At 42.0% G+C, this 71,316-nt stretch overlaps 2 protein-coding genes and 1 non-coding gene across 8 annotated transcripts; 1 reads left to right on the top strand and 2 right to left on the bottom strand.

Moving 5' to 3' along the window:
• Positions 1-732: 732 nt before the first annotated feature.
• On the top strand, positions 733-33,973 carry DIS3L (DIS3 like exosome 3'-5' exoribonuclease). Of its 6 annotated transcripts, none has more exons than XM_032417463.1 (17): positions 733-939; positions 2,257-2,410; positions 11,429-11,557; positions 13,426-13,561; positions 16,370-16,546; positions 18,134-18,212; positions 19,155-19,334; positions 21,417-21,586; positions 22,910-23,071; positions 24,962-25,209; positions 25,752-25,844; positions 28,121-28,654; positions 30,580-30,734; positions 30,835-31,013; positions 32,286-32,431; positions 33,120-33,294; positions 33,382-33,973. In XM_032417463.1, exons 1-17 carry the CDS (start codon positions 801-803, stop codon positions 33,688-33,690), a joined length of 3,165 nt encoding a protein of 1,054 aa, XP_032273354.1. In that variant the 5' UTR covers positions 733-800; the 3' UTR covers positions 33,691-33,973. The 6 variants fall into 6 exon arrangements, with proteins under 6 accessions (XP_032273354.1, XP_032273358.1, XP_032273356.1 ...); XM_032417465.1 differs by lacking the exon at positions 733-939 and adding an exon at positions 1,144-1,888; XM_032417464.1 differs by lacking the exon at positions 733-939 and adding an exon at positions 1,144-1,642.
• A 760-nt stretch (positions 33,974-34,733) lies between these two features.
• Positions 34,734-50,576, bottom strand: TIPIN (TIMELESS interacting protein). Its single transcript, XM_032417911.1, has 8 exons — positions 50,466-50,576; positions 47,683-47,823; positions 47,480-47,558; positions 46,999-47,074; positions 42,772-42,894; positions 42,476-42,539; positions 37,560-37,766; positions 34,734-35,894 (listed from the first exon to the last, which is right to left on the bottom strand). Exons 2-8 carry the CDS (start codon positions 47,813-47,815, stop codon positions 35,704-35,706), a joined length of 873 nt encoding a protein of 290 aa, XP_032273802.1. The 5' UTR covers positions 47,816-47,823; positions 50,466-50,576; the 3' UTR covers positions 34,734-35,703.
• On the bottom strand, positions 41,434-41,567 carry LOC116640856. The gene has a single exon (XR_004301084.1).
• Positions 50,577-71,316: the final 20,740 nt, after the last annotated feature.

Below are 71,316 nucleotides of genomic sequence, written 5' to 3' on the forward strand. Positions count from 1 at the left end.
GGAAGAACAGAGGCTTGCATCCAGCCAAGAGTGTGTGATCTCAGAAGAAACTGTGCCTGAGTCTCCAAGTTTAAAGGAAAGTTGCTTTCCCAGAGGCTGCAAATGCCACAGAGTTGAGATTGAACAGATAGTGTTTACCTCAAGGAAATGGCTTGGTTTTCATTTTATCTGCATTGTTTGAATTTTCATATGGATTAAAAATACATGAAATTAAAAATAAATACGACTTTTTAAGAGGGGGGAAAAAAATGCTGGGCTGGCAGGATTTCTGGCTTATTCGCTGAATCTTTGAGCTCTTTTAGGAAAGCAAGAGCGAGGAACAGAAAACACTAATAATTACCCACCCAGCAGTCCCCATGCCCGTAAGGACCTGGGGGTAGCAACAAAATCTAATGATCCTCCAGGGTTGGACCAATACTTTCTTGACAAGACTTCAGCTTCCACAGAGTCCACACATCTTTATCTCCCTACGTCGTTTGGGCGGTTGCCACCTCTCCCTGCCCCCAGGCAATGGTGGGCAGGGGAGAGACCGAGGCGGGGCTGGAGCACCCCTCCCGCGGCCGCCTCCGGCTCTCAGCCGCGGCCTCGGCCGTTAGGGCGTTTCCGGTGCCCCTCGGGGCGCTCTGGAGGCTGCCAGGGGTGCCCAGGAGCCCGCGTAGACCAGGCCGCCCGGCCGAGGGGGCGGGCCCGGAGCCGCGGCCTCGCTTCCGCCCGCGCCGCGCCGCGCCCGCCACCTCCCGGCCGCTCGCTCGGGCCGGCCCCGCGGGGCCCGGAGCCGTGACCCGCCGAGCACCGCCAGCATGCTGCAGAAGCGGGAGAAGGTGCTGCTCCTGAGGACCTTCCAGGGCCGGACGCTGCGGATCGTGCGGGAGCACTACCTGCGGCCCAGCGTGCCCTGCAACAGCCCGCTCTGCCCGCAGCCCGCCGCCTGCCGCAACGGTCAGCGCCGGGGCCGGGCCGGAGCGCGGAGATTCCTGGGCGGCGGGAGCGAGGGCGGCGGGGCCGGGCCGGGCGTCCGCAGGGAGGGGCCCTGGGGGCGGAGCGCGGGGTCGCGCGGGCGCCGAGGCCGAGGCCGCCGGGCCTCCGCCCGCCCAGGCAGCAGCTCGGGCCCGGCGGCGGGGCTGCGGGTGGGGAGCGAGAGGCCCGCGGCCCCGGAGCCGCCCCGACGGCCGTGGCGCGCTGCTTCCGGGGGCTCTCCACGCCCGCCCTCCCGACGGCCCCCCTCTCGAATGGAAGGGCCCAGAGCCCGGCGCCCCCACAGCCTAGAGGCCCGGCGAGCGGGGCTTTCCGAGGGGCCCGGGGGCGCAGGAACCTGCCTCTTCTGCACCCCCCAGGATGGCGTGGTGGTGAAATGGGGGGGGTGCTGAGCTGCGGGCCCCATGGCAGAGAGCGCCTGCTGCCGCTCGTTTGACACCTCTTACTTCGCGCAAATGTTCTGACCTGCCAGCCCAGATCCTCAGACTCTTAGCCGGTGCAGAGCCGTCGGCACTACAATTTGCGAATTGTCTGGGCCCTCGCTGCACAGGAAGGTCATGGGGAAGTTGGATTTGGAGCTGCTGTGCGCTAGACCTTCGCCCGCTTGGTTTCTCAGCTGCAAGGGTGGCCGATTTAACGAGGAAGATGACTGGTTCTCTTCTGTCTGGTGGGAGAGGAGCCTGGGGGTCCTTAGTACCGGGAATCCTCAGTTTAGGGTTAAAGTGAACATTTCATTTACAGCTTGGCTAAGCGGCTCCCTGAGATGCGGGCTGGGTGGAAAGCCTAACCACTGCCCTTGCTTGCAACTGAGCATGTTTTCCAGTCGATTCCGGCTTTCTGGCCCCTGGAGACTTCTGAGCGTGTACACAAGCTTGAGACTCAGAACCCGCTTGAAATTGCTAGGCATAAACAGGTGGTTAACATGTATATTTCAGGGGACCCCATTTGAATGTGAGTGTAGGTCGGTGAGTTAACAGAAATAAATATTTAGGTCGTGCTAAAGATTTGTTTGTTTTTAAAAAATGAGTCCTCTTCTGCACCATTGGCCACACCATAAACCACGTTGAGCTTTTACTTAGCACAGCTTCAGACAAATGAAGATGCTGAGTTTACCTGAACTCTGGGCCTCTACCAAAGTAGGTTTGTCGTGTCCTTTAAAAACTTCAGGGTGTAGTTAAGACTGGAAGTTATTTTGCAGAGTGGAGCACCTTGACATTGAAGGAGTGACAAGCCAGGTTCGCAATTGTTGTCTAATCGCTTACATTTTGAATTATGTTCTAGATGGGAAACTCTTGTCTAGTGATGTGACTCATTACATGATCCCAGATTGGAAAGTTGTTCAAGATTACCTGGAGATCCTTGAGTTCCCAGAGCTGAAGGGAATTATTTTCATGCAGACGGCTTGTCAAACTGTGCAGCATCAAAAAGGCCGCAGGTATCTGTTTTGCATTATTTATTTATTTCGATATGGCATATTTTTCTCTTCCCCTTTAGAGAAGGTCCCTTGTTGGAGGGGATGGGGAGGAATTCATTATTTTGTCAGAAAGGACTTTTTGAACTAATTTGGTATTCTCTTCGCTGGTGAGGAATGCAGTGACATTATTTTATATTTCTGCTTCAACAACCTGGCCAAGAGATCTGACTGTAGATCGATCAACTGCAGTGTCCCCAGATATGGGTATTTAAGATTCTTGGCTTTGGGTTTGCATGTATTTTTTAGATACATTGTTTCAGAAGCCTATACTTTTTTTGAGGGGGGGAGTATTTTATTTTATATTTTAAACTGTTTATTGTGGATGCAAATTGTACTTGTAGTGATTTATTTAAGGAAAGCAGAAATAACTTGTTTTATTTTTACATTACTAGTATAACTACCAACCATACCCATTGTATTTGCCAAGTGATTTCTGATTGAAATCAGTCTAAAATGCTTGCCTTATACCTAAATGAAGAACAATTGTTTACCTTTTAAACAAATACCTAAAAACTGGTTTTGCTTCATTTAACATTGGGAAAGGATTTATGATTTGAACGTGAAGACTGCATAGAAACAGCATATTACAATTATACATCCAACCTCTAACACCCCTAGTTATTTAAAAAGGAGAAACTATGTGTTTATTCTTTTTTAAATGTTCTGGTTTCTTTAGAGTTTGGTGGTAAAAGATGAAGTATGTTTGTTTGTATATGAAAATGATGAGTTGTCCTTATTATATGCTCAGTTCAAAAAAATGTGCATTACCTAGATTGCGGATTTTTCAGATAGAATATTTTTCAATGAGTTTGAAGTTGATTTTGCTCAGACACAAAGATATAGATGTTTATACACATCCAGGTTTGAACGCTGCTCCAGGGGTCGTATTTCAATTTCTGCTACTAAAATCAATTTGTTGCTGTCATTCGGATTGCAAGCACTCTGCTGAGCCTTTTCAACTTCTGTTTTCTGAAATATTTTTAATATTAAGGGTTGTTTTAAAAACCAATTCCTGGGACATTCAAAAGCAAAGAATTGGAATTTAAATGGCTTTTCTCCTGAACATTTCAAAAGTAGTTAACTTGATGAAAAACTATTGGTTTTCCACCGCTTTACCGTGTCTCTAAATATACTAAATGTGAAAACAAAGGATGAGCAGTTGTGAAATAGGCTGATACGATATCACCCTGGTTTTCCCATTTGGTAAGCACATTTTGAGCTCAGAGTTCCAGGCCTTATGGAGTACAAAAAGTCTGACCCCTGAACAGTGTGGGGATTAGGGGCTTGGACCCCTGCACAGGCAAAAATCCATGTATAACTTTCAATTCCCCCAAAACTTAATAGTCTACTGTGGACCAGAATCCTTACCGATAACATAGTCGATTAACATATATTTTATATATATTATATGTTGTATACCGTATTCTTGCAATAAAGTAAGCTAGAGAAAAGAAAACATTATTAAGAAGGCCACAGTGAAGGGGCACCTGGGTGGCTCAGTTGGTTAAGCGTCTGCCTTCAGCTCAGGTCATGATCTCAGGGTCCTGGGATTGAGCCCCGCATCGGGCTCCATGCTCAGTGGGGAGCCTGACTCCCCCTCTGCCTGGTACTCCCCCTGCTTGTGCTCTCTCTCTCTCTGACAAATAAATAAAATCTTTAAAAAGAGAGAGAGAGATTGGTCTTAAAGCAGGGGTACTGAACGTAATTGATGAAGAGAAAGAAGAGGCAGGCAAAGGAATCAGCACGTTTGGGACTTGGTGCTTTGTTTACCCGGTAAGCAGCCGGCAGTTGTATTCAGGTTCAAAGAGCTAAATGACCAAAACTACCGAAGCCTTAAAAAGTGTCCTATATCGAAAGCTAACTTTATAATTGATCACAGCCCTTGAATGTAGAAGATTCAGGGAATTCGCTTTATTAGTTTGGACTTCATTAAGTGTTAAATGTAAGTCATTGGCCCTCTGGTGTTTTGCTTCATTTAATGTTGGAAAATGTTTTCTTGTGTTTTTCTGTTCTTCCTTGGAGATTTGAGATGCTAGTAAATAATTCATTCTATTTGATACGCTTTGAGGAACAATTTTTGCTTAAAAAAGCCTTGTCAGTTAAAAATACCTGGTTGGTCTAGTGTCTGGTGTAAGGATGCCTTGCTTTCTTCTTTTGCCCTCCTCCTGAATTATTTATTTATAGCTTTAGAGTCTCAATAGTTCACACCTCTGTTTCTCAGTATATAACATAAGATTGGAATTAGAGAATATTATAGTTGGAGAGGATCTAAGAAGTCAAGTGATCCAACTCCCCATCCAATAGATTGGTATTACTCAGTCTTTGTTTCTAAGACTTTTTATCAACTTTTTTCTTCCTAGACACCCAGTCTTAATTTGCTTAGTTACTTAAACATGTTTTAACATAAATCTAGATGTAAAGTCCTCATGCTTAAGTACTTACTGCAACCCTAAACCCAAATTGACCTTCACATTAAATAAACAAAGCTTACAAAATAAGAAGACTGCAAATGAACGTTAATTTAACGTGACCGATAACATTGTTCTACTGAAATGAAATCACCAGAGTTGAGTTTCCCAGTAAAAAGACATAGTCTCCAATCTGGTTCTGTACTTAAAATGATTTTGTATTTTGATTTCGATACTATCAATGCGGAAAATGCCTGTTCTCCTAAGTATATTAAATATATTACAGAAAACATTATGAAAGAAGTCACGTTTTTGATTGCTCGGGATAATCGCATGCTCTGCCGATCCTCACACACTTGTTCCGTGAGGGATCCTTTGATGACTGTGAGGCTGTCTTGTCCATTGCCTTCATTCCTGTGTGCAGGTGTTTATCTGTTTATTCAACAAACATTTGCTGAGACACTGTGCGTGCCGGGACCATGCTCGCACCGAGGCTGCCGTGCTGAACAGACGCAGACACGGTGTTCGGGGGAGACGGTGGTACTCAGCTAATCACACAAACAGGTGGAGAGCTGCCACGGAGCCACGGGCCCTGAGGAGAGCCTGCGTTTGCCAGGGAGGCGAGGAAAAGCTTTCCCGAGGGAGATGCCTGTGCTGGGCTCTCCAGGGTGGGTAGGAGTAAACCAGGCAGAGAAAGGGGAGAAGCTTTCCAGGGGAGGGGGCTGCTGTGCAGGGTCCTGGAGAGGGAGATTTGTTCCGTTCAAGAAACTAGAAGAAGGCCGTGGCGTGGATGAGGGGTCCCAGGGATGTTGCAGGGTCGTAAGCTGGGTGGGATAATACATATAATCAGATTCCTATTTTGAAAAGATGATAGGCCGTGGAGAAGAGGCTGTCACTTCAGTTCGTGTGAGAGGTGCTGGTAACTTAGAGATGGAAAGAAAGAGAGATTTCCAACGGCATCTTAATAGGTAAAAGTCTGTAGAACTTTCTCAGTCTTTAACGCCGAGAATGGAAAACATGTCCGTGCAGAATTTGTGCAGGAATGTTCATTGCAACTGTATTCCTAATAGCCCCCAAAATGGCAGTGGACCCAAATGTCCATCACCTGATAATGGTTACACAAAATGTACTTTATCCATACAATGGAATACTATCCAGCCATAAAAGGAATGAAACACTGACATATGCTATAACATGAAAATATTATGCTGAGTGAAAGAAGCCAGCCACACAAAGAAGTCATTTTTGTATGATTCCATTTATATGAAATGCCTGGAATAGGTAAATCCTAGAGATAGAAAATAGACTAGTGGTTGCCAGGGTCAGGGGAATGGGGAATAATTGCTTAATGGATCTAGGTTTCTTTTTGGGGTGATAAAATGTCTGGACTTAGTGGTGATGGTTGCATAACTCTGTGACTATACAAAATGCTATTGAATTGTATATTTTAAAAGGATAATTTGAGGGGCGCCTGGGTGGCTCGGTCGGTTAAGTGACTGCCTTTGGCTCAGGTCATGATTCCAGGGTCTTGGGATCGAGTCCCGCGTCAGACGCCCTGCTCCGTGGGGAAGCCTGCTTCTCCCTCTCGCTCTGTCTTCCATTCCCCCCTCCCCGCCGCTTGTGCTTTCTCTCTCTCTGTCAAATAAATAAAATCTTTAAAAAGGGGGGGGATAATTTTATGGTATATGAATTATATCTCAGTTAAGCTGTTATTTAAAAAAAAAAAACCTATAAAACTTAGTAATGGAGTTAGATATGTAAGGGGAGGGAGAAGGTGGCATCAAGGCTAACACCAGGGTGTCTGGTTTACATAACTGGATAGAGAGAGAGAGCGCTGGAGGAGGTCCAGAGGGGCGGAGCTCGAGGTCATGAGTTTGAGGTTGTGTTTTTGAGGCTTCCAAATGGCAGTGCAGTTAGAGGGCATTCAGATGGTCCAAAATATACTCCATTGAAAATGTTTTAAAAGTACCATCTAGGGGCACCTGGGTGGCTCAGTCATTGGGCGTCTGCCTTCGGCTCAGGTCATGATCCCAGGGTCCTGGGATCGAGCCCCGCATCGGGCTCCCTGCTCAGCGGGAAGCCTGCTTCTCCCTCTCCCACTCCCCCTGCTTGTGTTCCCTCTCTCGCTATCTCTCTCACTGTCAAATAAATAAATAAAATCTTAAAAAAAAAAAAAAAAGTACCATCTATGGGCATCTGACTGGCTCCGTCAGTAGAGCATGTGACTCTTGATCTCCAGGTCATGAGTTCAGGCCCCACACTGGGTGTACAGCTTACTTAAAAAAAAAAAAAAAAAAAAAGATACACCTAATATAAAGGAAAACACAAACTTTTAAAGTTCTTGTGGAAAACTCAAGGACCTCTGAAAGTAAGTCTACCTAAAACACCCTAGCAAGGTTCTGCAAAAACTGGTTGAAGAAACACAGTATTGTACGTCTGCTGACTGGTTGTGGGATGCCCGCTTCTGATCCCCCGAGAATACAGTCAGCAGGCAGAGGGGATGTGGCATCTGTAGGTAAACTCACCATTGAGGGATAATAGTACAAAAATCAATCTAAGGAAAGTAAACATAGCCGTACCTGTAAGAAATTGAACTATTTAAATAATAGAGATTTGGGGGAATTCTTAAGCCAGGCCAGGAAAACTAGGGTTCTTCTGTAAGACTGGAATTTTTAAAACTTCAGATCATTTTATTGTACTTGACTCTGTGAAACTGCTGTTCTCCTGTCATCCAGGCCAAACTTGTTGAAGGCACCGTGATGCTCTTTGCTGGCTCCGGGCAGGATACTCATATATCTAAGCCCATCGTACGCACCACCAGCCCTGACTGGCAAAAATATGACTATATTGTATATATGCCCTATTAAATTACAACCATAAGCCCACATGCCTACAGGACAACCCTACTGTCACACTCCGAGTGATTCACTCTTTCCTGCTTTCCCCATTAATATTCTTGTGCCATTTGTTCATCCGTCTTATCCGGCTGATAGGTAGCTGACAAATGGAAGCATGCACAGCAAGTCTAATAAGGAAAATATATGGGAGCGAAACTTTAAATTGAGAACATTCTTTTTGTTAAGTTGCATATTTTGCTGTGTTGTCCCTCTAATTTGGTGGTAAACGCCCTGGGTCTGACTTGTGGAACATCAGTACCTGGGGGAGTTCAGGGCTGGAGAATCCCAGGGTCCAGAGTGCAGGTGTCATAACAAATCCAGGAATGTGTACAGAGCCAGGCAGAACAGTCACAGGGTTCTGCTAATGTCAGGGTGGGTCCTGACACACTGCTGGCTTGTATTTGGATCACTGTTGTCACAAGGAGTTGTGAGTTCACTTACGCGTTTGGGAAACATTTATCAGGCACGTGAACTGCTCTCCTGAATTTTCTGTCCCCCTCTGCTCCCTTGGGTGCTTTGTCTCGCTGACTCTCGTTCATCCCTCTCTCAGGTGTCACCTCTTCCCAGAGGCCTTCCCCGGCCCTCCCATGTTCTTGTCACACCCTGCACTTTTCCCCTTCATGGCACTTCTCCCACTGAAATGGGTAGTGGTTCTGGGGTTTTTTGTTTTATTATTTTTTAAAGATTTTATTTATTTATTTATTTATTTATTTGAGAGAGAGAATGAGAGACAGAGAGCACGAGAGGGAAGAGGGTCAGAGGGAGGAGCAGACCCCCCGCTGAGCAGGGAGCCCGATGCAGGACTCGATCCCGGGACTCCAGGATCATGACCTGAGCCGAAGGCAGTCGCTTAACCAACTGAGCCACCCAGGCGCCCTTTTGTTTGTTTTATTTTGTTTTGCCACTTAGTCTAGCCATTTTTTAAAATTGTGGTGAATGTATATAGCATAAGATTTACCATTTTAACCATTTTTAAGTGTAAAGTTCAGTGACATTGAGTACATACATTCACATTTCGTGCAACCATCACCACCATCCTCTCCAGAACTTTCCTCCATCCCCCTAAATTGAAGCTCTACACCCATTGAACACTATACCCATTTCCCCCTCCCCCAAGCCCCTGGCAACAACCATCCTACTCTCTGTCTCTATGAATTTAACTAAATACCTCATGTAGGTGGAATCATACAGTGTTTGTCCTTTTGTGTCTGGCTTATTTCACTTAGCATAATGTCTTCAAGGTTTATCCATGGTTTTTTAAGATTTTATTAATTTATTTCAGAGAGAGAGAGAGAGAGGGAGCACGGAAACACAAGCAGGGGGAGGGGCAGAGGGAGAGGGAGAAGCAGGCTTCCCACGGAGCCGGGAGCCCGATGCGGGGCTCGATCCCAGGACCCTAAGATCATGACCTGAGCCGAAGGCAGACGCTTAACCACCTGAGCCACCCACGTGCCCCAAGGTTTATCCATGTTGTAGCATGTGTCAGAACTTCCTTTTTTAAGACTGAATAATATTCTCTTGTAGGTATACACCACATTTTGTTCATCCATCTGTTGTTGGACACTTAGATTGCTTCTTGGTTACCTTTGGCTATTGTGAAGAATCGTGCCATGAACATTGGTATAAGAATATCTTTGAGACCCTGTCTTCAGTTCTTTGGGGTATATGCCCAGAAGTGCAGTTGCTGGGTCACGTGGTAGTTCTTGTTTTGTTTTTTTTTTTTAAGATTTTTGGTAGTTCTTGTTTTAATTTTTTTGAGGACTGGCTGATTCTGTCATGTTCACCGTGAGCAGGGTGCTGTGGATGAAGAGATGTCTAGATGGTGTCATCTGAGGGCATTCAGTGGAGCAAAAGACCCAGCACATAGAAGGAATGCAGCAAATGTTTGCTAAATGAAGGATGCTTAATACAGAAGAAAACTAGCAAACAAATGAGTGCACTAAGTTAGGTGCTTTTTTAGGGGTCTAGCAAATGTGATGGTCGATAAAGGGAGCAAAAACTATGGAAGATAAGATCAGGAAAAATAGGCAATATTTTTTCAGTGTTTTCTCTGAAATAATTACAGTTGTTTATGAAGTCTCTTCTAAAATCCTTTATTGCTTAAGAAATAAGTGCTCATTTTAAAAAATTCATGCATTACAGAAACGTGTAAAGCAGAAAGTGAAAGTCTTCACCTTACCACTGCGCAGGGATGGTGGCTGTAAGCGGGGTGGTGTAGACTCTTCTATGCATATTGTAAGACGTTTTATTTTTTTTTTTTAAAGATTTTATTTATTTATTTGAGAGAGCAAGAGAGACCATGAGCGGGGGGAGAGGGGAGAAGTAGGCTGCCTGCTGATCAGGGCGGCTGATGCGGGGTTCGATCCCAGGACCCTGGGATCATGACCTGAACCAACCGAACCACCCAGGCGCCCCTCTAAGAGTTTTTAAAACTGACTTTAAATCTCTCTTTGTGAAGGTGGGAAAATTACGAATTATATGTTCTAAGCATTTCTGAGTTGGGGGGGCGGGGCAGCCTTTGTTTGTACAAGTGGGATGCTGTTAAGGAAAGCTGCCATTCACAGACATGAAACTAAATCCTTTTGTTTATTATGAAATTGTAGAAGTGCTATTACTTGATGATTCTTTTTAAAATAGCTCAAAATTAGAATTACTAAGAAAATAAAATCAGTGTTTCTTGTTTTCTGATTAAGTGTTAAGACGACACAGATATTGGTGATTAGCATTTATTTAAAGAAGAGAAGTTGGAAAGTTCTGCCTTTGCTTTAATAAAAAGACTCTTTTTTTTTTTCTTTTTAATCCACGGCAGCGGGCTGGAGGTGGGATGGAAGGGCACAAGTTTTATATTAAAACACATGTTAAATGCCAGTCATCTGCCTTGGATAATTTATATGTTAATTTAACATCTGGTTTAATATCAGTCCATTTTTAAATAAACAATTGGCTTCCTTTAAGATAACTGAACATTTTCTGTATTTCATATTACCTAGACTATTGAAAGGCACCTTCTTAAAAAAAAAAAAAGAAAAGAAGAGCATTGTCTTGGAAACTGACCCATATGCGGCTGCGTATTTGATGTGAGACTTTGGCTAGCATTACTGGAAGGATCTCCTGATGGGAGAAACCTTAAAACTTTGTTAGTTGTCTGACAGATGAAGCTAGCCCTCATTCGCGTAAGTGAGGCGGCTGCATAAATAGAATTCACAGATAAATCCCCAAACTTACTTCCTTTACATGTCCTTTTCCAGGCTTCCAGCAAAAAGTAAAATGTACTCATGCCTAATGCCATTTATAGAACAAAGTGAGGCACGAAAATAAAGTGCTAACCTCTGCTTGCCTCTGGTCCTGCCTGAGCCTTTGAAGAGGGGGCTGTGTGGGGCAGGGCCATATAATTCCGTAATAAATGGCCAGAAGTCTAGAAGGGGAAAGGGCAGGGGTGATCGATCCACACGCTAATGAATGAGGTGCTGCCTGAGCACATTCTAGCGGGCGAAATTGAGAAACGACAGCCCAATAGTACTACGCGCACCAAGGCCGATATAAATAAGTGTTTCTTGGGTTTTAAATAATCAGTCTTTTGTCCTAAAATGCCTCATCTTCTTTGATCCTTAGCAAGAGCTAGCAGTAGATGAAAGCCTGCTATGTCAGATTTATTTTTCTCCTCTGTGTCCCAGACAGTATAACAAATTGCGAAATCTCCTGAAGGATGCACGTCATGATTGCATTCTCTTTGCTAATGAATTCCAGCAGCACTGCTATCTCCCTCGAGAAAGAGGAGAATCCATGGAAAAGTGGCAGACCAGGTATGGCTGGGCGTTGGCCTGACTCTCTTTACTTTCTTTACCACTGGTTATCCGGGAGTTGATCGAAGTAGGATGCTAGAATAAACCGGCAGTTATTCTGGAACTATGATTAATACTGAAATGCTTAATGCGTCACTATCTTAGATACATCGTTTAAATACATGTATGTTTTAGAAATTGTCATAAGGGAGCCACAGATACTCAGAGTGAGTCAGCTGGCGTTTAATGCTCGTGGGGGGCGGGGAAGGTCCACTTTTAAGCTAAGATCATCTCAGTTTTTCTGGTATAGGTTGCTCTGATATCCCAACCAGTCTTGTTAAACTGAAACTGGTAGGTTAATTCTGGTAAAGCTGTTTTAGGAAGTATGGCGTCACCGTTTAGATCCGCCTAAAAGCAGAGCCTGAAGCAAGGAGTTGGGTGTGGGTTGTTGATGTGGGGGGCAATTCCCTGAAACAGGAGTGAGGAAGACAGGAGGAGGGAAAGCAGTTAAGGATGTGTTACTGCTGTGGGAAACTGAGGCTCAGTCCTATTGGGAACCTCTGAGAAGCTGCACAGTATGTGCCTCAGAAGTTGTCTGGAAGGGTGGAGGCGAGGGTGGTAAAAGACTTCGGCCTTTAGCTGAGGGTCATTCTGCAGGGGTGATGACTACTCAGCGGGCCCGAGGTGGGATGGGAGTGCCGCCCAGCTGCAGCCGAAGTCAGAGGTGGGCCTGGGGCGCAGGTGCTGGGCCCCCATAGCCTCTGCTCTGCTCTTCTGCAGAGAGCCAAGGAGATCTTAAGCTCTCAAATGTCTTATCCATACAAAACATTTAAATCGTCTTTTTCCTTGTATTTCTTTATCTATATAGCCATTAAATATTTAAATTCTCTAAAGTAAAATAAGCACTGATGCATACTGAGTCCTTAATTATAGTCCAGAGTTCCCACAGGGCCCAATACCAGAAAGGGAAAGCAAATCTTTCTCTAGATTAGGTCACACGTGAGTACTTAGAATGATCATACTGCCTAACTACACAGGCTCGTACACTTTATGCTGGCTGAATTCTTTTTTAAGGACTTTATTTATTTGTCAGAGAGGGAACACAAGCAGGGGGAGCGGCAGGCAGAGAGAGAAGCAGGCTCCCTGCTGAGCAGGGAGCCCGATGCGGGGCTCGATCCCAGGACCCCGGGATCATGACCTGAGCCGAAGGCAGACGCTTAACTGACTGAGCCACTCAGGTGTCCCTGGCTGAAATTTTTTTTGACCTAAAACTGAAGGAACCTTACCTAGCATCTTACTTTGCAGAAAGGGGAACAGATGCCTACAGATACCGGCTGTCCGAGTTTATACACATCACTGGACACATAATCCAGCCTCGAACACACGTCTTCAGATCTAGGCTGTGTTTTCCAATTCCGGCTCTTTTCAGGAAGATTTCCAGACATTTCATGTGATTCCATAGCAGACCTTATTAGATTATGATCTTCAGCTATTTGCAGCCTAGTTTTGCTCTTAGCCAGACTTGGTTCGTCGTCCTTTCAACCTCACATAGCTTAGCTAGTCACCCGGGCCATGCTGTGTATCACAGCATGCCAACTAAAAGGTAGGAAAAGAGCCTCATGGTTTCCAGGCCATATCAAGAAATGAAAGAGGTTGCTGTGGCAGTTGGATGTCTTCAGGGAGAAGAGATGTCAGGTGCTTTCTGATTCATCTTTGTGTCCCCCCAGAGTGCCGAACCCAGGGCGTATTTTAATAGGTGCTCGGGAATTAGTTGTTGAATGAACGAATGGTTGTCTGCATCGACTGAAGGGGAACAGGTTAAGAGCCAAGGGTGAAGCTTGAAACAGCAGCTTGTCTTGGGAGGGCTCACGTGCCCTTTGCTTTTCCAGGAGCATATACAATGCAGCCGTGTGGTACTTTCACCACTGCCAGGATAGGATGCCAATCGTTATGGTGACAGAAGACAAAGAGGCGATTCAGCAGTATGGAAGTGAGACAGAAGGAGTGTTTGTGATTTCTTTCAAGGTACTTCCATCTGTTGTGTCCATGAGTGTGTGTGTGTGTGTGTGTGTGTGTTCACTTACTCAGTGGTGCCCATAATGCTCTCGGGCCCAGTGGCAATACAGAAAAGGGAAAATAAAGAGTGAAGGAAGACTTCAACCAACGAGTTCCATGTCTTTGTTTCTCTCCAACTAAGCAATCTTGACTTCAGCAAATTTGGGCAAACTCCCTGTGACCGTAAGACCCACAGCATCTGAGACGTCAGCCCAGTAAGCCCCCTGTTGACCAAGAACTCGTCCATAGTTCTAACAGTAACAATATTAGGAGTGATGATGGTGAGATGAGGTTGGATCTTATAAAATTGCCAACATTCTCTTGTTTTTGACCTACAAAATGGCAGTTTTACATGGTTTCACCTAATAGTAATAGCCAACACTCATCTATGCCAGGCACCGTTCTAAGTGGATTATTTCATTTAATTCTTACAACAGGCCCACGAGGTAGATGTTATTGTCCATATTTTATTGACGAGGAAACTAAAGCACAGAAAGGCTAAGCAACTCGCACAAAGTCACACAGGTAGCAAGTGGTGGGACTAGGATTAGAACCCCGGAACTCTGACTCCAAAGCTCTTACCCACCCTGCTCTGCTGCCTCTCAAATTATTTTTCTGAGCACCCACGCAACATAGTTTTGAAGGCCAGCCTTGTTTTTCTGCTGTTGCTCGCTCTTCCCCACCTACGAATGTGCACCGGGGTTAGTAGGGATAGAGGAAGGGGTGAGGAGTGCTGTAGGAGAGCTGTCACATCAGCTTGGTGTCCAGATCACAGACAGGAGCAGCGTTATTGGGGACCATTCCTTGGGCTGTGTTGGCAACACAGTTCTCCTGGTTTGGGGGGACCCTTTGGGAAAGTGGGATGGCTGTTAACCTCCCAATAGATTACTGACCTCGTGTGTCTGCCCCGTTGGCCAATCAAGTTCCCATGGTTGGTATCCGTTTTTTGATTCAGAACCTTGAATGAGACCCTCCATTACCCCTGTCTGTTCACAGAAAGTCAAGTTGGATTTTGAATTGTAGACGCTTTAAGAGTTCCCAGGTGCTTGTATTGCTAAAGATTTGCCAATAGAATTTTCTTGGCCCTGCTATAACAAAGTGTTCTAGCGTGCCAGAGAATTCCGGGGGCGCTGGATATTAATGACGGTGTCACTTGCTTTTTCTGTTGCTATACATCATGTCTTGTTCCTGCAGAGGACAGCTGACTAAAATTACATTTTTCTACTTTTTGTTAAAATTACTTTTCTTTGTCGTCCAGTCCTAGAGTGCCATTTTATTGTGTATAGTGTCTCCTAAGCAAACTGTGTAACCGAGGGCTTCATAGAGGTGAATGATAGCAGGAAAAAGGAGACACTTGTGGAGTTCAGATGAGAAGGAAGGCCAGAATTTCCTGTGGGGACTTGACATGAGCTGGGAAGAGGGGAGACAAATCCTTGCGAAGAGGCGGTTCATAGTGGCAAAAGCCTGGTGGTGGCAAGCGACCATGGAGTCGGGGTACTGAGTCAGCACAGACAGAACTTCTCGAAGGACTCAGGAAAGAAAGGAAGTGATCTGAACAGGTCCCTGAAGTCAGTGGGAGAAATGCTGGTGTTGGCAAGAAGGAAAATGTGTTTTCTTTTTAAAATGAGGAAAGAGAGGGGCACCTGGGTGGCTCAGTCGTTAAGCATCTGCCTTCGGCTCAGGTCATGATCCCAGGGTCCTGGGATCGAGCCCCGCGTCGGGCTCCCTGCTTGGTGGGGAGCCTGCTTCTCCCTCTCCCACTCCCCCTGCTTGTGTTCCCTCTCTCACTCTCTCTCTCTCTGTGTCAAGTAAAGAAATAAAATCTTAAAAAAAAAAAAAATGAGGAAAGAGAATGTGCTAGACTCTACCTTAGACTTCAAGTTGAGTTAAAAACACCCGTAAAACTGATGTTATTCAGTGAGAGCCAACCGTTTGAGGGAGTGTGCTCTGGACATAGCACAGCCGGCCTCAGCACTCCGTCGTCCTCTTGCGGGTGGTGCTGGGCGTTTGGTCTAGGGTCTCTCTGACGGAATTGCCCCAAAAGGTGCAATAACAGTAAGTCCACACGGAGGGGACCCTGACCACTTGTTTCAAAGTCACATTTCATACCAGGTCATCACACTAATAACAACGTCTACATGAGGAATGTTACCACATCTGTGAACGGTCCCCAAGACTCTGGGAGCTTAGGAGAGGAAGGCCTCAGAAGAATAGAAAACCTTTACTTTGCCCCTCTCTGCTTATTTGACATAGCCAGTGGTCGGGGGGAGAGGGAGGGAGGAGACATTTCCACAGACACTTCCCTCCTTGCCATTTTTACATGCTTATTTAAGTTTCTTAGAAATTTCAAACGTTTCAAGATGAAAAAAACAAAACAAAACAAAGAAAAAGCAAGACGAGAATGCACACAGAAGAGCTCTTCTCTCCATTCACTGCAGGCAGTTGTCTGCAGCAATGAGATGCAGGTGAAGACAGGCAGAAGGACAGGGGCGTGTGTGCGTGCGTGCAGCGGGTGGGGGAGAGCAGGAGGAGATTCGAAAGTGCCAGTGAGCATTCCATGGTAGGAAGGGCCTCCCTAGGGTCATTCGGCCCAGCTTCAGGGCAGAGTGAGATGGTAGAAAACCAGCCAGTAATGTGAGGCTCGGGGAGGTAAGGCTCGCTGAGCGCCTCCTCCAAACCGCGTGCCCACAGTTCCCGTGCAGGACTTTCAGTGATACTCCCGCAAGGAAGCACCATCATCCTCTGACCACGTTTCTCTTGTGCCTTCATCAAATGCAGAATTACCTGGACAATTTTTGGCCCGACTTAAAGGCCGCCCACGAGCTCTGTGACTCTATCCTTCAGTCTCGACGGGAAAGAGAGAATGAGAGTCAGGAGAGCCACGGGAAGGAGTACGCAGAACATCTTCCCCTGGAAGTGTTGGAAGCCGGCATTAAGTCTGGGCGCTACATCCAGGTGAGGGTGGTCATGAAGCATTGGCGTCGGCGCCAGCCGGCATGTTTTCTTCTCTGCTTTACTGGCCTGTCACGGGCCTTTAATTTCGAAGGCCGTAAATAAAATGGGCATGAGTAAGCCAGGGCTGTCCGTGTTTAAGATGATTTGAGAGTTGTTCTTCCTGTGGACACCTTGCTGTCCGGTTTGGTGCTACTCTTTCTTAATTGGGTTACATATTGAGCATCACACAAGGAGTCTTATAAATGCCTCCACCTCTCTGGGAAAGAGAAGATATTTTTGAATCAAGGTATGGAGATCTGACAAAATTGTGAAATTAGTGAAATTTGGCTTCTTCACTCTTTTGTAATTTTCCTGCACCATTCAAGGGGTCTTTTGTGGTCCTTCAGGACCCAGAACCCAGAAGCTGTCAAGCTGTCTTGAGAAGGAATCAGATAAAATTATTATTCAGATTTAACAGTTTGATGTGTCTGTGCACACACGTTTTATCACATCAGTAGATTTGTGTATCCGTCACCACTATCAAGGTACAGAAGTGTTCCATCGGGAATTTTACATTTTTGACAAGCAGCTCAGACAGTTTTTATGCAGGTCAAAGTTTGAGAATACCATGCTGAAGTCCCTCCCTAAAATGTGGGTATTTTTTTTTTTTTAAAGATTTTATTTATTTATTTGACAGAGAGAGACACAGCGAGAGAGGGAACACAAGTAGGGGGAGAGGGAGAGGGAGAAGCAGGCTTCCCACTGAGCAGGGAGCCCGATGTGGGGCTCGATCCCAGGACCCTGGGATCATGACCTGAGCCGAAGGCAGACGCCTAACGACCGAGCCACCCAGGCGCCCCTAAAGTGTGGGTATTTTAATTATTATTATTATTAAGAGAGCGTAGGGGTGGGGCAGGGGCAGGCAGAGAGAGAGGGTAAGCGAGAATTGTGAGCAGGCTCCACGCCCAACAGGAAATCAAGGGTCAGATGCTTAACCGACTGAGCCACCCAGGTGCCCCTAAAGTATGGGTATTTTAAATGAGTATGCCTTGAGGGGCGCCTGGGTGGCTCAGTCGGTTGAGCGTCTGCCTTTGGCTCAGGTCATGATCCCAGGGTCCTGGGATCAAGCCCCACATCAGGCTCCCTGCTCAGTGGGGAGCCTGCTTCTCCCTCAGCCACTCCCCCTGCTTGTGTTCCCTCTCTCGCTGTGTCTCTCTCTGTCAAATAAATAAATAAAATCTTTAAAAATAAATAAATAAAATAAAAAAATAAATGAGTATGCCTTGAGTGGCTAATGCTTCCAACTTGCTAGTAAAATTTACGGCATTCCAGGGAGGATGTTTGAGGAAGAAGATTTTTTAAAGACCACTCATCACTTAGGTAAGATAGATCCTGGCACTTTCAACACCTGGTGTAGCCAAGAATAGTTCAAAATGATGGTATGTTCTCTGGAGAAAAGAAACCTTGGTGATGAATATTTTTCCTAAAGGAAGGGATCCCAGACCTTAAAAGAATATTTTGGGGATATTTTCATAGACCTTTTAAAAACTGTACCTTTGGAGGCAAAGTGGGCAGAAATTTTTCAGTTGATTTTTGTTGTGATTTTAGGGAATCCTGAATGTCAACAAACACAGGGCACAAATAGAAGCTTTCGTTCGACTTCAAGGAGCCAGCTGTAAAGATTCAGGTTCAGTATAAGCCTTACCTAAATTTCCATGCCACATCTTTATTATGATATTACACAGTAAAGAAAGCAAAGCTGAAACTGTCGCGTCGAATATGCCAGTCGGATTACCCCCACTCTGGGTGTGCGGGATCCCGGATTGGTGATTTCCCCCCTTGCGTTTTATCTGATTTTATTGCAATCAATTTTTAAAATTGAGAACAGCTAAATTTTATTGAGTATCCACTCTACCTCAGGTACTGTTCTCAGCACTAAACATAGATATCATCATTGTTTTGCCCCTTTTCTTCGTGAGGATACACAAGGTTACGGGTGAGGAAGGTGTCATACAGAGAAGCAAAGTAACTCGCCCGAGCTCACACATCTGGTGAGCAGTGGGGCTGAGTCTCCTTCGGAGGCAGTTTGGCTGCGATTTTAAGACACTGCCCTGTGCAGCCTTACTGGAATAATTTTAAAAGTGATAATAATGAAGATGGTGTGTAAATAAGCTGTATCATAACAGAGTGTAGCTCTTAGGTCTTCAGTGGCAGGGAGCAAAACACCCTGGAAGTCGAGGGAACGTGGCTGGATGGAAGGAGAAGGAGAATTTCTCCCGCTGTCTGCTGCTTGGGGGTCCGGCGGGATCCGTGGTTCATCGGCCCGCTCACCACCCCCTGGCTGCGTGGCCCCTGACGGCGTGTGACACAATTCCAGCGTGGGCTTACGTAGGCTGGTGCAGGGAGCGGCCACCTGCCATAAATATGGGCAGAGGAAGCCCTTCTCAAAGCACGTGACATAATAGGACGCGGTGGTCGTGTTTCTTCATTCCTAACCTGTGGAACGAAGTTTGACCTCCCCTTTGAAGGAGGAAGCTTTTCTCTGCAGGGCCACTGATTAGATGTCAGATGCATTATGTGTGGCATTCCCCCGCGGCTTTATGGGGTTTCCGTGTGCCCGCCCAAACAGGTTTAGTCAGTGACATCCTCATCCACGGGATGAAGGCTCGAAACCGCTCGATCCATGGAGACGTGGTAGTCGTGGAATTGCTCCCTAGAAACGAATGGAAAGGAAGAACGGCCGCCCTGTGTGAGAATGACAGTGAGGACAAGGCCTTGGGAGACCCCCCGAGTGAGCCCATGCCCACAGGTGAGCCCGCTGGCAGGCCTCCCTGTTTCCGGTTTTCCCGTGGGAAGTTTCTTTGTCCTGTCTGTAACGATCCAGAAATACTACAGTTATTAAGGTTCCTTATCGTTTCCTTTCCTCCATTACCCGTTGCCCCCTCTCTGCAGATTGATGTTATTCTCCTCAACATCCAAATATGCCGTCATATCTCCCATCCTAGAACAGAACAAAACCCCAAATCCTCTCAAGTCCCACATCCCCTCCGGCTCCTGCCCTTTTCTCTGCTTTAGTGTACGACGAGACTCAGTGAAACCCCTAACCCTGCGTTCTCTCAGCTTCCTCTCTACCCACTGTCTCCTGAAGCCGCTACATTCAGCCGCCCACACCCCCAGAAACCCTTGACCTGACCTTTTGTCAAGGGCACCAGTGACCTCGTTGCCTGTAGCCCTGGGCGCCTGTAACCCTCGGCAGCATTTGGCCAACAGATCACTGCCTCATCTTGGGCTTCTGGGTGCTTCGCCTCCCCTGCTGGGTGCTCCTTCTCGGTCCCTTTGCTCGAGCTTCTCCGTCTTAACGGACCTCCGGGAGGCACCTGGGCTCCTCGCGGAATGTCCTTCAGTCCTCTCGCTCCGTTTCTCCAGCCCAGACCCCCTGCTCAGCCTCCAGTGTTGTCTCAGTTGTCCATGTGGCATCTTCCCCTGAATGTCCGAAGGGCACCTCCCACTTAGCACGCCTAATAACAAACTCCTGATTTCTACCCCCAAACCTGCTGCTCCCCGAGGCTTCCCCCTCTCAATAAATGGCAGGTTCATTCTGTACGTGGTCAACCCAAAGGCCCTGGGATTTACCCTCCACTTTTTCTGTCACTCATCAGCAAGGCCTGGCAGGCTCTGCCCTCCGTGTGGCCTGTCCCGCGCCCCGCCGCTCCTCTCCTGACCGGGTCCGCGAGAACCCCTTGGTGTGGCCATCCCAGCTGCTGCCTCACTGGTCTCCCTGCTCCCCGCCTCGCTCCCAAATGGCCTTTTCTCCACACGGGAGCCAGCCACAGGGGTCCTTTCAAAGGTCTTTGGGTCCAGTCATGTCTCTGCTCTAAGCTCTCCAGTGACTGCTTCCTGTTTCTCTCAGAATAAAATCCGAAGTCTTTACCGTGGCCTACAGGGTCCCGCTGGCTTGGCCTGTCTTCTGTCACTGTCCTCGTCATCACTGTGCTCCTGCCACATTGACCGACTTGTCCTCTCACCCCTGAAAACGAGCTTTCCCCAAACCTCCTCATGCCAGCCTCCCTCACTTCAAGTCTCTGCTCAGATTGTCACTTCATTTAAAATACCTGCCATTGCGGACCCTGTGTCACTCTTGGTCACCTTACCCTACTTTGTATCTTCCTTAGCAAACACCACTACCGTCCATGTATTTACTTTTTATTGTCTGTTTCCCACCCCTACGGACACCCAAACTAGAACGTCCACTCCAGAAAATCAGGGACTTTGTCTGTTCTGATATTGAGACATTCCCTGCACCTAACAGGGCCTCATACCTGGTAGGGGCTCAATCAGTCAGTAGTTAAATAGTCAAAAGATAGCACTTTTAACTATTAAAGTTTGTTTTTTCTTGACCTCAGTCAGTGATGCTGGAAAGTGTTGTATGTCAGACTTAACGATTTGCATACTTCATTGTGTATAGTGTTGGCCCAAATGATCTTGACTGGTGGGAAAATGCAAGAAAGACAGTGAATATGCACAGGAGAGGGCATAAGTTAAAAAAGTAAAAATCACTGGCTTTTCCCGACACCCTCAACCTGAGATTGATAAGAGAAGGGCAAAAGAGAAAGTGGAAAGTGGGACTGATGGATGCTAAGTGTCACATCAGACCCCACAGCAGAAAGGGCAAACTGATGATGTTATAAAAAAAAATTATCTTTCAAAAAATTAGCCATCTTAATATAAAATGCCAGGAAGGCAAATGTTTAAGCATCTCTACTTGTGTAGATGTGCTTGATACAAATGGGACATTGTGTTTCCTGTTTTCTTCCTCATTGCTGAACTAGTTGGCATCCAGAGACGTAACATCTCACCGGTTAAGGCCTTATTTTGTTTTGTTTTCCCAAAGGCAGAGTGGTGGGCATCCTTCAGAAGAACTGGCGGGATTATGTGGTGACATTTCCGTCCAAAGAAGAGGTCCAGTCTCAGGGCAAAAATGCTCAGAAAATCCTAGTTACACCTTGGGATTACAGAATTCCCAAAATCCGCATTAGCACTCAGCAAGCAGAAGCGCTCCAGGTAGCTGACGTACTTCTCCCCTTTTCCTCCTGTCTTTGCCAGCCTTCCAGCTCTACCAGGAAACATGGTTAATGCCTTTGCATAAGAAGGGATAAATTATTGATGGCATTTGGCATCTCGAGATCCTTTTTTTTTAAAATTCTAAGTATATAGAACCATCTGTCAAGCAGTCCTTGGTTAATAAATGGAGGCCAGAGAGAAACTGTCCTAGAAAGAGCTGTGTAGGACAACTACAGAGTACATACATTATCCGGCTGTCCAACACAGAAACTTCCAATAGATATGCTTTGCCAACACTAACAAGCTTTCTTCCAGCCAGTGATACAGAAATACGATCCCTCTGCCCTGTGGGGATGATATAGTGGTACTTCACCGAATCGATTATCCATAAAGGAATATAGCACTGGAGAAAAGACGTAAACAAGGAAGTTAGGAATAAACCTTTACTGTGACGAAGAGTACGAGCATGGCCCAATTTCATTTGCCTGATGTTTTGCAGTTGGTAAATGAGACCTTGTAGCAGGACGTCCCGAGCCAGAGCCAATAACCGGGTCTTTGTGTACCCTTTGCATCCTCAGAAGCCTTCTGCAGGCTCTCTGAGGCCAGTTTCAACCCTCGCTTTCCAAACCCGTGGTTTGCTGGAGTTTGGGGGCAGTGGGGTTCAGTTCACACTGACCCCTCCTTCCCCACCAGAAGATGCCCTTAAAACTGAGAAAGTAACTTCAAAGAAAGTAGAAAGCCGGGACGCCTGGGTGGCTCAGTCGGTAGAGTGTCTGCCTTCGGCTCGGGTCATGGTGCCAGGGTCCTGGGATCGAGTCCCTCATCGGGCTCCCTGCTCTGTGGGGAGCCTGCTTCTCCCTCTGCCTCTCTCTCTCTCTCTGTCTCTCATGAATGAATAAATAAAATCTTTTAAGAGAGAGAAAAAAAAGAAAGTAGAAAGTAACTCCCACACTGGCAAAATTGAGATTTTTGTTTTGAAATGGAATTTGTACTATGCACAATGGGGTTTTCCTTCGTGTTGCAAATGTTAACTAGAATGTGTCACAGTTGGCTTTCTTTAACAGACTAAAATTTGCAGCCTGTTTATTTGATGTAGAGAGGTATTGCCTCCTTCCAGAGCATTGGGCCAATCACTTACATAACCATCTGGCAATTTAGTAAAACAGCAAGAATCAAAACAAGAAGCAAAACCCACTGTTAAATCGGCCACTCTTTTTGGAGCTTGATGCTGTGTATCTTGTTTATCTGGTGCTTCTGATTGACCCATTTAATTCCTGGTGCTGGGCTGGTGGGTTTCTTTTTTTTTTTCCTCTTTTTGTGCAGGACTTCCGGGTGGTTGTACGCATCGATTCCTGGGAGTCGACATCTGTGTATCCAAATGGACATTTTGTGCGTGTTTTAGGAAGAATCGGGGACCTGGAAGGGGAAATCGCAACCATCTTGGTGGAAAACAGTATTTCGGTTGTCCCTTTCTCCGAAGCTCAGGTCCGGTTTCCCAGAGTCCTTCGGTCTAGTGAAGGACATTCTGTACAGTTTCTTTTTGCATTCGTTTGTTGTTTGTTTCATCGTTAAGAAGAAAAATCTCTGTACTGTGTAACCACTCACGAAAGCCACAGAGAATGGAAGAATCTCACTCCTCTCTATTCTGTGTGTGGACCAGACTGAAGTCAGCTTCAAGTGCATAGTTAGTTTTCCCAGAGCCTCACAGCTCTCACATTTTTACATTTTCCAACTGTGCTTAAAAATGGTGCGTCAGTGGCTTATTGTCAGTATACATCCATCGCCAGCAGCTGCAAGGTGCCTAGTTACAGACCCTACTGGGCTCCACTCCCTGTCCTAATCACTCACCCACAGGCCTGCACAGAGCCACGGGGAGCGGCTTCTAGGGCTCCATGTACCTCTGACCTGAGGGTCAAAAAATAATGCTCTTGAAACAGTTTTTATAACCTTTGCAGAAAACACAAATTCAATAAACATAAAACATTAGCTATTGCCATCACTTTATGATCTTTTAAAATCCTCATAAATCTTGTTTATTAGTCTTGCATAACTAGATCCATAGTGTGCCCGTGCTATTTTCTGTTCTTCTTTCGCTTAAAATTATTTCTGTGTATTGACATAGCTACTTTGTAGTTACAGCAAATTATTGCATATCGATGTACTCTGCTTGGCTTAAGTCTTCCTCGATTGTTGGACATGGGGCTGTTTAATTTTTCAGTAGTAGAAGAAATGCTACTTCAAACATTTTTATAAACATTGCTTTTTTTTTTTTTTTTCCTCTTGCATCATTTTTCTCGGGATGTAGTCCTTAAAGTAAGATTACCAAGTCAAAGGGCATAAAAAATTTTAAGTGGCTTTTATTTATATGGGCAGATTGTTCTCCAGAAAAATTGGACCAGTTTGCATTGCCGACAAGAGTGTATGGGTGTTATTTTCATTATAGTCTTTGACAGAACAGTAGCTATAATAGTAAAATATTTTGGAATATTTTACATTATTAAATTTTTATGCTTAACATTAGTTTCTGGAAATTATTTGTTGACTTGTTTTGACAGCTCTTAGTGAAAATGTTAGAATAAAATAAAGCATGGATTAGACTTCACAGGACTAGAATTTTCTCTTCCCGTTTAGCCTACTTAACTGCAAATTGATGGCCTAAACAGGTAATAATAGAGAGAAAGTGCCCTAGATTGGTCCTGCTTAAATTATCTTTAAGGAATAGGCTTTTAGTACTTGGGACATGTTGATTTTTTTTTTTAGGGCTTACCTTGAATTAAAAGCTCAAGTACATTTAAACAAGTGGGTCATTTGAAAATGGGGAAGAGGTTGTGCTCTTTATAAGCCACCATTCATCCTTGCCGTGGCCTCCATAACTAAAGAAGCTGCCGGAGGGCGCCTGGGTGGCTCAGTCGTTAAGCATCTGCCTTCGGCTCAGGTCGTGATCCCAGCGTCCTGGGATCGAGCCCTGCATCGGGCTCCCTGTTCCACGGGGAGCCTGCTTCTCCCTCTCCCACTCCCCCTGCTTGTGTTCCTGCTCTCGCTGTCTCTCTCTCTGTCAAATAAAGAAATAAAATCTTAAAAAAAAAAAAGCTGCGAGAAACTGGCACATTTCCTGCCAAACTGTAAGGGTCCTCAAGGGCAGGGGACTTCGTCTTTCCTATTGGCTCCTGACCTTTCCAGAACCTAGCGCAGTTCTGGACACACATTAGGCACTAATAAATAATTATTGATCGAAAGAAGGAAACAAGTTTATTGCAAAAGGTAACAGGGAATGAATGGGATTTCTATGAGGTTGCAGTGAGAATGTTCCAGAGCAGATTTTCACAGGAAGCTTATGGTGCGAGAATTGCTGAATATCTGACTCTCGTCATACAGATGTGTGAGATGCCAGTCAACACACCAGGAAATCCCTGGAAAGTGAGTCGTGAAGAGGAACGAGAACGGAAAGACTTGAGGGAAACCCATCTTGTGTTCAGCATTGACCCAAAAGGCTGTGAAGATGTGGACGACACGCTCTCAGTCAGAACCTTAACTAATGGCAACTTGGAACTTGGGGTCCACATTGCAGACGTAACGCACTTCGTGCCACCAAATTCTTATATCGACATTGAAGCTAGGACAAGGTAATGTCTTTAGACACCAACAGTGTATTTGTGACTCTAACCTATTCCATAACTCCCGAGTTTCAGAGTCTCAAAACAAAGATTTCCCAGTTTTGTGCAATTCTGCAAATCCCTTCTAGGGGAAAAAAAAAAAAAAATGGAGGTCCACTTCCCCTTTCCCTTTAGAGAAGTAGTTCCTTGATCAATTTACCTTTCCTTTTTTTTAACAGAACCTTTTCAAACCCCCTTTCCTTCTAAAGTGCAGTGAGTTAAATTTTTCCTGTATGGATACTATTTTCTATAAGTACCGGCTCATTACACTCTAATTTTTCCTAGACAACTAAGATTCATGTCACTTTTTCTTTCTTTTTATTGTCAGTGGAAGAATATTCAGCCCAAGGCAGTCCCCCTTAGTCCCCTTGATTACCCAGTCTGCTGCACTTTATGAAAAAGCAAGTCTTGGGGGATCTGCACTGAGGATGTGGCCCTTTACCTCCCCGCGGCCCCTGCAGTCAGCCGTTGTGCTGCTGAAGGTCACGCACCCGTGTATGTGTCATTCACAGGGCCACCACTTACTATTTAGCAGACCGTCGCTATGACATGCTGCCCTCCATCCTCAGCGCTGATTTGTGCTCTCTTCTGGGAGGCGTTGATAGGTGAGTTTGTTCATGATTTTTTTTTTTTTTTAATCACCAGGGCTTGTCTTGGCCCTTCTGTGATGCCTAGTGCTTTTGCTTCTGGCCTCTTTCTCCTCTTCTTTTGAATATGCTCTGCCCCCTGCTCTCCACCCCTGATTTCCCCCTGTGCCCTCTGCGCCACTTATTTGTAGGCAGCTTTATTTCTCTAGCCTTCCCTTCCCTTCCCCTCATCTTTTCTGCCTGTCTAGCTGTGAGGCCGCTTCTCCCTCTGTTGTTGGCTTTTTAAACTCAGCTAAAGGGGTGCCTGGGTGGCTCAGTTGGTTAAGCAACTGCCTTCGGCCTAGGTCATGATCCCAGGGTGCTGGGATCGAGCCCCACATCGGGCTCCCTGCTCAGCGGGGAACTTGCTTCTCCCTCTCCCTCCGACTACAGCTCTGCCTACTTGTGCTCTCACTCTCTCTCTCTCTGTGTCAAATAAATAAATAAAATCTTAAAAAAAAAAAAAAATTTTAAACTCAGCTAAAGTCTGGGAACAAACGCGGACGATTTTGTGCATATATATTCCCCAGTTGAGGCTGTTTTGCATGAGGATCATGAACTTAGGGAGTTTTTTGTTTATTTGTTGTAGTTAACATTTACATCTATCTTTGAATACATATAAAACCATATAGTCCAGAATTTATAGGTTCCAAAAGATATTTAGTGAAAGGCTCCCCTCCTATCACTTTCCCCCAGTCACCAATTTCTTTTTATTTTATTTTATTTATTTGAGAGAGAAAGCACATAAGCTGGGGGAATAGCAGAGGGAGAGGGAGAAGCAGGCTCCCCACTGCACAGGGAGCCCGACGCAGGACTCAATTCCAGGACCCTGGGATCATGACCCGAGCGGAAGGCAGACGCCCAACCGACTGAGCCACCCAGGCGCCCCCAGTTACCAATTACTTACGTATTTTTCTAGACATAATGCATATACACACAAATCTGGACATGTGGTCTCTCTTTTATATACAAATGGTGACGTTATATGTATATATGCTGTTCAGCAGCTTGCTTTTTATTTCTCTTAATGTAGCTTGGAGATCAGCCTATATTAATAACAGTTGCTTATCTATGGAAATTTGGATTGTTTTCAGTCTTTTGCTATTACAAACAAAACTGTACCGAATTACATGGAACATAAGTCATTCCACATTTTTAAAATACCTGGAGGATAAATTCCTAGAAGTGAAATTTCTGTGTCAAAGGGTATATGCATTTGTGTTTACATAGATGTAATCAAATTGCCCTCCATAAAGGTTACACCAGTTATATTCCCACCACTAATGTGTGAAAATGCTTGTTCCCTCCAACAGCCTTGCCAACACAGTATTTTGTATTTTTTTATCTTTGCCAATTTGAGATGAAAATGGTATCTTACTTAGGTGGTTTTAATTTGCAGTTTTCCTATTAGTAAATTTAAACATTTTTGTGTATGTTTAATACTCATTTATGTATGTATTTTCTGTGAACTCTTTCATGTTCCTTTCCCTTTTTTTTTTTTTTTTAGTTTTCCATCTATTTGTAATTGATTTATAAGAACTCTTTACATATTAGGAAAATTAGCCCTGTGTTTTTTATATGAGTTGCAAATGTTGCGTATGTTTTTAAACAGTGATTTGATGGTAAAGTGGTTCTTTACTAAATGAACTTTTTGCTAATTAACCTACCATCGAGAGTGATATGATAGTTCAGTGTTACTCTGTAAGATTTGAAAGGCTTTCTTCCTTACTAGAGAGCCCACCAGACTTAACTCTATCAGTCCTATGCTAGTCTAATCAAAATGGAGAACTGTAAGCTTATGTTTGTAACACTACATGTGAACTAATTTCAGATTTGCTCAGAGCTCAACAGAACCTAGTCTAACTTTGTTGTTTTAATTTTAAATAGTTTTTGAGCTAATGGTGGAGTGTTTGGATTGAGACATCGGTCCAAAAACCTGTAGCATTGTCATTTCTTTTAAGTTACATCCAGGGTCTAGTTCTACTTGCTTCAAAAATGGAAGAATTAGGGGCACCTGGGTGGCTCAGTCGTTAGGCATCTGCCTTCGGCTCGGGTCATGATCCCGGAGTCCTGGGATCGAGCCCCGCATCGGGCTCCCTGCTCAGCGGGGAGTCTGCTTCTCCTTCTCCCTCTGTCTACTACTCTGCCTACTTGTGCTCTCTCTGTCAAATAAATAAAATCTTTAAAAAAAATAATAAATAAATAAATAAATAAATGGAAGAATTGAATAATGATTAGCCTCACTGGTTTTGTAGGTACGCCGTAAGTGTCATATGGGAATTGGATAAAACCTCCTATGAAATTAAGAAAGTGTGGTATGGCAGAACCATTATTCGATCAGCATACAAACTGTTTTATGAAGCAGCCCAGGAACTGCTGGACGGAAACTTCCACATTGTTGATGACATTCCAGAGTTCAGAGACTTGGATGAGAAGAGCAGACAAGCCAAGCTAGAGGAGTTAGTGTGGGCCATCGGCAAGTTGACGGACATAGCGCGCCACATCCGGGCTAAGCGAGACCATTGTGGTGCCCTCGAACTGGAGGGGGTAGAGATTCGTGTTCAGCTGGATGAGAAAAAGAACATCCATGACCTCATCCCCAAGCAGCCCCTGGAAGTCCACGAGACGGTGGCCGAATGCATGATCCTGGCCAACCACTGGGTAGCCAAGAAGATCTGGGAGAGCTTCCCTCATCAGGCCTTATTGCGCCAGCACCCTCCTCCACACCAGGAGTTTTTTTCTGAACTGCGAGAATGTGCTAAAGCAAAAGGCTTCTTCATAGATACGCGGTAACTCCTGCCTTGAGGGGGCAGAGGGATGCAGGGAGTGCTGTACACTTACTTATCGTACAGTAGTTCCTAAAATGGGACAGCGGGTCTTTGACTAAGACTAGAAAACTTCTTGGCTCTCTTCATTTACTATAATGTAGGTATAGAGATTAAAATTAAAATGAGTTTATTTAGACATCATTTTGATCCACTACGATTTGTAAGGCGGTATTAAGGAACCTGTTACCCTTGGTTTAATTTCATAGACCCCTTAGGCAAATACCAAGAAGTAATCCTATTTATTTCATTACTTTAAAAATGCAGCTTATCTTTGAGGCAATATCCTAAAACACCACACCGATGATAAATTTATACCATCCCTTCATAGAATGAGACATCTTTATTCACCCGCCTCCAGGATAAAAGATTTTGCCTATTAAAAATGATGCACAGGGACGCCTGGGTGGCTCAGTCGGTTAAGCGTCTGCCTTCGGCTCGGGTCGTGATCCCAGGGTCCTGGGATCGAGTCCCGCATCGGGCTCCCTGCTCCACGGGGAGCCTGCTTCTCCCTCTGCCTCTGCATCTCTCTCTCTGTCTCTCATGAATGGATAAATAAAATCGTAAAAAAAATAAAAAAATTAAAAAAATAAATAAAAATGATGTACAGGGGCACCTGGCTGGCTTACTTGGTAGATCATGTGACTCTCGATCTTGGGGTCGTGAGTTCAAGCCCCACAATGGGCTTACTTAAAAACAAAAAAATAAAATAACTAAAGGGTAAGTTTAAAAAATTATTAGTATAGAGGATTTTTTTTCAATATTTTGTTTCAAATAACAGGTGCTATTTAAAATATCTTCTATTTATTTACCAAAATGGATTTTTTTTTTTTTTTGCCTCTGTCTGTGATGTATCTTTTGTTGGTTTATTTGGTGGGTGAGTGCCTGGGTGAGCACCGTGTGTGTGGGGCTCACTGGGTAAGGGCTTTCAGATATCTTGTATCATTTGTATTTTACAGATAGGGAATCCCATCTGGAGAAGTTAAGTGACTTACCTGTAGTTTAACAGTGAGTCAGGGCAGAGTCTGGACTTGAATCCACGCATTCACGTCTGTCACGCTGGAAAGCTCACATTAGCCCACTCATGATGCTCTGTTCATCATTTTCCATCTTTCCTTCCCTCCCTCTCTCTTAATGGGCTGTAGTACAGAACTGAATGATATGCTGACTTGTTTCACTTTTAATATAATTCTATTATTTCCTGGGTTTTGAAGATTGAGTAAATAAATAGAATATTTCCTGTCCTTTTCTCTTTAAGAAAAGGAAGATAATTTAAGTTTCTCTTAACTGTGCACCTCAGGTTTAGTTTAGTTTTGTTTTTTAAGTCCCTCTGCTCAGTAATTCTTGATTTTCAAAAAGTCCGTTCTTTGACGTGTAAGGGATGTTTAACTTAAGGGTGTTAAGAATTCCGTTCCACAAAAGTATTTGACCACCTACTATGTGCTGGGCATTAACCTAACCACATAGGTATCAGTACATTGCTCTTAACTACTTCAGAAATGTTATTTAGAGGCACCTGGGTGGCTCAGATGGTTAAGCGTCTGCCTTTGGCTCAGCTCATGATCTCAGGGTCCTGGGATCGAGCCTCACATCAGGCTCCCTGCTCAGTGGGAAGCTTGCTTCTCCCTCTCCCTCTACTGCTCCCCCTGCTTGTGCTCTCTCACTCTCTCTGTCAAATAAAATCTTAAAAATATATATATATATTATTTAAATTGATATACTTCCTTTGTTTCAACCTTAAAAGCAAACTACATTGCTATAGTTGAAGAGTTGCTTCTAAAACGTATCCAAAATAAAATTTCTTCAGAGTGAAAGATTTCCCTCAGAGTATTGACTTGTACATTGTTGCTGGGGACTAAATAAAGGTCTTTCCGATTTTTTTTTGTCAGGTCCAATAAAACACTGGCTGATTCTCTGGATAATGCGAATGACCCCAACGATCCCATCGTAAACAGGTTGCTGCGATCCATGGCCACGCAAGCCATGTCTAATGCACTGTATTTCTCCACTGGGTCGTGTGCGGAGGAAGAGTTCCATCATTATGGTGAATGATAGCATTTCCTTTTGTGTGGCTATAACCTTGAGCAGGTCGTTTAAAAACTGTATTTTTTTGTTGATTTCCATCTTTTGGTTTCTTTCTGAAGGCCTTGCATTAGATAAATATACTCACTTTACATCTCCGATCAGAAGATACTCAGATATAGTAGTACACCGATTGTTAATGGCAGCCATTTCGAAAGATAAGAAAACGGAAATTAAGGACAATTTGTTCAGCAACAAAGATCTTGAGGAATTATGCAGACATATCAACAACAGAAACCGAGTAAGAGGGGATTTTAAATTCTCTTACCCATCATCTCTTTTGCTAAGAGAATATCAGCTTTATTATGTGGTGGAACGAAGTGCCATATATTCTAGCGCATTAAATTCTGCATTATTCTCCCCAATGAAATAACATGAAAAATTGTAAAGTTTCTTGTGTTGCTCTCAATACATTTATAGATGTTATGAAGTCACTTAATGTGGGTTTAGGAGATTTAACAATAGGTTAGATGTTTTTCCCAAAAAGTAGACATGTAAATTACGACCACGGATCGTCTTACCACCCCGAGATAGGCATTATTCACTATTCCAGACAATGCCTTTTTTATTTACAACAAATAATGGTACCATACCTGCTCTCTGAAATCTTTTGCACTTGACACATCTGTTACTGACAGCATCACTTCAGAGTAATGACATCTTTCTTTTAGAAGCTGCTTTGTATTGTATTTCATATTGTTGGCTAGTGGCTACAATACTGTACAGCATAGAGGAGAGCACTTGGTGATACAGAAAAATTGGAAACTACCTAAATGTTTAATACAATTTTTGTATCCTGTATTCTAGTTCACTGCTGGGCAATATTATAGTCACTAGCCATAGGGGCTATTTAAATTCTTAAAAATTAAAAATTCTGTTCCTCGGTTGCACGAGCCACATTTCACACGCTCCTAGACATGTGTGGCTACCTTTGGGGCAACAGAGATGTATCGAACATTTCCATCATTGCAGAACGTTCTGTTAGGCAGTGCTGTTGTTCTGGGCAACCCAGTTTATAGCCATCCTTGTCTATACACTTTTACAGACTTCTCAGATTGTTGCCTGGATATATTCCTGGCGATAATGAATTGCTGACTCAGAAGGTGTGCACAAATAAAACTTTGATACAATTACCAACTTGCCCTCCAGGACAGCAATACTAATTTATACTTGCACCAGCAGGACTATGGTAGGACAGACTTGAAAATAAAGGCAAGGCATAGATATGGGTACTTTCCTCTACCTGAATGAACTGGAACAGATTCTAAATAACAAACAGGTTATTTTCTTAAAGAATTAATTTTCTAAAAAAGACATTTTTGGGGGAAAGATTGCTGGATGGTTAGGTTCCCACAAAACTGATTTAATTCATAATAGAGAAGAATATTTGTATTAATACTTTCCTAGAGTCCAACCTTTTTTTAAAGACATCGTTTCTGTGGGGGTATGAATTCTGTTCCCCCCGGGAATGTCTGCATGCTTTAGGTGCGGCGGGTTGTGCTTCTTCTTACAGGCAGCACAGCATTCTCAGAAGCAATCTACTGAGCTCTTCCAGTGCATGTATTTTAAAGACAGAGACCCAGAGAATGAGGAGCGTGGCATATCTGATGGGGTTATATATTCAATTAGAACAAATGGTGTGCTTGTATTTATACCAAGGTATGTTACATCTAACATAATAGCTGTTAACAAATCATAGTTACACTCGGGGCACCGGGGTGGCTCAGTCAGTTAAGCGTCTGCCTTTGGTCAGGTCATGATCTCGGGGTCCTGGGATTGAGTTCGGCATCAGGCTCCCTGCTCAGCAGTCTGTCCCTCTCCCTCTGCCCCTCCCCACGCTGTGCTTGTGCTGTGTCTCAAAAAATAAGATCTTAAAAAAAAAAATCATAGTAAACTAAGTGTAGAACACAAACAGTACATTAGATATAACTCGTTAAAATATAACAACTATTTGTAGGTACAGATGTACATAATGTAATAGAATAATGCACGATATAAGTATAAAAGGAGGGGCGCCTGGATGGCTCAGTCAGTTAAGCATCTGACTCTTGATCTCAGCTCAGGTTGTGATCTTAGGGTCGTGAGTTCAAGCCCCATGTTGGGCTCCTACTTAAAAAACAGTATAAAAGGAGATTAGCATCTAGTACATCTGTATTAGTGTTAAGATAGGATTTTACTTCCTTATTTAGCAAAATATTTTTCCATCTGCTCAGTGAAGTATTTGGAGGTAAATGAGAGGAAAAGTTGTTTTTGATCTAGAATAAAAACTAGCATTCTAGATTGAGTGTACAAGATTTGTATACTAAGAATACATTATCTCTGGATTTTTATTCTGGCAATGATTCAGGTTTGGGATTAAAGGTGCTGCTTATTTAAGAAATAAAGATGGTTTGGTGATCTCATGTGGCTCAGACAGCCGTTCGGAATGGAAACCGGGATCCCTTCAACGATTTCAAAACAAAATCACCTCTACCACAACAGGCGGGGAGTCTGTCACGTTCCATCTGTTTGACCATGTAACAGTAAGTCCGTATTTACATTAAGCATTGCTTTCGACGTCAAGTATAAAGAATGTGACTTGGTAATATGCATTTTCTCCTCTGTGATAGGTGAGAGTATGTGTACAGGCCTCCCGTTGCCATTCTGATACAATCAGGCTTGAAATAATAAGCAACAAACCGTACATGATACCAGATACAGAACTTTTTCATCAGAGTTCCCTCTTGTTAAAGAGTGATTTAGTGAAAGAAGTAACTAGATCTGTGGAGGAAGCTCAGCTTGCCCAAGAAGTCAAAGTAAACGTCATTCAGGAAGATTATCAAAAATACTGCCAAACCAAGGGAAGAAGCCTGTACACACTCCTAGAGGAGATAAGGGATCTAGCTCTCCTGGATGTTTCCAACAGTTACGGAATGTGAAATACTCTTTTTACTTCATTAAAAGAGCTGTTTTGTGAACGCTTTCAACTTTCTTTCTAACCTTAACATCTAATGTTCTGTGTCACCTAATGTTCTAGTCGATTGGGATGCGGTAGATAGTTCACCAATGCGCAAAACGTTTTCTCATCATTAACTAAAGCTGCATTAAAGAGAAGTTAGGTCCCTGCGGAAACTGATTTTTCAGAAATGGAGAGATCATGAATGGTGACTCTGCAAGTCAGATTGCCAGTCTCTTTTTAATAAATCCAGAATTGATTTTTGATTAGCTTGTCTCAAATCCGTTCTTTCAAAATAAGTTTTAATTTTTCTAGTAACTGCTCCTCTGGGCCATTTGGGTCCTAGGCCCCTCTGACAGCTGTCAGATTAACTTTTCAGTTGCCTTCAGGTAAGACAGTTCTGTCCACCTGCCCACTTTAAAACTCCTCTATTTCATGTGACTCAAACCTCCCCTGCTGTCCCCACACCAGTTGGGGACAAGGCACAGGGAGTGGGGTGGAGTGCACAGGTAAGTAAGGTCTGTTCTCGCAAACTTCCCTTTCCACGCTCTCATTTTGCTGAATACTCCTTGGATGGAGCTGCATTGGCCTTGCCCCTTTTGAAGACTTGTTACTTTGCCAGTGTATCCCACCCTGGAAGAGTAACTTTTTAGTCTGCCACTAGGCCAGTCCCCAGCCAGCCACAGAGGCCCCCTCACCCCCAACCTGTATGTTCTTGTGCTCAACTTCCTGCCTTTCAGCCAAACCATCCTTGTCACTCTCCATCCCCAACAGAAGTCAGCAAGCCTGATGGCATTAAGATGCCTGCCTGTCCCAGCTTCACAGATAGAAACCAAAGCCACTTCAGCACCATCACCGTGCCAGTCTCTCTCATAAAAAGCAACCTTCCCGAGGCACCTGGCTGGCTCAGCTGGTGGAGCATGCAACTCTTGATCTCAGGGTTGTAAGTTCGAGCCCCACGTTGTGTGTAGAGATTACTTAAAAAAATAAAATCTTAGAAAGAAAAAAAACAAAAAAAAGCAAACTTCCCATCTCCTAGTTTGTAAAAACTTGCTTTGCCTTTCCCTGTTGCCCATCAAAATCTGCCATGAACTAGAAAAACCTTTAAACTCAGTTGTCAACATGGCACTTTATCTGTAATTTACTCCTCCACCAAGCTGATAAACTCAGGCAGGAAAAACTCCAATCAGATCTTCTCACCAACTGGCCCTAACACTTCTAGCCTCATATTTGCCATTCCCAAGTCTTTATTTCCTAGATTTCCTTTTCTGTATCATTATTAGACATGTCCTTCCCAATCCTTGGGTTCTCCTCCACAAACGCAAAGGCGCCCTATGTGGATCCTCCCTAGGTGCTCTGTGTTCCTCATGACGCTTTGCAAGTTTCTCCCACTAGTCAGTAAGGTATCAAGGAGCATGTGAACTCCCCTAGCACCAACACAGGCCAGGCAAGACAACAGCCTTTCAGGTGACCCTTTTAAAGTGACTCCTCAGAATACACGTAAACACATATAGAAACCTTAAACATTTTACCGAAAGTATAATTGCAGAACTAAATAGCAGTAAGAAACTTTCATAAAGCCTCTAGAGATAGTTTATAAGATTTTTATTTCTTTTTAAAAAAATGGACATTAATATTCATTACATATTTACATCTCAAAACCTCCAATTTAGTGAAAACAAGACATTCAGTAGCACACTAGCAGCAGAAGGTGCTTGTAACTACTAATCATTTTTATAAAGTTATATCTATATAAAAATAAACACTAAAGAGAATAAATAGGCTCAACTAAAGTTAGTAAGAAACAAGTATAAGTAATACCATATTTTAAATCAGAATCTGTGAAAGTCTTACTACATAAGGATTTTCACTCCAAGCAGACAAAATACATAATCTAAAACTTAGAGGATAGCAGGTTAATGGATTTTCTCTTAGTTGAAGCCTATCCAACCTCAGTAACATTTCTGGATAAAGCATAAAGTTACTACTGTACATTTTAAAAGGATTGGTCCAGTTGTGTGTTCTCTATTTTTAATTGCTCCTCCTCATTTACAGCATTGGCAGCAGCATTATTATGTGGATGGTCTAGAATGTCTTTGTTAAATCCATCTAATGACTCCTCCTCTTGATCCTCACCTGTATTAACCTCTTCAATGGTCTGTGCCCTGGGTGTATTTATTAACAAGTCTGAAAGAGAAATCATCATCATTACTCCTTATAAGCACCTGATCCAATCTGACCTGATAAATATAAATCTCTCCACAAGCTTCCATCAGTGGAAATAAAATTTATGATCACTTTCTTCCAAATAGTCATTTTTATACACGTATCAAGGCCACTCAAAAATGCAAGTCTTGAAAGGTACTGAACTCACACTCTTGAATCATAGCCAAATGCAACTGTTCTCATTCAATAATCACAGCTATTAGATGAAAGTTTTTAAAAATCAAATGCTCAAAAAAAAAAAAAATGCTCTTAACAGCTATACATCAAAATGATCTCTAGCAAAGAAAATTTAGGATCCTTATTTCTATTTAGGCAAATTTTAAGTCACATGTTATAAATAGAAGATGAGCCTTAAAATGCTTATTGCCAGGTACACTTTGCTAATGACAGCAAAGGAACTGCCATCAATGATAGGTGGAGCTTCATGTAATTTTTCACCTGGTAGTAATAAAATATCCATTTGTAAAGTTGACGATTAAGCTGATTTTAATTGCAAAGAACAACAATGTAGTTACACTAATTCTCACTTGCAAATTTTATTTATTATCTTGGGTGAAACTTGTTTTATAACATGGTATCTTCACTACTTAACCATAATTCTTATTTTCCCATTTCAAAAGGAAAACTACTTTGGAAATTGAGAAAGATATGCAATCTGCTTCATTCAAAACCAATTTGCATTAGCAAACCCAATCTGTTTTAAAAATAGCAAATTTTAAGAGTTCTATTTTTTTTAAAAGATTTTATTTATTTACCAGAGAGAGAGAGAGAGCACGCACACAAGCAGGGGGAGCGGCAGACAGAGGGAGAAGCAGACTCCCCGCTGCGCAGGGAGCCTGACACGGGACTCGATCCCAGGACCCTGGGATCATGACCTGAGCCGAAGGCAGATGCTTAACCGACTGAGCCACCCAGGCAGCCCTTAAGACAGTTTTAAAATAGAAGAGAATGCATCAGATAAGCAAACTGACAGCTAAGTGACACAATGCAATAAAAAGTAAGGACCTATTTAAGTCACAGCAAATGGCTCTAAAATCCTCAAAGGGTGCACAAGGCATTCTATATGTTTAGGAAAGTACCATAATAATGAATGTTCAGAATTATGATGCTAAAGATAAAATATGGGGCTCAGTTGGTTAAGCATCTGCCTTTGGCTTAGGTCATAATCCCAGGGTCCTGGGATCAAGTCCCATGTCGGGCTCCTTGCTGAGCGGGGAGCCTGCTTCTCCTTCTGCCCCTCCCCTCCTTGTACTCTCTCTCTCTCTCTCTCTCTCAAATTTTTAAAATCTTTTAAAAAAATAAAGATAAAATACGTGTCACATACTTTAAGGAGTCAGGGAAGAACGTATTTTTGAAAGATTCAGAATCAAGTTGAAGTGATTAAAAAACATTTTTAAGAGGTACTCCGCTATCCGGAGAACCATCTTGGATTCATTTATTCTTTGAGGATTCCAAATAGCTCATGCTCACACACACACACGCTCTTTCTCAGATATACATAAACTTAATATATCAGATTTTTCTATTCCTAGAGGCATTTTATTTTGCAGATAGTAGAGAAGTTAAAATTTCTAACATGCCCCTAATATATTAACGGTAGCACATAAAACCCAGCATAAAATTTACCATTTCCGAGGGACTGACTGTTACTCAGTAGCTTTGCCTGCCTTCTTTCCAAGGCCAGTTGTTTATTTCTCTCAATTCTCTGTTGTTGTTCTTCTGTTAGGCTTCTACCTGACTCAGAAGCAAAATTCTCACTTTCCAATGAGTTTGTCAAAAAGGGATCTGATTGGGTAGCAGTTACATCATGGCCATGATTTTCTCCTCCTTCATCTGCAGCAGAGATGAAACTTAGTACATCTTTAGTTAGAAAAAGCTTAATGCAGCTATTAGTTAAAAACCAGTTTAAAGTAACAAGGTGCCAGACCTGAAGAAACTATTTGTTTCCTCAAATTGCTCTGGGGTGTGAGAATGTTCCAAATACTGATGACCCTTGAACAACAGAGGAGTTAGGGATGCCGACCCCCAGCACAGTCAAAAATCCACATAGAACTTCTGCCTCCCCCAAAGCTTAACTACTAATAGCCTACTGTTGACCAAAATACAAATAAAATAGTCAATTCACACATATTATCTATATGTATTTTATACTATTAAAGTCAGCTAGAGAAAAGAAAATGTTATTAAAGAAAAGCATAAGGAAGAGAAAATACATTTACAGTACTGACCCTTAAGAAATCTGTACGTGGACCTGCTCAATTCAAACCTGTGGTATTCAAGGGACACCTGTACGTGCTTGATTCAAACAAGTAAAAGGAATATTTATAAATCATTTTTTTTTTTTTTTTTAAAGAGGAGTGATCACTTTTTTTTTTTAAGATTTTATTTTATTTATTTGAGACAGAAAGAGAGAGAGAGCACAAGAGGGGGTAGGGTGACAGGGAGAAGCAGACTCCCTGCTTGGCAGGGAGCCCGATGCAGGACTCGATCCCAGGACTCCGGGATCATGACCTGAGCTGAAGGCAGACGCTTAACCGACTGAGCCACCCAGGCGCCCTTATAAATCATTTTAAAGAGACATTTTAAGTCAAATGGAACTACTAGTTTAAAAATATGCATGAACAGAAAGCACAAGTTCTTAGTTATGATTAGAAAATATTTTCTGCTTGGGCTAATGAACTTAAAAGAATCCAAACCATATTCTTGCTTTACCTGAAACAAAAACATTTTAATAGCTTGCTATAGGGTCTCTATAACACAGTAATAATTTTATATAAGCTATTTTTTAATAGGGTAAAACTCACACACAAAATGAAAAAGGAGGGGTGCCTGGCTTGCTCAGTCAGAGCATGCAACTCTTGATCTTGGGGTTGTGAGTTTAAGACCCACAATGCGTGTAGAGATTACTTAAAAATAAAATCTTTCAGGGCACCTGGGTGGCTCAGTTGGTTAAGAACTGCCTTCGGCTCAGGTCATGATCCTGGAGTCCCGGGACTGAGTCCCGCATCAGGCTCCCTGCTCAGCGGGGAGTCTGCTTCTCCCTCTCACCCTCCCCCCTTCTCATGCTCTCTATCTCATTCTCTCTCTCAAATAAATAAATAAAATCTTTAAAAAAAAAAAAAAGAATTTAGAAAAATTATTGAACTAACTTAAAATTATTGAACTAACTTAAAAGAAAGACAGGCAGTGACAAACTATCATTTATCCATATGACAGTTACTGTGTGGCCTGGGTGCTACCTTAAAAGCAGACAGCTCCACACGAGAGCTGGGCCCTCACTCATTTTTTAAATTTCAGCATACTGTGACATACAGCTGATTCTGATCGCCCAGTTAAGCAGACTGTCTAGTTTTAACACCAAAACAACCCCAACAAAATGCACAAGTGGTAGCTTAAAAAGATTTTTGAAAATACAATATATAGAAGAGAAGGTAGAAAATAGAGAAACAAACAATTAAGAAAACAGCACTTCACCTTCTTCCTACATCATTCACATTACAGGGTTAAAAAAAAAAGATGTCATCTGATCTGACAAGTAGGCAAAAAAAAAAAAACCACCAAGACCACCATTTGAAATATGAATTTTCACACACTAACCTTATTCTATATATATACTGTGCCTTGAGGTATTAGCTAATATAGTAAAAACCATCACAACTAGCAAACGTTTAAAATAGGTCCTTTATAATTATTCCGGTGAGGTTTAAAAATCCTATGATATTTAATTTTACAACCAAATCCCTTTTGATGTTTCTTCCTTAACAGTGAAAGACAAAAATCAATACACTTGTCCTTCCTGACATGGAAAAAAAAAAAATGTAGCAAGAAACTAAGATGCATTCCTTTGTCAGGAAATATTGATGGGGTACAGGGAGAAAACATTGCTAGAGAAGTTAAGAAACAAGTATTAGAACCAATCATGCAATTCTGGGGTTTCTACTACGCTTCACCTTACCGGGTGTACAGGATTCCCAGTTAATGGTAATGACCTACGTAAAGAACTACTGTTTGTGAGCCATGAAAGGAGTCATCTCTTCCATAGTCCATGGCCTCTTTAATACAATATTTTATGGGAAACCAATGTGAACATAACCACTGATAGAGTGACTGATAAAAATGGGATTAAAAAAATTAGAACCACACATGAAATTCACTCACTGCAACATTAACAGGCAAGCGACTGTGGCAAAGAAGCTTAAGACAAATATTCAACGTGCTACACGATGCCATCATTTTGGCACATATAAACTAACAGATAAGCAAATATAATTAAAGGGAAATAAGTACTATGGGGAAAAAGGATAGGAGAATCAGGGCTGGGGGTTCCCAGTGAAGTACAACTTCACTGAGTTGACATTTGAGCACAGTTTGAAGGGGGTAAGAGAGCCACGCAGACTTGGGGGTGGGAAGGAGGACGAAGGGTATGTTCAAGGCAGAGTGTAAGAGTGCAAAATCCTTAAGACAAAAATGTGCCTGGGAGGTTCAAAGAACAGCTAGGAGGCAAGTAGTCGCTAAAGCAGTTTGAGTGGGGAACTGTAAAAGATACAGTTGTTAAGCATCTGCCTTCGGCTCAGGTCATGATTCCAGGGTCCTGGGATCGAGCCCCACATCGGGCTCCCTGCTCTGCGGGAAGCCTGCTTCTCCCTCTCCCACTCCCCCTGCTTGTGTTCCCTCTCTCGTTGTGTCTCTCCCTGTCAAATAAATAAATAAAATCTTAAAAAAAAAAAAGTGTTAGTTATCATATCAGTAGTACATGTACTATAAAAAATAAATAAAATGCTCAAAACACTTTTCCCGTTGTAGTGCCTTTATCCAAAAAATCTGAAGACCATTCTCAGAATACAGAGAAGACAGATTCAACAACAAACAAGGCTCTATGATAGAGGCCTCTTCTATGTATCCAGTATTTCAGCAAACCTATAATCCCATCAGTAGTCCCATGTTCACTTATGCCTCTGCACAAATGAGTCCCTCTCTTGAAAATCACCTTGGCCTGAACTCTACTGCTTATCATTCAAAGTACTTGTGATTTGTCCTCTGTGAGGTTTTCTTTCCCCTCCCCTGGGTAAAAGCAACTATGCTCTCCTTTGCAACCTACACTATGCCCTGTTTCTCTCTCTAATTTCAGCACCTATCAGGTGATGTTATGTCTCACTCATTCACTAGTCTGCTAGCCCTTGAAGCAAGGGGTCTGATCTTATTCACCTTTATCCCTGAAACTCAAGCACATACTATGCAGCTCAAAAACTGCTACCGGAATAAACTACCTAACCCAGTGGCATGTGCTGTGGAATTTACTGTAGTTATTAATTCCTTTCCATATACCAAATCCTATGCCAGTGATACATACCATCTCTTACCAAAATATTAAATCTTGGATTAGTTAAATCACAATTCTTCACATTTTTAAAACCAATTTACCAATAACTTGGGGGGATTCTACAGGGAGCCTGTATTTTCTACCACATCTATTAAAAGTTTAAAAAACAGAACAAACAAACATGTATGGAGCCATCGCACAGAGAATCTGATAACTATACAGACCCTGTCGGCAGGAACCACGTTTTGATGTGTGTGACCGCCTATGGTTGCACTGTACAACTAACAAATGCAATCAATACCAGGAACAGTCACATGGGTCTTACTGAAGTCCTAGAGAAATCTTCCTCAACTAAAAATGGGGTTACATCCTGATAAGACCATCATCAGCTGACAATGTCTTAAGTCAAAAATGGATTCAATATGCCTCACCTATCTTAAATGCGCTCAGAACACTTACATCAGCCTAGTTAGGCAAAATCATGTAACACAAAGCCTATTTTATAATACAGTGTTGAATATCTCATGTAATTTATGGAATACTGTACTGAAAGTGGGAAAGAGAATGGTTGTATGGGTTCAAAATGGTTGTCAGTCTATCAGCTGTTTACCCTCATGACCATGTGGCTGGCTGGGCAGTGTGGCCGCTCCTGCCCAGCATCACAAGAGACTATCACAGCACATATGCTAGCCTGGGGAAAAAATCAAAATTTGAAATTCTAAGTATGGTTTCTACTGAATGCCTATCACTTCTGCACCATCATAAAGTCAAACAACCATAAGTCAAACCATTGTTAAGTTGGGAACCATCTGTGTACTGGATCTGTACTCTTAAGGGAAATGTAAACTATTTCATCATCAAATTATTCTAATTCCCCAGAGCCACTTTTAATGGTGTATCTGTATATGAACACTACATCTTGTCATTTATTTTCATTAACAAAGCACTACAAAGGATCAGTGGGTATCAGTTCTCAAAGGCTCAAGTTCTCTGACAATATATTTTTACAACATCTCTTAATGGCACTGGAGGCACGTCTTTAAGAAACAAGTGTCAAACAACATTCTAGATGTACCAAGGCATTTTAACTCATTCCTATTTACTGTAATTATGTTTACTCAATTACTCAATATAGATGAAGAACCCAGTGCTTAATCTACCCCTGCCCCAACTAGATCTATTTCTAAAAGCAAAATTATTATAAATAAACCTATATTCTTACCATTATTGCTAATAAAATCTTCATGTAAAATAGGCAGGTCAAGTCGAATTCGTTTTAAACAGGTCTGAAAATAAAGAGTATTTTTACATTTTCATCAGTAACATTTGGGGGAAAATGAGAATTTATTCAATTCTTAGTTTCAAAAAAGTTGTTCGTCAAATAACTACTATTAACTTCTCTTGTACCATGACAGATTTCAAAATGAAAATGCCAAATAGTGACTTAGCCTCAACTAAAATCCATCCTTGGCACTATTTAGCATTATGAATGATATTCATAATAATCTCAACACCTACCTGAACTTCCTTTTTACTTCCCAGGTATTCAACTCTGTCAATAAAATCCTCGAATTGCAGTTTAGGGAATAGCCTATGTGCCCAATGCTCCATGTGTCTGATTAGCGTCTTCAAGTCTTCAGCCTGGCACATAAAAATAAAAATGCTAAATAGAAGACTCGTTCTCACAACTGACCTTGTCAGCAGATTTTAGAATTGAATAGTAATGCCAAAGTCACTGGTGTCATTTTATATTTATAAGGTTAAGAATCTTCTGAAGAAACTTTAAGAACTATTTATTGAGCTTAGAGGATTACAGTCTAAAAGAGCACTGGATATGATTAAAAAAAAAAACCCAGTATAAAAACTTAATGAAAGTTAAAAGATAATCATGTATCTTTTTTTAAAAGAATTTATTTATTTGCGAGAGAGAGTGTAAGAGAGAGCACAAGCAGGGGGAATGGCAGAGGGAGAGGGACAAACAGTCTCCCTGCTGATCAGGTAGCCAGATGTGATGTGGGGCTGATGCAGAGCTCGATCCCAGGACTCAGGGACCATGAACTGAGCTGAAGGCAGATGGATAATCATGTATCTTTTCAGAACTGTAAAGTAATATGTGAAAATAAGCTTTAATAAAATATGTCAAGATATCTTTTAGGAATAACTAAACAAAATGACAGGTCCCTAAATCATATATAGAGAACAAAGCATTGAGAATTCAAAACTGAAAATATATTCAGAAATCCCAAGGGCAAAGTACAAAGACTAACAACAGTTTAAACATTCTCAGCAACTCCTCTTTATATATGAAATTTCAATTTAACACTAAAATTTTTAAAAATTAAAATGAAAAACAAAGTTTAATAAACTGGACTAAGGAATAACAAAATTCCAAATTCCTGGTTTTAATGTAAAATATTTTATTCTTTTCTTAACAGTATTTTAAAGATTTATTTATTTTTGAGAAAGAGTGTGTGAGAGAGCTTGCACACACGAGTGGGGGTAAAGAGCAGAGGGAGAGAAATCTCCAAGCACACTCCCCACTAAGTGGGGAGCCCAATGTGGGGCTCTCTTGATCTCACAACCCTGAGATCATGACCCGAGCAGAAACCAAGAGGGGGACACTTAACTGACTGAGCCACCCAGGCGCCCCTTAACAGTATTTTAAAATAGAATAGTCAAGGGGCGCCTGGGTGGCTCAGTCCGTTAAGCATCTGCCTTTGGCTCAGGTCATGATCCGGGTCTCCTGTGGTGGAGTCCCACATCGGGCTCCCTGCTCAGCGGGGAGTCTGCCTCTCCCTCTGCCTCTGCTGCTCTCCCTGCTTGTGCTCTGTCAAATAAATAATAATTAAAAAAAAAAAAATAGAATAGTTGCGGGGCGCCTGGGTGGCTCAGTTGGTTGGGCGACTGCCTTCGGCTCAGGTCATGATCCTGGAGTCCCAGGATCGAGTCCCTCCCTGCTCAGCGGGGAGTCTGCTTCTCCCTCTGACCCTCCCCCTCTCATGTACTCTCTCTCTCTCTCTTTCTCGCTCTCTCAAATAAATAAATAAATAAATCCTTAAAAAAAAAATAGAATAGTCAAAAGCACAGGCTCTGGATCACACTGTATAGAATCAAAATCTCAATCCTGCTACTTAATAGTTGTATGACTTTAAGCAAATCACTTTGCCACTGTGCCTTCTTTTTCATGTATGAGAATAATATTATACACACTTGGTAGGGTTATGAGAAATAAGTAATACAAGTAAAGTGCCTGACACAAAGTATACACTCAAACACTGGCCATTATTGTTGTTATCTGATCTAGTCTAAGAAGCCAATGGTCAACCCTACCAGTAACTAAACATGTAATACTAAGAGCTTGCTTCGGCAGCATATATATTAAAGTAATACTGAGAGTATGTGTTATCCTTCTCATTCTGATAATAAAGTTTATTTGTTTGTTTTTAATTCAATCACCTAAGATTATTTTCCAATTGTTGGGGGGAGCTGGTCAGTCACTTCACAATGTCATGTTAGACCTAGGGGTCACAAGAGAAACACCTAAATACACCGAAATACGTCCCAAGTCATACATGGAGAAAAAAGCAGTGAGGGTTCAACTTTGTGACAAAACAGTAAGAATTTCCAAGGGCAAAGTACAGAAGACTAAAAAGCATAAATGCCTGGAGCCCACCCTCACCCAGTGAAGAAACACGAAATTTTTATCCTTCATATAAACTCATTTATTTTAATAAAGTACTTATTATGAAAATGATGAAGACTTCATTAAATTCAAAGCACCAATTCATCATTACAACCTGAAAATTTCAACAAGGGCAATGAATTAACTGAGATGAGTATGGTTTGGAGTTTTGTTTTGTTTTTGTTTTAAGTAAGCTCTACATCCAACCTGGGGCTTGAATTCACAACCCCAGATCAAGTCCCACGCTCCACTGACTGAGCCAGGTAGGTGTCCCTCTTTTTTTTTTTTTTTTTGAGATGGGTATGCTTTTAAAATATCCTGATTTACATTTAGTTTTGTGGCAAAATAGGACACAGACTTCTCTCTTCCTGTCCGCTGAAGCTGAGCAAAGGTACTACAATTTTTCAGCCTCCCAGCTTCTGAAATCTTGGATTTTTTGATGGATGGATGGATGGATGGATGTATGTATGTATGTATGTATGTATGTATTTATTTATTTATTATTTATTTATTTATTTAAAGTAAGCTCTACACCCAATCTGGGGCTTATATTCACGACCCCAAGATCAAGAGTCACATGCTCTACCAACTGAGCCAGCTGGGCACCCCTCTTGGGATTATTTTTTACTTTTTACCTCCTCATATCCCATTGCCTACAAGTACTGTATGTTGTTTATCTCTCTACTACTACCCTATCAGGCTATCTTCACCTTGTTCACCTTCACCCTGGTAGTGCGACAGTATCTGAATTGCTGTCTGCTTCCAACCTCTTCCCTGTTTCCCATTATCCTGCATACCACACTAAGATGATGCTCACTGTTGTATTAACATTACTCTAGCTGGGCCATGAAAGAGGAAGTCTAAGCTCTCCCCTTAACTGTTGGCATTGGACACTTAAAACTCTAAAATTCCAGCGCCTGGGCAGCTCAGTCAGTTAAGCGGCTGCCTTCAGCTCAGCTCATGATCCCAGAGACCTAGAATGGAACCCCCAATCGGGCTCCCTGATCAGTGGGGAGTCTGCTTCTCCCTCTCCCTCTGCCATGCCCCTGCTTGTGCTCGCTGTCAAATAAATAAATAAAATCTTTAAAAAAACTCTTAAAATTCCAATTTCCTTAACCAGATAATGGGACCAACACCTACCCTACAGGTTTGAGAATTAAAGTATTTGAAAATACTTCATAATCTGCAAAGCTCTACAAAGATATCTGCAAAGAATTGTTATCTATACTCTACATTATTCAAAGATAAGAGCCTTTTAGGGGTGCCTGGGTGGCTCAGTCAGTTAAGCATCTGACTCTTAATCTCAGCCCAGGTCTCGATCTCACAGTCATGAGTTCAAGCCCCACACTGGGCTCCATGCTAGGCATGAAGCCTACTTTAAAAAAAAAAAAGGAGGCGCCTGGGTGGCTCAGTCGTTAAGCGTCTGCCTTCGGCTCAGGTCATGATCCCAGGGTCCTGGGATCGAGCCCTGCATCGGGCTCCCTGCTTGGCGGGAGGCCTGCTTCTCCCTCTCCCACCCCTGCTGCTTGTGTTCCTTCTCTCACTGTGTCTCTCTGTCAAATAAATAAATAAAATCTTAAAAAAAAAAAAAGATAAGAACCTTTAAAATATACATTTAGACAGTGATCAACAGTTCTTAAATGTCTTCATTTTTCAACTTAAATGATGCCTATTATGAATCAGACACATGACAAGATATGTATCATATCTTGGGGACACGTAAGTGATTGATACAGGTAAAGTCCTTGCTCTCCTGAAGCCTAAAATCACTCTTTAAGGTAGACTAAGTCAGTTTTATTCCTAGAAATTATAAAGTACAAACTCAGAGCTTACAGACTTCGATGTGATTTTCCTAAAGCCATACAGTGGCAAAAATGAGACTACAAGATATGCTTTCTGATTCTTCAAGCAGTGCACTTTCCAGTACATCTTAGTTTCTCAAGAGATATGATGATAAATGATGGTATCTGTGAAACATTCTAAGAGTCCTCAGAACATGATCATGGGCCCACAGTTCTACTGATATTTGAAAGAACAAAGAATAAAAATCAGACATTTCTTACCTCATGACCTTTACCTTTGAATTTTGCCTTATCAAACACATGCCTTAATGCTGGAAGCCCTCTCTCTGAAGTTAATCTGTGAAGAGAAATATGTTTCAAATTTCAAGTTTTCTAGAGCCTCAAGGCCAAAGCAAAACCATAAGAAGAAAAAAATATCATCTGCTGAACTGAAAAAAAAAAAAATGCACCTGGCTGGCTCAGTCAGTTGAGCATCCAACTCTTGATTTCAGCTCAGGCCATGACTTCAGGGTCGTCAGATCAAGTCCCACAGTGGGCTCCATGCTCAGGGCGGAGTCTGCTTGAGATTCTCTCTCTCCCTCTGCCCCCCCACTCTCTCAAATAAGTAAATAAATATTTAAAAAAAAAAAAAAAGACAAATGATCTCCAAATCATCCCAAGTAAAAGTTTTTTAATATAAGGGGGAAAAAATAACATTAAAAAAAAAAAAGGGAATAAATGTTTAAGGAAATAGTAAATGTACCTCTGAGCATCCAGCTTGGGTATATTCCGTTTAACTGTTCTCTTTGGAGGTACAGGAACAGGTGCTCCTCTCCCTGACTCTGGTGAAATATACCAAGATTTGATATTACTTAAATAATTTAAGCCTCATCTATAAAACGTATCATTTCTATGCTAATAGATGGATAACTGAACACAGGCACTTTTTTGGAATTCTATACAGACCTTCATCAGGTTCAGCTCCTTCACCATTTTCTCTCTGTGGAGAAGCTGGAGGTGGAAAAGGAGGAAAAGTTTCATCTTCTACATGCTCATAATCTGGTAGGTCAATCAAGCCATTCTCCTGTGGCTCCAGCATCTTTTCCTCTACAGGAAAAAAAATAAATAAATAAACCTGTTTATTCATCCAAGTAGTCTCCTTATTACACAGTTAAGTTCCACCGGCAGCAAAATGCATGTGTTTCAGTCGGTTAAACCGTATTTCAAACTCACATCATGAAAAGAAGTACAGAGTAGTTATGGGAAAAAACCAGGTTAGAAATCAGAAGAAGTGAGTTCTAACATAGACCCTACCACCCAGTAACTGCATGATTTTCAGCAAATCATTTTACCTCAACTGTTGAGTCTCCCCTCAGAGGGTTTCAAACTATGGTCCAAATGGGTGTGAAATAGGCAGGGTTCAGGTACCTCACCCCCACTATAACCAGAGTAGCTTTTAAAAAATCTGTTTACATATTCCTCTTCTAGTTAAGGTTTCCTTTGACAGAAGGGAAATAATCCTCAGGTTGATAACCTGAAAGGATGCTTTTCAGTACCATCGAACTTGACCTCTTAGCAACAGCTAACACTTTTGATCAGTTTCTTTTTCTGGAAAAGCAGTTTTGTTGGCTTCTGAATCATAGTACTTACTTGGTTTTCCTCCCTTTCTGGACACTCCTCCTGGATCTTCTGTGCAGATTCATCTTCCCCTAATCTGGTCAGTAAGTATTCAAGACTCCATCCTAGGCCCTCTTCACTTCTTTACATACATGATTTTAATAATCATTTATAGATGAATATCTCTAATTTTTTATCTCTACCCAGAGATACCATCAAATCTAAGCTCCAGATCCCTACTTCTCATTTTATAGCTCTTCAATTTCTCAAAGGCAACTATAACTTCTCATGTACAAAACCAAACTTCTAAATTTTCCCAATTCAGTGGGTGATATCTATCCAGCCATGCAAGTAAGAAACCTGTAAGTCATTCTTGATACTTCCTTCCCCCATCCTACATATCCTGTCCATTCTACTTCTTAAACATCAGTTGAGTCTTTCATTTCTCCCAATCTCCACAACCACTTCCTAACATTTCTTCCTTTGGTCACTCCATTACTCATAACCACTTTTGCCTTTTTCAAACCATTCTCCATATTACAGCTAGACTGAAGGTCTGGAAATAGAAAGCCAATCACATTACCACTTAGCTTAAATATTTCAATGGCTTCCTACTGCTCTTGGGCTAATGATAACACTCCAAGGCTCTGTCTGGTTTGGCACCTTCCTACTTCTTCAGCCTCACTTCACACAACTCTTCATGATCTTTTCTTTCAGTTTCTTGAAAGAGCCATATCCCTCGGGCCATGAGTCCTTTGCTAAGGCTGTTTCCTATCTTGAAGGCTCTTCCCGGACTCCTTATCTCTTTCAGATCTCAACTCTCACCTCCTCAGATAAGTCTACCCCAATTTCCCTGAATTAAATCCTCCTATAATAAGCATGCAAAGTGTCAAGTACCAATTTCATAGCATTTACCCAGTTTCAATATTATATTCCATTTCTGTGATTATCTAATGTTTGTCTTCCATACTAGACTGCAGCTCTAAAAAGGCAAAGACCAGGTGAGTCTCTTTGTGCTCCACCACTGTATCCCCAAAGCTGGTATACAGCAGATGCTCCATAAATATTTGTTGAATGAAGGAATAAAGATTCCAAAGCTTCCTTCAAACTGTAATACTACTAGAACTAAATGATCCCTAAAGGCTCTCCGATTCTAAATTTCCATGACCACAGATAACGTAACAACGTTATCAACTCCTTTTGATGACCCATCTTATCTTCAAGTAAGGTTCAATAACCACAGATTTTCAAAATTGGAAAGGCAGTTAGAGGTCATATAATCTAAAGTAGCCTTCTATTCAAGTTAAGTTTAATTCTAGTCAAGTTTCTTTGGGAAGAAATGGAGTTCACACTCTTGAGAACAGGGAGCTGTGAGTTTGATGGCAGGGCACAAACTATATTAAGTGTAGCAAGATGCAATGTAAGGAACTGGCGAAGCATGGGGTGGGGTCTGTCAGTAAACTGGCTGTGAATAAGGTAGCTCTCTTATCTTTCACTTCTTGACGGTGGTTGCATACTGTTTTTAGACATCGATGAAATTCTCTTAGCTTCCCCGCCCCCGCCCCCAGTCCTCAAACTCTCACAGGAGTGAAGGTAACTAAGAAATTTAATATCCAAACTCCAATTCGTTCCCAGACCCTTAGCGGTCCAATGTCCAACTTCATCCAAATTATCAAAACAGTGGCCCGTGTCGAAAGGGAAGTCCCACCAGACTGACTCCATGTCCTCCTTTGCTAGCCACCCTAAAACCACTCTCCCACCCCATCCCCCCTCTCCACCCTTCCCATCCCCGCACCCCCCCAGTCTCCCTTCAACTTCATTCATCCATTCATCCCACATTCACAGGACGCTTTCTGTGCTTAGAAGCCCGTGGACTGATGCACGTTCCCTCCCGCTAAAAGGCTGGGTTTGGCGAGAGGCCGACCCGAAAGAGAAACGACAGGTAAAAGTGCCCGCCCTCTTCCCCACAGGTCGCGGCCTCTCCAGTCCCGCTCTGCCCAGGTCCGTCTCAGTCTTCTCCTCCGGCCTCCACACTCCCTCCCCGCGACTCCCCAGCACCCTGCTCCTCCGTCCCCCTCGCTCGACAGCCGCTTCCCGCAGGCCCTCCCACTCGCCCGCGTGCCCACTCTCACCTCAGGCTCACTGCGGCCGCCGCAGCGCTGGGTTGAGCGCGGGGCTAAGCGCGGCGGCCACACAGCGTTGATCGCGAGACTCTGGAGATCCCGCCGCGAGAAGGGGCCTCGGCGTTTGGCGCCAAATCTGCGCAGGGCTTGGGCGGAGTCCGCGGGACCCGCCTCCCCACAGGCACCGCCCACCCGCGTCCGTCCCCGCCTTCCCGGGGTCCCGCCCTGCCACGGCGCCCCTCCCGCCGCCTCCGCCCTCCGGAATTCCTTAGAGGAGGTGAACTTTATTTGCTTAAAGCTCGAGTTTGTTTCGCTCTAGGCACTTTAGACTTTCGGGAAACGTCTGTTTTCTAGAAAACTGGCTTGTGGATGGAGCAGAAAGAATAGAGGCGAAAGAATTTGATAAGAAACTACCGATTCTTCAGAGTTAATAACAATTCCTTGAACATTGAGTTTTATTGTTTATTGAATAATGAGCTGAGGAAAGGGGTGGTAAAGCGTTAGTGTTAGGAGTGTAGACACAAAAATGTAAAAAATATGTTACCTTTAATTTTTTTTTTTTTTAAGTGAGTTAAGGGGAGCCTGACTGGCTCAGTCCATAGAGCATGCGACTCTTGATTTCAGGGTAGTAAGTTCAAGCCCCACTTGGTATAGTTTACTTAAAAAAAGTGAGTCCAAATATATTCGTATTTACTTACTTGCCCACCCATTCACACAAGTGAGGAAAATAAATATGTAACTAATGGGGATGGGAACTGGGCATATGGGATGAGGTAGGTTGGGGACTTAACTCTGGACCTTTTTTTTAGCTTTACCCCAAAGTAGGGTCTGAACTCATGACCATGACCCTGAGATCAAGAGTCACTCGCTCTACCAACGGAGTTAACCAGGCGCCCCTACACCTTTTTTAAACATATAAATACATTATTCAAAAAACAAAAAAAGTTATCTGTAGCAAATACAGCATCAAGATTTGACAAACCACGAAGATGAGTAGTGTTGCAACATTATTCTCTCTACTTTTCTATAGCTTGAAGTATTTTATTAAAATTATAAAAGAGGGTCGCCTGGGTGACTCAGTTGGTTAAGCGTCTGCCTTTGGCTCAGGTCATGATCCCAGGGCCCTGGGATTGAGTCCGAGTCTGCCTCCCTGCTCAGCAGGAAGTCTGCTTCTCCCTCTGCCTGCTACTCTCTCTCTGACAAAATCTTTTTAATAATAAATAATAAAAGTATAAAAGAATAAATCAAATGTGTGAGAAGAATAAGATAAAATAAATTGCAAGCTATATTATCTATAAAGTTATGTATGCAAATATGTACATGTACCACATTTTCTTTAATTTTATGATTTTATTTATACATTTATTTATGTAAAAATATATATAAAACACATTTATTTATATCTATACATGCAAGATAATATATGTTAATATTAAGCAATTAAGGGCGCCTGGGTGGCTCAGTTGGTTAAGCGACTGCCTTCGGCTCAGGTCATGATCCTGGAGTCCCAGGATCGAGTCCCGCATCGGGCTCCCTGCTCAGCAGGGAGTCTGCTTCTCCCTCTGACCCTCCTCCCTCTCATGCTCTCTGTCTCTCATTCTCTCTCTCACAAATAAATAAAATCTTAAAAAAAAAAATTAAAAAAAAAAAATATTAAGCAATTAAGAAAATGACCACTGGGGTGCCTGGCTGGCTCAGTGGGTAGAGCATGCAACTCTTGATCTCCGGGGTTGTAAGTCTGAGCCCCATGTTGGGAGTAGAGATTACTTAAAAATAAAATATTTTTTAAAAGAAAGAAAATTAACATTAATTTGAAGAGGAACTGTGTCAACTTCAAAAGTCTGAATAACTGAGGCAAGAAGCATTCTTCCAATTATCCAGATTACAGTGTATATTCCACACAAATAAAGTAAATCTAAAAGCACTTCAAAAAATTGAAAAGTTATACGTGTCCCCTCACCCACTCCCACACACAAAAGCCCAGAGCAGAAGCTCTGAGGATTTGAACCTCAGTTCCATCATTTACTACTTAGTGACATTGGACTGTGCTTCTGTTTTCTCAGTATTAATAACAGAACCTACTGAATAGGGTTATGAGGAGGATGAAATTATAGTACTTAATGTCACCTGTTATTATCCATATAATCTTTAGAATGTTTGACCCTTTGAGAAAATGTAAAGACTTTGGTAAGTTAGGGTGCCTGGGTGGCTCAGATGGTTAAGCGTCTGCCTTCGGCTCAGGTCATGATCCCAGGGTCCTGGGATGGAGTCCCGCATCGGGCTCCCTGCTCAGCGGGGAGCCTGCCTCTCTCTCTCTCTCTCTGTCTCTTATGAATAAATAAATAAAATCTTTAAAAAAAAAAAAAGACTTTGGTAAGTTATTTGTGGGCCCATGTGAATATAACTATCACTGACATATTATTGTCAAGACTAATTGTCCTTTTTGTTCATATGTGAGGAATACTAGAAATATATTTTCCGTAGCAATTTCACCAGAGATCTAAAGATAGCTTTCCCACAGACCATGTCATTAGCACGCTTTTAAAATAGCTTAATGGTTTTTTGTTTGTTTCAAAGATTTTATTTTAATCTCTACATCCAACATGGAGCTCAAACTCACAACCCTGAGATCAAGAGTCACATGCTGTACTGATTGAGCCAGGCAGGCCCCCAAAGAGTTTAATGTTTTTAAAAACGAATACTTTAAAGAAAAAAACAGACTATTAAAGAGCAAAGATTGAGTATGGAGTGTAAAAGTTTTTCTGACAAGCAGAGTACCCACCCAGTCCAGAGATGAGGTTTGAAAAAAGAAGAATGGAGTACATCTTTTACAACCAAAAGACCATGAACTATTTCTATCTATATCTATTAAGAAAGTGAAGTCTCGGGGCGCCTGGGTGGCTCAGTTGGTTGGGCGACTGCCTTCGGCTCAGGTCATGATCCTGGAGTCCTGGGATCGAGTCCCGCATCGGGCTCCCTGCTCAGTGGGGGGTCTGCTTCTCCCTCTGACCCTCTTCCCTCTCGTGCTCTCTCTCATTCTCTCTCTCAAATAAATAAATAAAATCTTTTAAAAAAAAAAGAAAGTGAAGTCTCAGGGCGCCTGGGTGGCTCAGTTGTTTAAGCGACCGCCTTCGGCTCAGGTCATGATCCTGGAGTCCGGGATCGAGTCCCACGTCGGGCTCCCTGCTCAGCAGGGAGTCTGCTTCTCTCTCTGACCCTCCCCCCTCTCATGCTCTCTCTCTCAAATAAATAAATAAAATCTTTAAAAAAAAAAAAAAGTGAAGTCTCAGATTCTTGTTGATTGGTTGGTGTTATTTGGGTTTAACACTTAGGTGAGTGCTGGGCTGGCTGGTGGTAGTGGTCTGCTGTGTATTTGGGGACTACATCTCAAGACTGTGGCATCCATTTGTCCCTGGCTTGTACATGACGTGCCCAAGTTGGGATTATATCACCCAATCAGGTCTACATCAGCATTAGCAATTGAGGTGGCGCAGGCCAGGAATAATAAATTCAGATCCGATTCAGCTACAAATAACAGAAAAAAAAAAACTAAAATAAACTGAAATAGCAAGAAACAAAAAAGAAAGCTTATTTGTTTCTCATGTATAAGAAATCTGGAGGGGGATGCCTGGGTGGCTCAGTCAGTTAAGCGTCGGCCTTTGGCTCTGGTCCTGATCCCAGGGTCCTGGAATCAGTCCCACTTTGGGCTCCCTGCTCATCAGGGAGCCTGCTTCTCCCTCTGCCTGCCATTCCCCCTGCTTGTGCTCTCTCTCTCTGACAAATAAATAAATAAAATCTCAAAAAAGAAAGAAAGAAAGAAATCTGGAGGTAATGAGTCCAGTTGGTAAGGGGTTCCATAGTGTTAGGAATCCAGGCTCCTGTCTTCTTGCTTTACCACATAAGCATCTCATTCTCAAGTTCACCTCATTGTCCAAGATGGCTTCTAGAGCTCCAACTACATTCCAGTCAGTAGGAAAGAGGAAAAAACAACACATTTTAAGAACATTTCCCAGAAGTTGCATACAATTCTGTTTACATCTCATTATGCAGAATGTAATCACATGGCCACACACAGCTGCAAAGGAGACTGGGAACATTATCTTTACTGTTAGTGGTCATGGCCCAGAAAAAAATTTAGGGTTTCTGTTACTGTGAAAGGGGTAAAAAGATATTGGGGGACATAGCAGACTGCCTCAAATAACAAAATAGAAATAATAAAACTAATACATTTATTTTTCAAATCTATAATTTTGGAGTATTTCCAAAAATATTAAGAACATGAATAGCTAGTACTTTCACAAAAATGCACACAAACAATTCTCAGCATAAGAAGACTATTACATCACTGTGCATTGTGTTATGCCTTCTGGAATCTTTCCTAGAATACATTCTTAAGCCACATTTTCAGCTCTACTAAGAACTTAAAAGTCTGACATGATCAAATCACTTTATTGCTCTGAGTCTGTTTGCTCTTCTGTAATACAAAAGGTGTGGATTAGATGATCCCCAAGGTACCGTTTTAATGAAGGACACTGAATAGTGATAAACCAGCAGGTACCTCTTGAGTGCTCTGTATTTTAGGTAATAAATCAAATGAATTAATATAAGATAAACTTTGAATATGCTATGTTTGGGAACTCCCATCATTTTATGAGTTTATCCCTAAGATTAAAGTTGAAAACTCACCTCTGCAAGGTTCCTTACTGCTAGGTCTACACTGGTTGCCCCAGTTTCTACAAATGAATGAGATTTTAGGTCAGAAGAGGGTGAAATGAAGACAGAGGCACTGCTTACAATCTATTCTGACCATCCCCGACCTCCCCTCCATAACAATAGTAACCACCTTCCAAAGGCAGGAGGGCTAGAGGTGCTTAGTGGTCATGTTGAGCATCTAGCATCAGTGGTGAGAGTGGAAGTCCACTTTTGCTCAGTGGTAGAGACACTTGTACCCAACCGTGGACTTACTACCCCCAGGCTTCTGGGGTCTCCAATGGAGCAACAGAACAATACAATTTTGGCATTAGTACTATATAGCTCCCAAGCCTTATCTTCTGCCCACTCAGATTCTGGGAGCCATCTGTATCCTTTAATACATTTCTTTTCTATTTAAACTAGTAATGAGATGAGACTGAATTGTGTTATTTGCAATGAAGAACCCTGGCTAACACATGTTGACTGATTATAAATGATAAAAGAAAAAAAAGGATAGAAGACAATATACTATTAAATGCTGATTTACTTGGAACCCAAAAGTTGTTAAGTGCTAGAAGAAAAATGAACAAGAGCTGGAGTAGTCAGGAAAGACTTCTGGAAAGATCTAGAACTTGAGCAGAATCTTGGAATCAACTCAGATTTGGATATATGTATGGGAAGTTGCCCTAAGATAAGGAAAATTATAGAAGTATAAAAAATTATTCAGCTTAGGGGCACTTGGCTGGCTCAGTCTATAGAGCATGTGACTCTTGATCTCACAGTCTTGAGTTCAAGCCCCATGTTGGGCATGGAGCCCACTTAAAAAAAAAAAATAATTAAGCTTCAGTAAAGAAACTGATCTGCTTGACTCAGATTGTGTTGTTAGGAAGAATGAAAAACAAGATTAGGACAGCTGTTTTGAACAGAGGAGTCTCATTATAGATTCTTTTTTTTCATAGCCCCTGAAGGTTTTAAATATTATTTGTATATAATTTTTGATACCTATAAAATAATATATGTAATATTCATGTATGTTATAAAGCATAACAATAGAGTACACACACATGTCAACATACCATCCAACCAAAGAACTATTCCTACTATATGTTTATCCCTTTTCCCATTCCCCTGAATCTCCCATCCCACTGAGACCACCACTATCCTGAATTTTGTATTTATAATTCCTTTAAAACTAGTTTTAGTATGTATGTATAGGCCTAAAAATGTAAGCAATATGTTGTTTGGTATTGCTTCTTTTTAAGCTTTATACTAATGATAACAAAATGTATGTAATCTGCTTAGGCTTGCTTTTCTCATTCCATATTTTGTTCTGTGATTTTTCTGTGTTGTTTCATACAGTTGTAGTTTAGAAATTTTTCACTGCTGTATATTATTCTATTACTGGATGTGCCATAATTTATTTAACCATTTTCTTGTCAATAAACATTTGAAATGGTTTGAGGGTTTTGCAACTATGAATAGTGCTGCTATTGAGCATTCTTATATATGTGTTTCACATATGCATTCTTAGATGTGTATTGTTACATATGTATTGATTGTTATGTATATATTGATTTATATGTATATAAATCAAAGGAGCAAAGACCTTGAAAAGACAGATGGAATGGGATCCAGATCACAGAGAGAAGAGATAGCCTTTGATGGGAGGATACAGCACGTCTCTCCATTCTAATATGAAGGATGAAAAGCGTCGATGTAGGTTTGTGATAGGAAGTGAAGGATCAGAGAGGATGACTGGGTCACTCCATGGTTGTAGTTTTCCCAGGTAAGGTAAGTGCAACGGAAAGAGAAAGGGACAAGGGACTTGAAGTATTTGCAGGAGGTGATGGACCTTGGACTCTGCATTGAATGCAATAATGACAGGAAGAGACTGAGTGAAGACAGAGGCTTAAAGGAAGCTGAGTTCTGAATGGTGCCTCAGGTTTTTCCAGGAGAGCTCTTGAGCAAGTCAGCCCATTGTGGTCAAGGGTAGCATGTCTAAATTTGTGATGTTGAAGGCTGTATCATGCAGAGGCCCAGAGTATCAACTGGGTCTCCCTACTCCTTAAAGGTTAAGTATAACTGACTCAAATCCCATCACCTCCACTGCCTATGGAAGTTGAAGGCCCTCCCAAGATTTTTGTAAATACCCAGTGAGCCCTAGGTCCTCAGGGTCATCTGGGCCTCCAAGTGCCTGAATCTCACATATTATTTCTGTTCTGAACCATTTCAACTTAGGCCCTTTCTCCAGTTCCAACAATAAAAGTCACTCATTTAGTAGATATAGACACTCTTGTAAGGTTCCTGGAGAGAGGGTTACATTAAATCTAGCAAAACCCTCATCTTGATACCACTTTTCCCACTTTCCTCTCTCCTTCCCATCTCCTCTGTTGTAGATGCCATCTGTGTTCTGTCTTCTTAAGCTTGAGACCAACTGATACCTGCAGGATATGATTGGGAGGCAGTGTATGTGGGTGCTCACGAGTTCAAGCACTTAGAAAATAAAGGATTTCCCACTGGACAGCAACATGCAAAAGAATAAAACTGGACCACTTTCTTATTCTATACACAAAAATAAATTCAAAATTGATTAAAGATCTAAACGTGAGACAGGAAACCATTAAAGCCCTAGAGAAGAACACAGGCAGCAACCTCTTTGACATCGGCTAAGCAATTTCTTACTAGATATGTCTCCTGAGGCAAGGGAAACAAAAGCAAAAATAAATTATTGGGACTTCATCCAAATAAAATTTTCTGCACAGAGAAGGGAACAATCAACAAAACTAAAAGGCAACCTATAGAATGGGAGAAGATATTTACAAATGACATATCTGATAAAGGGTTAGTGATACAAAATATGTAAAGAACTTATAAAACTCAAACACCCAAAAAGCAAATAATCCAGTTAAAAAATGGGCAGAAGACATGAATAGACATTTTTCCAAAAAAGACATACAGATGGCCAACAGACACATGAAAAGATGCTCAACATTACTCACTATTAGGAAAATGCAACTCAAACTACAATGAGATATGGTCTTACACCAGTCAGAATGGCTAAAATTAACAACACGGGAAACAACAGGTGTTGGCAAGGATGCACAGAAAGGGAAACCTTCGTGCACTGTTGGTGGGAATGCAAACTGGGGTAGCCACTCTGGAAAACAGTATGCAGGTTCCTCAAAAAGTTAAAAATAGAACTACCCTACAACCCAGCAATTGCAGTAGTAGGTATTTACCCAAAGGGTACAAAAATACTAATTCGAAGAGATACATGCACCTACATGTTTATAGCAGCATTGTCAACAATAGCCAAATTATGGAAAGAGCCCAGATGTCCATCAACTGATGAGTGGATAAAGAAGCTATGGTATCTGTATACAATGGAGTGTTACTCAGCCGTTAAAAAGAATGAAATCTTGCCATTTGCAACGACGTGGATAGGGCTAGAGAGAATTATGCTATGTGAAGTAAGTCACTCAAAGAAAAACAAATACCATATGATTTCACTCCTATGTGGAATTTAAGAAACAAAACAAACAAACATGGGGGGAAAAAGAGAGGCAAACCAAGAAACAGACTCTTAACTCTAGAGAACAAACTGATGGTGACCAGAGGGGAGGTGGGTGGAGGGATGGTTTAGAAAGATGATGGGGATTGAGGAGGGCACTTGTGATGAGCACCGGGTGTTGTATATAAGTGTTGAATCACTAAATTCTACACCTGAAACTAACATTACACTGTATGTTAACTAACTGGAATTTAAATAAAAACTTGGAGGAAAAAAAATACAGGATTTCCCAACAAGAAAACTTCTCTCCCTAAGAGGACATTCGCGCTATCAGTTAAGGTAATAAAACGTTATTCTCCATCCAAATAGAATTTAATGGAAATGAAGAGTGATCAGAAAGTATTCCCAAGGTGGGGTGGAGTGGAAGAAAGCACTCAGCCATCTGACATACTGAGACCAACACTATTTGATTCTTTTTTTTTAAGATTTTATTTATTTATTTGACAGAGAGAGACACAACGAGAGAGGGAACACAAGCAGGGGGAGTGGGAGAGGGAGAAGCAGGCTTCCCGCCCTGCAGGGAGCCGGACGCGGGGCTGATCCCAGGACCCTGGGACCATGACCTGAGCCAAAGGCAGACGCCTAACTACTGAGCCACCCAGGCACCCCAACACTATTTGATTTTCATGTCTCATGTTTCCGGTTATTTCTTCTGTGTTCCCAATAGTATCTGAAAAAATATTTGAAAAAAGAAAAACACTTAGGTTAGTTTTGACTCTTTCATAATTTTAAAATATTTTATGATCAAATGCCTCATAGAAGGACTCTCACCAGGGGAGGGAGCTGAGGAGCTGTTCCTTAAACGTTTTCACGAGCAAGGAGTATGTTTTAAAGATTCAAGGTTGAAGAGGTGTTATTCAAAACATGGAAAAAAATTTCCCTGAGCGCATTCAAATAGCAAAAATGTCTTAGAACACAAATAACACGAACTACAAAAAGAAAGATCAACAAATTTGACTTCATCAAAACAAAATGTTTGTTCTTCAAAGAAAATTAAAAGACAACCCACAGGCAGGTAGAAAATGGTTACAAAACATATATTCGACAAAGGACTTGTATACCATATAGCATATTTATAAAGAACTCTTGCAAGTCAACAATAAGACAAGCAACCCAATTCAAAATGGGCAAAGGATTTAAACATTCACTTCCCCAAAGAAGATACATGGATGTTAAATAAGCACGTAGATAAGATGCTCAGTATCACTAGTCAGTAGAGAAATGCAATTAAAACCACAGCGAGGGGCGCCTGGGTGGCTCAGTCGTTAAGTGTCTGCCTTCGGCTCAGGTCATGGTCCCAGGGTCCTGGGATCGAGCCCCGAGTCGGGCTCCCTGCTCGGCAGGAAGCCTCCTTCTCCCTCTCCCACTCCCCCTGTTTGTGTTCCTGCTCTCGCTGTCTCTCTCTCTCTGTCAAATAAATAAATAAAATCTTAAAAAATAATAATAATAAAAATAAATAAATAAATACTTTGAAAAATAGTTTGAAATTTTTTAAAAAGTTAAACATACACCTACTCTATGACTCAGCCGTTTTACTCTTAGGTATCTACCCAAGAGAAATGAAAACATATTCATGTAAAGACTTGCATACAGATGTTCCTAGCAGCTTTATTTATAATAGCTAAAAAACTTGAAACAACACAAATGTCCATCGAAACGTGAATAGAGGGGCGCCTGACTGACTCAGTCCCTGGAGCATATGACTCTTGATCTTGGGGTTGTGAGTTCGAGCCCCACGTTAGGTAGAGATTACTAAAAAAATAAATAAACTTCAAAAGAAAAAGAAAGGAAGGAAAACAAATTGTCGTATATCCATAAAATAGCACACTACTCAGCAGTCAATGAACTATTGACAAACACAACAACACGAATGAACATCAGCAATTATGCTGAGTGAAAGAAGCCAGATGTACAATTTCATTTATAGAAAAGTCTAGAAAATGCAAACTATACTAGGGCTATGGGCAGATGAGGAAAGGATTCTAAACAGGACGCCTGGGTGGCTCAGTCAGTTAAGTGTCTGCCTTCAGCTCAGGTCATGATCCCAGGGCCCTGGGATCAGTCCCACATCCAGCTCCTTGCTCAGCAGGGAGCCTGGTTCTTCCTCTGCCTCTGCCTGCCGCTTCCCCTGCTTGTGTGCTTGCTCTTTCTCTTTCTCTCTCTCTCTCTCTCTCTCTCTCTCTCTGATAAATAAATAAATAAATCTTTAAAGGGGCATGAGGCAACTATTGGGGTATGATGGGTGTGTTCGTTGTCTTGATGGTTTCTCCACATATAATGAAAGTGTTCAAATTTTATACTTTCTTTTGTTTTAAAGATTTATTTATTTATTTGAGAGAGAGAGAGCATGAGCACGAGCAGGGGGAGGGGCAGAGGGAGAGAGAGAGAGAGAAAGAGAGAAAGAGAGAAGCAGACTCCCCACTGAGCATGGAGCCCCATGCGGGGCTTGATGTAACGACCCTGAGATCATGACCTGAGCCAAAGCCAAGAGTCAGGCGCTTAGCCAACTGAGCCACCTGGCCGCCCCCAAATTTTCTACTTTCAATGTGTGCCATGTATCTTACGTGATTATGTCCCAATAGATCTGCAAAAAAGATTCAAAGTATAAGAGATGTTTTTAAAATATAGAAGAAAATACTCTCAATAGTATTTAAACTAATTTCATTATACTCACTGAGTTCCCAGTTTTCAAGGGCATACAGCACTGACTTCCTCTTACCTTATCGGAATTGAATGAGTAATTGCTTTTTTCTCACTGTTACTTTTAATTTTTTTTGTATGAAAAAACAAACAAACAGAAACAGTGAATAGAAGAAGTACCGCAGTTGTTAGGAGGGGAATTAAAAGAGCCACATGAATTAGCTGATTATTCCGTTTTATAGTTGTTCTTTCCAGTGGTTTTAACCCTTCACGGTGAGAATGCTTCTTTTTATGTTTACATTGTAAACAGATTAAATGGCTTGAAATAAAGCAAAATAATTTCATGTGGAAAGACACCATGCAATTTTTATTGCCCACAAGGGCAGAAAAGTTACAACAAAAAGTTTTTGAGTAAAAGCCTTGGAATATTTCTTTTTTTATGAGAGGACACTGCAGCACATTACAGATGGAGTTTTTTAGAAACCTGCTAAGGATTTTCCCTTCTCTAAAGTAGTACGGTTTAGTAGTTACTTTTACAAAGACTATAGACAGACATGTGAGGATAGATTCTTAGGTTTCCATGAGCTCTCAGGTAGGTAGCTCATCACCATAGAAAGAGCCCGGGGCTGTTGAAACAAGAGACCTGGATCCTAACCAATACTTGCTACTGCTTTATAATGTAACCCAAACTTTTCTGGCTACCAGTCTCTTCTATAAAACAGAGATCACACTGGATCATACTACTTCAATTATGTGCTTCAAGAGATTGTTTACAGGATCTGGCCAGAAAGAAAAGGGAGCAATCTCTTCGTTCGACATATATTTATGGACTGACTGTATGCCAGGTATGGTTCTCAGAGCCAGTGATGACATGGTGAACAAGACAGGTGTCCCTCTCTTCCAGCAGGGAACCAGAAAATAAGTAAGTAAAAAAACAAGGAAGATAATAAAGAAGAAAATAAAACGGTAATGTGACAGAGAGTGACTGGAGGGATAGTGTAGTCGGGATGAGGAAGTGACATTTGGTCGGGTCTTACGGCAAGAAGTAGGCACCCAAGCAAAAGGCTAAGTTAAGATGGCTCCATGCTGAGTGAACAGGAAGTCCAGAGGCCCCAAGGTAGGAACCAGCAGGTGTGTTCAGAAGGAGGAAAGGTCACAGTGGCCAGAGTTTAGTGACTAAGAGGGAAAGTAGGATGAAGTGAGGTGTGGAGGCAGGGGAGCTAGAAAGTTCTGATGACCGTTTTGGAGTTGGATCCATTGGTGGGCCATAAGCAGTAAATTAATTTTCGTTTGTTTGTTTTTTAAGCTCCTCTATGAGAAATGGACTCTCAGGATGTCAGAGGGAAAGTGGAGGGCCAGTTAGGATTCTTACACATTTGGGAGATAGAACTTACAGGCAGGCCCACCCCTGATGTTTGTAGGGCCCAGGGCAAGAGAATAAATGGAGGCCCAATACCAAATGATTACATATGTAGAAGTTACAAATTACAGGGGAGATCATTAAATAAAATATGTTCTATCCTCCTATCTTGAAAAATACACTTTCAGGGATGCCTGGGTGGCTCAGATGGTTAAGCGTCTGCCTTCGTCTCAGGTCGTGATCCCAGGGTCCTGGGATCGAGTCCCACATCGGGCTCCCTGCTCAGCAGGGAGCCTGCTTCTCCCTCTGCCTCTCCCTCTCTCTCTCTCTCTGTCTCTTAAGAATAAATAAATAAAATCTTAAAAAAAAAAAAAAAGAAAGAAAGAAAAATACACTTTCATAACAAGGTGGAAGTCCAAGTCGGGATTTAGATTTCTCAGATTCCTTGGAATGCCATAATGAAATATGGGGAGAGCTGATCCCTAGCTTTCCTTCCTCGTCTGCTCCCTCTTCTCTTCCCACCTCCAATTGCACCCCACATTTCAAAGACCCTCACCCAGAGATACTTGGACATCTAGCCCACCAGCCAAACTCTGTCTATCCCTTCTTCAAATAGGTTCTTGGCCACCCCTTGAACCTAGGGGAGTCTATGCCTGGGTGCAGTGCACCACTCTGTTCTTAGGAGGATGGACAGGAGAGGCCCCTGCAGGCTCTGGAAGCAAGCTCTGCACAGTTTGGACATGGAATTCTGGAGTCCTGGGTGACTAGAGAATGGTCTAGAAAGTGGGAAGCACAGACCCTGTGCAGGCGTAACCCCTTGGCCCTGTGGATGCCTCACAGTGTGGGAAGGGGTGTGGCCAGACAAGGGGCAGAGTGGAGCCTCTGAAGCTCAGGGCTGGAGCAGGACTACTGAGTTTTGTGACAGTTTGGATATGGGTGGTGCTGGAAATAGAGGAATCAAGATGGTTGCAGTGGGGTGAAGGACTGGAATCAAGTGTTTCAGTTAAAATGTTTTGAGTTTGAGGGGCTCCTGGGTGGCTCAGTCAATTGAGCGTCCAACTCTTGATTTCAGCTCAGGTCCTGATCTCAGGGTCGTGAGATCCAGCCCTGTGTTGGGCTCCGTGCTCAGCGGGGAGTCTGCTCAAGATTCTCTCTCTCTCTCTCCCCCTGCTCCTCCCCGCCATGCTCTTTCTCTCTCAAAATTAATAAATAATTCTTAAAAAAAATGTTTTGAGTTTGAGATGTACATTGGTACATCCATGTAGAAATTCCAAGGAGGCAGCTGGCTGTGTCTGAAATGCAGGAGGAGAGGTCGGGACTAGCAGTAGCAAAATCTGGAGCTCATCAACATATATGGTAGAGGTCACCTAAGCCAAGAGTGCAGACAAGAAAGGGACTGCGTCTGTGGCACTATGAACTAACAAATGCTCACCAACAAAATCTGGAAATACTGAAAAACATAAAATAACAAATAAAATAGTCACATCTATACTTTTATCTCTTAAAAACAAACACCGTTAATATTTTGACATTATTCCCTTTGTCTTTCCTTTCTCAATCTCTCTGTCATACATGGTTATATTGTATTTTAATAATAAAATGGTGCTCATTCACATTACTCATATACTTTTTATAAATTTTTTTTTAGTAATATTTTCAGAATACTTTCCCATGCCACGACTAGTACTATCTTAAAGAGAGGTTTTTTTAAAAAAGATTTTATTTGTTTATTTATTTATTTATTTATTTATTTATTTATTTATTTATTTGAGAGAGTAAGTGCGCAAGCAGACGGAGGGGCAGATGGAGAGGGAGAGGCAGAGAATCTCAAACAGACTTCCTGCTGAATGCTGAGCATGACGTGGAGCTCTGCGCAGGTCTTAATGCAGGATTTGTCGTGGGGCTTGACCTCAGGACCCTGAAATCATGACCCTGAGATCATGACCTGAGCTGAAACCAAGAGTTTGATGCTTAACTGAATGAGCCACCCAGGCAACCCATAGAGATTTTTAAACGAATGCAATGAATTTCGTCATGCCGATATATCGTAAAATCCTCTAGTTTTGCACATTAATTTTTAAGATAATATAATTTATTACTTTTTTAACAGAGAAATCCAAAGAAGGAAACCAAAAATTGTCCATAAGTTTCCCACCTGGGAAATATCTGTTGATATTTTTGAAGAAAATAAAGTAGTACATTTATACGGACAGAAAAATCAAACAATATAAAAAGGTACAAAATAAAAAGTGAAAGTTTTTCTTTCCATTAAGCAAGTCTTTCTATAGGCAATTACTATTGAGGCACCTGGCTGGCTTAGTTGGTAGAGCATGTGACTCTTGATTTTAAGGTTGTGAGTTCAACCCCCCACATTGGTTGTAGAGATTACTTAAAAATAGAATCTTTTTTATTTTATTTTATTTTATTTATTTATTTTTAAAGATTGTATTTATTTATTTGACAGAGAGAGACACAGTGAGAGAGGGAACACAAGCAGTGGGAGTGGAGAGGGAGAAGCAGGCTTCCCGCTGAGCAGGGAGCCCGATGTGGGGCTCGATCCCAGGACCCTAGGATCATGACCTGAGCCGAAGGCAGATGCTTAACGACTGAGCCACCCAGGCGCCCCTTAAAAATAAAATCTTAAAGAAAATATTAAATAGAAGGTAATTACTATTAACAAATTCTTATAGTTTCTTCTAAGAAAAAAAAATTGAATTCAATAAAAGAGAGCAAGCAAGTTGAGTATAAAAGAATAATTAATTTCTATCTACATCTTAGTATTACGAGTAAAGGTAAAACAAACGTCCCTTTGTACATAAATCTTTGTGTACATCTCTGTTTATTTTCCTAAAATAAATTTCCAAATTTAGATTGTAGACATTATGGACTTTACATGAAATTTCTTCTTCTTCTTTCTTTTTAATAGTTATAAACTGAGTTTGAATGATATCTAGATTTGTCATTTTCTAAGTTGGGCCCCAAATTCACAGAACTTAAAAAGAGTGTGGATCTGTCCAAATATACTGAGCTTATGCCAAATATGTTTTGACATCTCTTTTTTTTTTTTTTTTTTAAGATTTTATTTATTTATTTGACAGAGAGAGGCACAGCGAGAGAGGGAACACAAGCAGGGGGAGTGGGAGAGGGAGAAGCAGGCTTCCCGCCGAGCAGGGAACCCGATGAGGGGCTCTATCCCAGGACCCTGGGATCATGACCCGAGCCGAAGGCAGACGCCTAACGACTGAGCCACCCAGGCGTCCCTGTTTTGACATCTCTTGACCCTGAAGGTATCAAAATCAGAGAAAAGGATATTAGAAAAGGAAAAATAATCATATGTTGTTATTTGTGGCATTACCAAGATCTTTAATGTGTTTATAATTGGAGATACTTGAAAATATCACAGCCAGGGGCCCTTGGGACTCTTGATCTCAGGGTTGTGGGTTCAAGCCTCACATTTGGTGTGGAGCCTACATAAAAGAAAGAAAGAAAGCAATAAAGAAAGGAAAAAGGAAAGAAAGAAGAAAGAAAGAAAGGAAGGAAGGAAGGAAGGAAGGAAGAAAGAAAGAAAAAGAAAGAAAGAAAGAAAGAAAGAAAGAAAGAAAAGAAAAAACACCACAGCCAAACAAATTTACCTGATGACTATTAAACAAAGCTAATTTGGGGGCACCTGGCTGGCTCAGTGGGTAGAGCATGCACTCTTGATCTCAAGATCTTGAGTTCAAGCTCCACAATGGGCATAGAGCTTAGTTAAAAAACAACAACAACTAATTTTACCTATCTATTTAGCAAGATACCAAGACTTTTATTTTTTTTATTTTTTAAAGATTTTATTTATTTATTTAATTGACAGGGAGAGAGAGAGAGAGAGAGAGAGACAGCATGAGAGGGAACACAAGCACGGGGAGTGGGAGAGGAAGAAGTAGGCTTCCTGCTGAGCAGGGAGCCCAATGCGGGGCTCGATCCCAGGATCATGACCTGAGCTGAAGGCAGTCGCTTAACCAACTGAGCCACCCAGGCGCCCCAGATACCAAGACTTTTAAAAGATTGTTGAACTGGAAATCAGGAGACATGTCTCTGGTCTACCCCTAACTAGCTACATGACCTTGAAGTATACCACTGAACCCTCAGGCTGTGTTCCCCATTTATAGAAGGGATAAAATGGACTGCTTGGACACCATGACTTTTATGGTCTAGCTAAAATTCTAAAAGGAATTCAGTATCCCATTCTCTATATGCAGAAGCCCCATATCAGATGCCAGTCTAGGATCTAGTTATAAAGATCTATTTATTCAGAGAAAGCACACACAGGAGCAAGGATAAACAGCCGTTTGGTTTAGTAGTAATTATAATGACATTACCATGCTATCATTATAACAGTAACAATACTTTATATTTTATGAGGCTGTATAATGAAAACAATCTGGCACAGTGCAGAGATTCTTTGCTCCTTGGGAAGAGGTACAACTGCAAAATACATTGATGTATCAATAACTATAGCTCAAAATCTCATAAAATATATATAAACCCAGGACTACAATGTCGTGCACAGTTCATTGTTGAAGATGAAACTCTTTTCAGGCAAATTCTCAGCTCTCTGCAAGCTGACCTGGCCTTTGAGCAAGAGTGTGAATTATAAAAAGATTGCCAGTCAGGTGTTAGGATGATTCTGCCTGTGGAAGCCCTGTATGCTCTTATCACAGCTCCCAGATCACTGTAGATCAAACGGTCACTCTCATTTTAAATTTCCTGCTTATTATCTTTGCAAAGCACTTGGCAGAAAAAGGTGATACAGGGGTTTTCTATTGAGTAGAAGAAAGCATGAAAAACAGAAAAAAAAAAAAAAAAAAAAGTCCAATGATGACAAGCATTCAAATGAATGTCCTAGGAAAGAGATTTGTTTCATCTCAGACCAGATTTGAGAAAAAGAATATCCGGGATCCTGGATTGTGATTCCAAAGGAAGTCAATACTTCCTTTCCACAGCTGCCCTACATGTAGGAAGCTGGTATGTCCCGAGTATATCTTCTTTCACTGTGCTACCCAAGGGTGAAAAGCAAAGTAGCACATCTCTCGGATGCCAAGCCAGGGTGAGGTCCCTACCCCCACTCCCCTCCAAAAAAGGTGCCGGATCTGACATCCTGTCTGGTTGAAGCCACATCCTTAGAGAGCAATTACACTGCGTCATTCCTCACCTTGTTGAGGCCTCTTTTCCTTTAAATGAAGGGGAAGTGACCATTAAAAGTGGTTCCCAAAATAACGCAGTGGTTTCATTGCATTCGGAATGTCCGACATCCGGAATTGAGGAAGCGGATGTACCTCCTCTGGGGGGGGGGGGGGGGTTGCGTTGCCCTTGGCACTGTGACCCTTCGCTCTGTTAGTAGGAACGGCTGCCAAACTCACAGGGAGCTTAAAAATCTAGACAATGGATCATATTTCTTAGCTATTTATTTAAACCATTTAAAAATTAGCCCCACCCTGAACAAATGAATTATAGGCAAACAAAGTTAATGTTAGTAAAATTAGCAGAATCAGAGTTCACTTAACGATGGAAGAGTAGAAAACTGTAGTATTAAAACGAGAAAAAAGTGGAAGGTTGAATTTTTTCATATAGAATAACTTTTATTTGCAATACCTTGGCATTTTTTTCTTTTTTTTTTTAAAGAGAGAGAGCGTGGGGGAGGGGCAGAGGGAGAGAGGGAGCTTTTTTCTTTTTTTTTTTTAAGATTTTATTTATTTATTTGACAGAGAGAGACAGCGAGAGAGGGAACACAAGGGGGGGAGAGGGAAAAGGAGAAGCAGGCCTCCCGTAGAGCAGGGAGCCCGATGAGGGGCTCTATCCCAGGACCCTGGGATCATGACCTGAGCCGAAGGCAGATGCTTAACGACTGAGCCACCCAGGCGCCCCTCTTTCTTTTTTTAAAAAAGATTTATTTATATTAGGGGGAGAGAGAGAGCATGAGCATGTGAGCTGGGGTAGGAGTAGAGGGAGAGGAGAGGGAGAATCCCAAGCAGACTACCTACCCACTGAGCACAGAGCCCAACCCAGGGCTCCATCTCACAATGCTGAGATAAAATGACCTGAGTCAAAATCAAGAGTCCAACACTTAGCTGACTGAGCCACCCAGGTGCCCCAATACCTTGGCATTTTTTATTTTGAATCTCCCAACAGAATTTTTCATAAGAGAATAAAAGAGCTTAATTTGTAAGGAACAAATATGGACTTGCCTCTAAAATAAAGCTCATAAATTGATAAAGTTCATCGATCCTATAATATCAACCACATGTGAGTACGGCTAAGCTAAACACCAGACTCCATAATGTAAACAGAAGTTATCATTCAGTAGTGTATCATGAATGGTTTTTAATTTCCTTTTTACATTTTTCCAGTTTTTTCCCTACATAATACACTGGGATTAGTTATATAATTTTTTAAAAACCCACAAAATCTGAAACAAGAAACACAAGATGCTCAGAAGATGTAGGATTTGTCGTGGGGCTTGACCTCAGGACCCTGATGAAAGGCCTTATTACTCTTTCGATCTAAAAAGCAAAGTAAAACAAAACACATTTTGGTCAGTCTGACCTATTTTCTGAGAAAAAAACGTTTTATCGTGATTTCTTTTTTTAATCCCAGCTTTATTGAGATGTAATTGACACCGTGACATTCTGTAAGTTTAAGGTGTACAGCTGCTGATTTGATACATCTGTATATTGCGAAATGATTTACCACCAAGGCATTAGCTAACACCTTCATTCTGTCGCGTAATTACCATTTCTTTTTTGCTATGAGAATATTTAAGATTTACTGCCTTAGCAACGTTCAAGTATATAATACTTGAATTACTAGCTATAACTGCCATACTGTACATTACATCCCCAGAACTTGTTAATCTTGTAACTGATAGTTTGTATCCTTTGACCAATATCTCCCTATTTTCCCCTCATCCCAGTCTCTAGTAACCACCACTTTATTCTCTATTTCTTTGAGTTTGGCTTTTTTAGATTCCACCTAAGAGGTATCACATAGTATTTTTCTTTCTCTGTCTGACTTATCTCACTTAGCGTGATGCCCTCATGGTCCATCCTTGTTGTTGTAAATGTCAGGATGTCTTTTTTCTTGAGACTGAATAGTATTGCACTGTGTATATATACTACATCTTCTTTATGCATTCATCCATTGACAAACACTTAGGTTATTCCCATATCTTGGCTATTGTGAATAATACTGCAATGAACATGGGAGCGCAGCTATCTCCTTGAAATCCTGATGTCAATTCTTTTTTTTTTTAATTTTTTTTTTTTAAGGTTTTGTTTATTTGCGAGAGAGAGAATGAGAGACAGAGAGCATGAGAGGGAGGAGGGTCAGAGGGAGAAGCAGACTCCCTGCTGAGCAGGGAGCCTGATGTGGGACTCGATCCCGGGACTCCAGGATCATGACCTGAGCCGAAGGCAGTCACTTAACCAACTGAGCCACCCAGGCGCCTCTGATGTCAATTCTTTTGGATAAATACCCAGAAGTGGGATTGCTGGGTAATATTGATGAGGGAACAGAAGGCCCCTGAGGACAAAGCCAAAGCGGGCACCCTACACCCCCCCCCACCCCCGCCTTGGGATATATGTGACATTCCTCAGGCACTCCTGGCTGCTCTAAAGGAAAAACAAATGGTTAACTGATAGAGATCACAGTCCTGCAGGACAGGAGTCTCCCTCAGTTTACAAATGTCCTGGTGATTTACAAGGAAGAAGCTTTCTTATCAATGGCCTAACTTCCAGAGACCCGTAACTCAGTTTCCTGAAGCCCTAACATCACCCTCCCCTCCATAAAATTAAGGGAGGCTGAGGCAGAAGGAAATGTAAATAAAATTGAATTTCTTTTGAACCTGAAGCCCATTGACAAGGACATGTGATAGGAGGAATGTAACATTCCTCCAGGAAACTCCCAACTGTCTTCATGTTAGTGCCTCATTAGAGGGAAAAACAACCTTGGCTTGACAATAACCAGGCCTCCAGTATCCTGAGAGTCTTTAGCATATGACAGTCCTTCTGGTCACCCCCTTTGTCCTTACCTCCTCAACTCCTGAGTGTATAATCAGCCACCGCTCACAACCCCGGGGGCTGCAACTCTTTCTGCCCATGGGTCCTGTCCCTGTGCTTTAATAAACCACCATTTTGCACCAAAGATGTCTCAAGTATTTTTTCTTGGTTGTCGGCTCCAAACCTCACCCCACTGAACCTGACATATATTCTAAAAGTTCATCATAATGGTAGTTTTATTTTTATTTTTACTTACTTAATTAATTTATTTTTAAGGAAACTCCGTATTGTTTTTCATACTGGCTATATCAATTTGCATTCCCACCAACAGTATGCAAGGGTTCCCTTTTCTCCACATCCTGCCAATGCTTGTTATCACTTGTGTTTTTGATAATAGCCGTTCTAACAATATCTTATTGTAGTTTAGATTTGCATTTCCCTGATGATTAGTAATGCTGAGTGAATTTCTTTTTCTTTTCTCTTGTAATTGTTTTATTGAAGGGTAACGTACATCCAGAAAAGTACATAAAGCATAAATGGAATACACTTGTATAACCTACACCC

The sequence above is a fragment of the Phoca vitulina genome, unplaced genomic scaffold (assembly GCF_004348235.1).
Source record: "Phoca vitulina isolate PV1807 unplaced genomic scaffold, GSC_HSeal_1.0 scaffold20, whole genome shotgun sequence".
Taxonomy (NCBI): domain Eukaryota; kingdom Metazoa; phylum Chordata; class Mammalia; order Carnivora; family Phocidae; genus Phoca; species Phoca vitulina.

Coding starts and splice junctions, on each gene's coding strand:
- DIS3L (XM_032417463.1), top strand. CDS start 801: ATGCTGCAGAAGCGGGAGAAGGTGCTGCTCCTGAGGACCTTCCAGGGC. Junction 2,411..11,428: donor CAGCATCAAAAAGGCCGCAG/GTATCTGTTTTG, acceptor TCTGTGTCCCAG/ACAGTATAACAAATTGCGAA. Junction 11,558..13,425: donor ATGGAAAAGTGGCAGACCAG/GTATGGCTGGGC, acceptor TTGCTTTTCCAG/GAGCATATACAATGCAGCCG.
- TIPIN (XM_032417911.1), bottom strand. CDS start 47,815: ATGCTGGAGCCACAGGAGAATGGCTTGATTGACCTACCAGATTATGAG. Junction 47,075..47,479: donor CCCAAGCTGGATGCTCAGAG/GTACATTTACTA, acceptor TTCTCTTCACAG/ATTAACTTCAGAGAGAGGGC. Junction 42,895..46,998: donor TCAAAGGTAAAGGTCATGAG/GTAAGAAATGTC, acceptor TTTATGTGCCAG/GCTGAAGACTTGAAGACGCT.